The sequence below is a fragment of the Odocoileus virginianus genome, chromosome 2 (genome assembly GCF_023699985.2).
Source record: "Odocoileus virginianus isolate 20LAN1187 ecotype Illinois chromosome 2, Ovbor_1.2, whole genome shotgun sequence".
Lineage (NCBI taxonomy): Eukaryota > Metazoa > Chordata > Mammalia > Artiodactyla > Cervidae > Odocoileus > Odocoileus virginianus.
Genome location: NC_069675.1, coordinates 61,688,256 through 61,760,344, shown reverse-complemented (window position 1 = coordinate 61,760,344; position 72,089 = coordinate 61,688,256). Strand labels below are relative to the sequence as shown.

The 72,089-nt window shown below is 39.1% G+C and overlaps 1 pseudogene; it reads right to left on the bottom strand.

Annotated features, from left to right (window-relative positions):
• Positions 1 to 42,400: 42,400 nt before the first annotated feature.
• LOC139039482 (alpha-synuclein pseudogene) lies at positions 42,401 to 43,326 on the bottom strand (annotated as a pseudogene).
• Between the last annotated feature and the right edge of the window lie 28,763 nt (positions 43,327 to 72,089).

Here is a 72,089-nt window from a genome sequence, read left to right as displayed (position 1 = left end):
ATGCTGGTTCAGGATCTGTGGTTCCTCCAAAATTCTCATCAAAAATGCAAAGTTCTAAAATGTCTTTCTTGTCTCTAAGGGATCTCTACTTGTTCTGCTTCTCCCATTAATTTTCATAGCCCTCTGTTCCTGCCTAGATATGCCAAGGATCAAACTTAAAGACCCAAGTTACAGGGCATGATGTAAGCCTTGGAAAACCCACACGTCTGGTTCCTAACAGCCCCCACCATCACTATTTTTTGGAAAATATCTCCAGGGTATGTGTATGGGTATATATGAACTCTAGGCAGGTGGACACTTTGACTTTATATTAGCAATGAAGAACTAGAAATGCATTTGTTGCAGGAAAGAGGACCACTGTCAGGGCCTTGAAAGTGGGCTCCTATCAAGCACTCAGAAATGAATTGTCCAAGGAGACACACATGCTGACAAAGCAAGAGACTTTATTGGGAAGGGGGCACCTGGGAGGGGGCTGGAAGGTAAGGGAACTCAAGAGAACTGCTCTGCTATGTGGCTCACAGTGTCAGGCTTTATGGTGATGAGGTTAGTTTCCAGGTTGTCTCTGGCCAATCATTCTGACTCGGGGTCCTTCCTGGTAGCGCACTTATTGCTCAGCTAAGATGGATTCCAACAAGGAGGATTCTGGGAGGCTGGCAGTATATATGGACTGGCATCTCCTTTTGACCATTCCCAAATTCTTCTAAGTTGGTGGTGCCTTATTAGTTCCGTGTTCCTTACCAGGACCTTCTGTCATAAAATAACTCCTACAAATGGTTACTATGGTGCCTGGCCAGGGTGGGCAGTTACAGTCAGTGTTTCCCCCAACACATTTGTTGGTTTTATTGTAACCACAGTCATAAGAGTTACCTAAGTATTTATCATCTATTTAAAACAAATGCCGATTTAAATGCTATGTACAGTAGTCAATTAACAAATATTTGCTGGTCTGTTCTACTGTAATTCCAAGGGACAGGAGAATTCTCCTGATCACCTAGCCCAATGCCAAGCACGGAGTCTGTGCTCAGTAACTCCTGGTTGACCAAATAAACGAATTGGCATCAGACCTTTCCATCTTTCCTAGACGGGTGAAAATAAAGTAAGAAGCTTTGAATCCCAATTCCACAGTTATGTCAGTATACAGAAAAACCAAGTCTGCCATAATTAAAATGCTCATCAAGTTGTGAAAAAAAGCTGATAAACTAATTTAGACCTTCCTTAATTCCTGAATTCCTCCCTCTCTCTTCCTCATCAGTGCTTCCAGTTGGCCAGAAACTCTAAGGAGATTCTTTACACTTCAATGCCAAAGACATCCTTCCTGAGGCCATCCTTCCTGGGAGAGGGAGGGGGGGTTAACTGGGGAAGCAAAGAGAAATATCATCAAGAAAATGCTGGAACTTAGCAATTTACTAGAAATTGGGTGCTTTCTAGAAATTTCTAGTAATTTACTAGAAATTGAGAGCTTAGAAAGTACTTTCATAGACTTTTCTTTGCCAATTCACATAACAATCTTATATGACAAACATCATCATCTTCATTTCACAGAGGAGACTCAGGGAAATGAAGGGCCTTGCCTAAGATCACAGTGCTAAGACATAACAGAACCTGAATTGATACCGAAGTCCTGAAACCAAGGAGAGGAGTTGTTTTTTGTAAGTCGTATTTTAAAGTCAAAATATAGTATATATGACAGCTCTTAAACATTACCTAGTAAAAATGTTTTTGTCTTGATTAGATTCCCAAATTTCCTTCCCCAAGGCAACTACTACCTATAACATCTTCAGTATTCTTAAAGAAATTTAAGTATATATATAAACATATGGAGGACTTCCCAGGTGACTCATTGGTAAAGAATCTGCCTGCAGTGCAAGACACACAGGTTCCATCCCTGGATCTGGAAGATCCCCTGGAGGAGGGCATGGCAATCTACTCCAGTATTCTTGCCTGAAGAATCACCATGGACAGAGGAGCCTGGTGGGCTATAGTACATAGTGTTGCAAAGAGTTGGACATGACTGAAGCCACTTAACAGGCACACATAAACATATGCACTGTGCACAAACACACACATGTGCATATACATAAACACACAAGTAGGGACATAATACCAAGTTCTTCTGGTTTTTTAAATTTTTTTTAAAAATATTTTGATTTATTTATTTGGCTGTGCTGAGTCTTAGTCACAGCACACAGGATCTTCAGTCTTCGTCAAGGCATGTAGAATCTTTAGTTGTGGCATGCAAAATCTGAGTTGCAGTATGTGGGATCTAGTTCCCTGACCATGGATAGAACCCAGGCCCCTTGCATTGGGAGCTTGGACTCTTACACACTGGACCACCAAGGAAGTCCCTACCATGCTCTTCTAATCATAACTTTCTTCACATAACCCATAGCTTGGTGGACATATATGTAAGTTTCCCAACACATTTAAATCTACATTCGTGAATGCTAAGTCACTTCAGTCTCAGTTAGAAATGAATATGAGGGCATGGCAACCCACTTCAATATTGTTGCCTAGAGAATCCCAAGGACAGAGGAGCCTGGCAGGCTACAATCCACAGGGTTGCAAAGAGACGGACGTGACTGAGCAACTAACTCTTTCACTTTTGACTTTACAAATAATAATGTGTTTCCCTTTTGGTGGGCTTTTAAATTGCTTCTAGGAATTTGTCATTGCAAAAATGCTGAAATACAAATTCAGGTTCATGACAACAATCATTGATTTTCTTACAAGAAACTGGGTCCTGGTAACTGGGTTGTCCCCTGGCCTTGGAACGATATAAAATACCCTTGAGGAGACTGAGGAAGGAGTTTCAGTTCTGGGACTGCCTTTCACTAGTTGTATGACTTTTAAGCCATCCCTTGAAGTCTGACACTCAGTTTTCCCAGATGTAACATTAGAAAGTGACACAGCAGGAAGTTCTAAAGAAATAGAGCAGTATGGTGGGAGGATATTCAGTGCATTATTAGGAAACCTGGGCTCTGGTCTTAACAAGATCTGTGATACCAAATCCTCTCAAAGTAGGATCTCTGAGTCCTCCTATCTCCTCCAGATTAGTCTACAGGGGAAAGAACAACTTCTTCCAGTCATTATGTTTGCTGGCAGTACTTTCAATGTAATGAAGACAGTGTCACCAACACTGTGGTTGTGTCATCATCCATATCTTCCTTTTTAGATAGCCACATTTCCCCTTTACAACTTATTGGAGAACACTGGCATCAGGTTGGAGCTCAAGACCCAAGCCTAAATTGACCAATATAATCCCTTCCCCAGATCTCAGATCGTGATGGACCAAGTTGAATCACAAAGACAGAAAGCTCTGGAAAAAAAGAGATTTCTCACTCTTTTAGGAGGCTCCCTGGAGAGGGAAATGGGTAGATCTGAGAAGCATCTGTGGTTATTTTTCAGCCACAAAGAGATGCCAGCCTTGGGGTTAACACCAGAAAGGAAGATGGAGAGAAGGAAATTTAAACATGCCTTAGTGATATTCCTAAAGTCACTGAAACACACAAACCCAAAGGCCTGCCTGACTTTGTTTTCCATTTGGATGAGTCAGTAAGTCCCTTTTTGGTTTAAGTCTTTATGGATAAGTTTGAATCAGATTTTTCTCTTATACACATTTGAAGTTAAATTAAACAACAGAATTAGATATCAATACAGATACTTATATAAAGTTTATTGATGCTTATTAAGTACAGACTGTATCTTACATACTTTATAAACATTATCCCCTTTAACATCATTGCAACTCAAAACACAGATACTACATCTGGTAGATGAGAAAACAAGCTCAGAGATGGTAAGAAACTGTTCAGGTTACGCAGCTAATCAGCAGGGGAGGTGGGACTGCTTGTCTCCAAACCTTGCCTTAAATCTATACACCTCTTCTAGCCATGATGTGTATATGTGCTTACTCACTTTATCATCATGCTAAGCTACATTGTGAAGGGTGAAATCAGTCTCTGGTACCCTGCCCTGTCAGAATCTGTCCCCAGAGAGACACTCAGGGTGCCAGGTGTCCCAAAACCAAAGGCAAAGGAACTGCTCTCACAGGCAGGCCATGTGCCTACCTCCTAAGCTTCCTATAGCCTCACATTCACTGGATCTGGGTACCATTCTCCTGTTGCTAAGTACCCACTCAAATAAATTACTTATGGATAAATATGTTTTATATGATATACTCCTCACAAGAGCATAATTGCATTTTACCAGAAACCTTTGTAATCTTCACTCAAAGGGGAGACTAATGGAGAACACTGCAGATACCAGCTACATTAGAAGATGGGAAGATGTGACTTTCAAATAGTTCTCTTTGGGTGATGACGTTTATCACTCACAAGACTGCATCAAGCTCACATTTAATTAACTGAAAATTTGTACGTTGATTCAAATCTGGTAAAAATCAAGAAGAAAATGGTTAACCAAAAATAATAAATAATTACAAAGAAAATTGACAAACTATTGGGAAAAATGAAGGCTTCTTTGAAGTCTTGTGTCTGATTGCTTATAAACTAACAAACATACACACCCACAGATATACAATATCAGCAATCTTTTTTTTTCTGTTTACTAGATTAATTTGTAGAGCTCAAATTAATCATTGCTGTCCATTCCTTTGTTTTTGTTTTTCTACAGCATATATACTTTGATTAATTTCTTCCATATAACATTGTTCTCCTTATTGTATTTTTTTTATATAAATCAGAAGAAGCATGAAAAGAAGGAAAGAAGGAAGGAAGAAAGGAAAAGAAATGATAAAAAAGGGGAAAATCTAGTTAATATTAAAAACAATTGTTTGAACAGACTTTCAGGATTAAAATAAAAACTGATGCTACATTTGTAAATTTTCCTCTGTGCCATAATTTAGACTACAGCACATATTTTATTAGGTTGATTACTACCAAGAAATAAGAGAATCTCACCAATAATTAATTAATTGTGCAATTAAAACCACACACCTGAATCTTCCACAAATGTTTAAATAAATCATTTTTAAGAGAATTACTATGTAGTTGCTTTCCCAGATGTTCCAAAGGCAAACAGATGTGTTAATTAGCATACTTTAGGACTTGAACTCTACTTGTCTCTTCTTATAATTTTTCCTTTTATTCTCAACCTTAAATTCCCTGGGTTAAAAAAAGGGGGAAAAAAAGGGCCAAAGCCAGTATTGGTACCAAAAATTAGAGTCAAAAAAAAGTCAATACATGCTTTGAGAATCAATAATTAAAATTAAGCTACAAATAGGTTAGGGCTTCCCCTGTGGCTCAGCTGGTAAAGAATCCACCTGCAATGCAGGAGACCTGGGTTTGATTCCTGGGTTGGAAAGATCCTCTGGAGAAAGGAAAGGCTACCCACTCCAGGTATCTGGCCTGGAGAATTCCATGGACTATATAGAGCAACTTTCACTTCACTTGTCACAAATAGGTTATGTATTATTTGCATGAGTTGGGGAAATCTAGCAAAGTAAAATTTAGAATACAAACGACACAGAGACCTTTACCAGCTGAGCCACAAGGGAAGCCCAAGAATACTGGAGTGGGTATCCTGTCCCTTCTCCAGCAGATCTTCCCTACCCAGGGGTTGAACTGGGGTCTCTTGCACTGCAGGCAGATTCTTTACCAACTGAGCTATCAGGGAAGCCCAGAGACATAATAGTAATAGTAATAGTAAACATGCCTGAATAGCCCAAAACAACTTTCACGTTGCATTACCTCAAATAATCCTCACGACCTCTCAGTGAGAAAAATGCCTTTTATTATTTCCATTTGCAATTATGGAAACCGAGGAGGGGAGATTCCTCAAGTTTTCACAGCTCATGAGTTACAAAATTAGGTAAAACTGGATCCCCAAACCTCCAGATCCCATGCATGCTCTTTCCACTGTATAGTCCTTTCTTCCAGCAAGTAAATTGGAAAAGAGCTGAAGAAAGAGATGTCAAGGAAGACAGCAGGGAACATTGATATAAAGTAGAAAGAGTCTATGAGAAAGAATTTGATGGACCTATGGAAACCCAGTGAACATGTATTTAGAGTCACACGGGAAGGATGAAAAGCTATGAAGCTTTGAAATAAAGATTTATTTTCTGGTGAAACAAAGTGAAACTGCCCCACTTTAGCAAAGTGTATTTGGTAGCAGGATGGGTTGAAGGCCAGTCTGGCAGAAGGAACTTTGCTGGGAGTGTTGTAAAGAGCCCTAATGCTTTGAGGAGGGGGTGGGGGGGGGGGGTGGGGAGATAGTAGGAGGCCACTCGCTGACTTACAGCCAGGCAGGAAGGGCTATTTCCCTCCAATATCATTTCTCCAAGAGGAAAAATGGTAATGTGGTTGCTATCAGAATTTGCATGACTATTAACGACAAAACAATCTACATGAAAGTCCCATGGCCTTAAATCCATCACTTTACCTTTTTAATTAAGCTCACAGACCCATCCCCAAAACACCTTAAGAAAGAGAAGAAGCATACTCAATCAGAAAAATAAAGCAAGGTGGCTCAGATAATGAAGAATCTGCCTGCAATGCAGGAGACCCAGGTTTGATCCCTGGGTCAGGAAGATCCCTTGGAGAAGGAAATGGCAACTCACTCCAGTATTCTTGCCTGGAGAATTCCATGGACAGAGGAGCCTGGTGGGCTATGGTCCATGGGGTGGCAAAGAGTTGGACACAACTGCGTGACTAACACTTTCACTTTCAGCTAGACATCCTTATACCAGGATTGCAAGACAGTAAGGGAGGGTTAACAGACTAAGAAATCACCCACCCTACTCCTCTAGGCTTCAAGAGGACTTCCTTTCCAAGAAGCCATGGATCCAAAATCTAACTCCACATCTGCTTACACACTGAGAAAATACTCAATGTGACACCTATCCTACACTTCAAAAGAACAAAGAAGTCAGTGAGAAATCCAATAAGATCTAGAGGGGAAAATTCACAATGAAAGGACAAATGCTTTCAAACACGTATAGAGACTCTTTTTGCTACTTCCTCCATCCATGTAACTCACCTCCCCATGAGAGAAAAATAGTCAACTATGACAGACATGGTGCTCATCATGAAAACATTGAAATTCATTTCAATGTATGACAAAAACTACTGTAATGATGTAAAGTAATTAGCCTCCAACTAATAAAAATAAATGGAAAAAATTAAAAAATAAAAAAATAAAATACTCCTAGAAGAAAAAATAAATAAATAATAAAAAAAATAAAAAAAAAAAAAAGAAGAAAGTGAACTCAATGGTTCAGTGATCTGGCCAAAGTTATGTAGGAATTAATGGTCAAAGCAAATATTTGAGAAAGAGACCCAGGTGTTCTGGTTCCTTTATCCAGGACTGCAGCCATTAGCACACTCTGTCTGCAAGAGGAATTAAGCGCTCACTTAGCAAAATGGAAACTCCAGGTACACCACCCCCACCCTGCCACCCCCAGCCAAGAGCAGCGGTTCACACAGTTTCACATTTTGTTTTCACTTTCAGTGCATCTGTCAACTTTTCCTGGGAGGGGTCATTCAGAAGTCCTAAACCTGATTTATGAATTATTTTAATTAAACTACCCATTTGCTAATGTCTGTGAACTTCCTTGCCTGGTGGCATGACCCTTGGCAGGAATCATCTGTAAAACTGCCTCTCATTTTGCAGTGTAGGTAACTCTTTGGTTTAGAGGCAGCAATTTCCAAATGCTCCCATTTGGGGCCAAGCTATCACTAGGCCAATTGTGAATTCCAGTCTAGAACATCACACAATCAATGTTTTTGGGATGCTCAGAAACTGGTAATGTCACTGAGAGAGGGGACCAACGACAAACTTTTATGGAAGAGATCATGAATAAGTATCAGGCTTCGTTTAAAGAAAATCATCCTGTTAGAACATAAACACCAATAGAGTGAGCCTTGAAATTCTTTCAGAACAGAAAGATAAAGAAAACCAGATAGCTGTAGTGCTTTCCCTACCATGAATAGCTATAATATTGCTGCTGCAGAGTAAGGGAAGTATTTACAATATAGACAAGCAGAGGAAGATCTAAGGCATTTGGCAGACATTGATAGCAATGATTTGAAAAAGTGGGGAAAAGCCCTGGAACGTTTAAACAGAATTACAAAGGATTTTGTCAGATTCAGATGGAGAGAAAAGTCCATAGTTGGAGATGAAGTTGAGGTTCTGCTCAGAGGGAGCGGAGCAACGCGGATGTCGAGCCGAGAGGCTGCCTCTCCTCCGACGCCTTGCGTCAGGCCTTTGAGGACTCAACAGCGGTCTAATTAACTTGGCGCCAAAATATATATATTGCTTAGAGATAGTCTCAAATGTGTAGCAAATGTGGAAGGCGGGAGGCAGTTAACTGACCTGGGAGAATTGAATGCAGACCTCTGAGAACAAACCTAACTGACTTGGGCCCAATGAGGGAGAAGAGAAAAATGGGTACTTAACTCTCCTTCAACCTGGGTGGGTTGCACCAAGGTTAGGTTGTTCAGTTACAGAGGCCCCCCCGAGCTCCAAAGGGCCCGGGCTAGGTTCAATACCCTATGCTCGCCATCTTGAAATCTGTAATAATTTTCCAGCATAAGCCTCACATCTTCATTTTGCTCTGAGCCAGGCGAATCACATAGCCCACCCTCCTCTCATAACGGAGCAGCGTGTGGTATCTAGGCCGCAAGACCACACACAAAGCTGAGGACTTCTGACTCCTGACCTATCAGCAGGCACAAAGAAATATGGAGAAAGTCAAAGCTGAGAATTTTATGGACAAAGTGAGAAATTTGATGAGATGGAATAATTTTTCCTTCTTGGTTGTAGCTTGACCAAGGATTTATCTTATTATGTTCTTTACTGGCATTACATCTTTCTTAAAGTCATGCGAACTGTGGTTGGTTACAGACAGGATTGTAATCCACAGGCCAACAAGAGGAAAAATGCCCCCTCAGCTCAGTCCTATTCAATATGCATTAACTACTCTGGATGGGAATCTTTTTTAGGCCCTATGGTGACTGTTTTAGAAGAGAGAGAACTGGTTCATAGAATTGGAGAAAGAACAGCACTGGACTGGTTGACTACCAGGGCAGGGTGAGTAATATTCAAGGAACTCTTTGAATAAAAGTTGGTCTGGAGACACTGAGGAATAGATCACTGCTGGATTAAAGTAGATCCTATTTTCTCCAGATCCTCCCCTCCGCAACCTTTCTGCAGTGTCCTCACAAAAGAGCACACTGCTACTGTAAACCAGAAGGGCCATACAAAAGCATTACATTTCAATAAATAAGTAACATAATTAAGAGTAATCTTTTCCATATCCCATACTCAACACTAAAATTAAACAAACCCGCCTGTATTCCAGAGACAATAACTGAAGGGGAGGGGGCCAACGAAACAGATGAAAACAATATAAAGACATGCAAAACTGCTATTAGCTTGGAATAGATAAAAGAATTTCTAAATTATAGCTTTTGGTAATGTTTAAGTGGAGAGTCTAGCAATCTGGGTGCAAATTGTACTTGGGGACATTTGCTCTTTGTAAAAGAAAATAGATTAACGGGGAAAAAACAGAGCTGCTAAGCCCACCACCAGAAAACAAATCTTCAGAAGAGGCCTCCAGAGCTTTGAAACAATGCATAAACTCCATCACCACAAGGCTTCAAAGTTAGGACACCAAGCATAGGCCTGCCTGCTGATTTTTAGAACTGAAAGGGGACCTAGAAATCATTCAGTTTATAAACTTTTTTTCTTGTAGGAGAGGTCTTTGGTGGAAGAGTCTCTTCTACTAAAGTCCTCAATGCACAGAGGAGGTAATGAAGAAAGGACCCCTCTGTGGTCAGCGCCATCTTGAACCCAGAGTGGACATCATCTGACCATTTCTCCTGCAGATGCCCCAGAGGAAATGTGACTTGCCCCAGGTCATACAGCCTAACAGAAGTGGGTCTGGGTCCTCAGCCTGGGCACCCTGAGTGCCCAGTCTGGGCCCTCTCTACGCTTTGGGTTCAAAGTGAAGATTTTCCAGGAATTCAGGTCTAGAAGCTGATGAAGGCAATTCTGAGAAATTATCTCTGCCCTGTTCACTGAGGCATTGCCATTAAGAGTTCAGAAGTCTCTGAACAAGGCCTTTCGTGTTGTCACTCCTACCCCCAAATGCCACACACACACACACACACACACACACACACACATGTGCGCACATTCACTGTGTTTTAATGTAACCAGAGCCTTTCTTTACTGAGGAAATACTCCACAAAAATGTGATATTCATCTAATTTTGAAAAACCCCCAAAATAGACTCATCCAGATTTGTGAGGAGCTGAAGTGCTATAACCAGTAGTTCTCAAACTGGAGTGTGCTTCAGAACCCCTGGAAGTTTTTTCAACAGATTGCTGGGCCCTGTCCCCAGAGATTCTGTGGTGGAGTTTGAGAATGTACATGTCTGACAAGTTCCCAAGTGATGCTTGATTTGCGAGTCCAGGGACCACACTTGGATAGACCATGGCTGAAAACTCTGTTGGAGGGAATTTTGGCCCCAGCAGGCATGCTACAAGACTGAACACCCCTTCCGAAGAGATGACATCTGTTACCTCAGTGCTGTTTTAGAGTATGCTGGAGTTGTATTCAACAGGAAACATCAAGGGCAAGGCTGGCTAATACCCTCAGCTTCTTATGATACTTTCTTGCCCTGCAAGATGATCTGACCAAGGGATGGGTGTCAGATCTCTAAAAGGACTCCTCTGGTCTTCATTGAGTGCAAATTTAACCAGTGGGGCAGGACAGGTTGGCTGTGTCAACAGTGGCAAAACCAAGAATGTTGACAGGATCATTCAAGGAGAAAAGAGGAGGGCATGGAGCCATGCTCAAGGGAAAGGGGATGAAATTGGCTTGAGATTTCCAGATCAGCTATTTCCATGGTCTTAAATCTCAGGTTCAATCCCATGTTTCTTGCCAGGTAGGAGGCGGTAAAATGTTCACTGAAGGAGGAAAACGAAAAGCAAAACCTTCTAGAATTGGTAAAGCTGGTGTTCATTAACATTTAAAGAGGTAGTACTTTTTTATATTTCAATAAGTCTTTTATTCTTTTGGATAAATTTAACAGACAAATTTCTCCTTCCAACTGTAGTTTCTGTGAAAACAATACAATTGATTTCAGAGAAACGTTATTTCCAAATTAGGTTATTTTCTCATTTGTGTTTTAATTTCTTGCTTAGTTCTCATCAGAAATCCTGTGAGCTATGCATTTTAATTTATAATTAAATAACCAAGTAATAATAGAACATTACTAATATGCTGGTCATAAAAGGGAGTACTTTAAAAGAAATACATAAGGACAAAGCATGGTGAAGAAAATAGAGAAATACAGGTTAATTTTAAGTTGAAATTTGGTTATTAATTTGCCATTATTACAATCTCAACTCAGTTTCATAATAATTGCCCAGCTATGTGCTAGTAATTTAATAGACATGAGAGAAACTTACAAATTTTTAAATGTGGGGAAAAGTGCATTATAATTATTTAACATAAGATAATGTCACTACCCTTAAAATAGTTGGAAGTACTCCTAGCAGCTAGCCATCTGATTGAATTTTTTCATAACATGAGCATCTTTTCTATAGCAGCACTGACCACAGCCAGCAGACACTATGTCAACCATTTCAAATTTTCAGGCATTTCAGATAATCCACACTGATGGCACACATTTAATAAGCCCAGTCCTATAAGAACCATCTAAAACTTGAATGTGGCTTTCATAGCCGTGATGCTAACCTTCCAGCTACACATTCAACATTACCAGTTGTATTAGCAGGGTTCTCCAGAGAGAGAGAACCAGAAGGAGAATACACACACACACACACACACTCACACATACGTGTACACACACACACAAAAGTGAGCAAGAGAGAGATTGAGAGAAGGAATGAAATGAAGTCAAGTCACTCAGTCGTGTCCGACTCTTTGGGACCCCATGGACTGTAGCCTACCAGGCTTCTCCATCCATGTGATTTCCCAGGCAAGAATACTGGAGTGGGTTGCCATTTCCTTCTCCAAGGAATAGGTTCATACAGTTGCAGGGACTGGAAAGACTGCAGTCTGTGAGGCAGGCTGCAAGTTCAGGTAAGAGTTGATGTTGCAGTTTTGAGGTGAATTTCTTCTTCAGGTAACCTCAGTCTTTGCTGTTAAGGCCTTCAACTGATTAGATGAGGCCCACCCATATTCTGGAGCATAATTGACTTTACTCAGAATTGACATGTACACACTGCTATATTAAAATGGATAATCAACAAGGACCTACTGTATAGCATAGGGAACTCTGTTCAAAATTATGTAACAACCTAATTGAGAAAATAATTTGAAAAAGAATAGATACATCTATACGTAAAACTAAATCACTTTGTTGTACAACTGAAACTAGCCCAACACTGTTAATCAACTATATATACTCCAGTATAAAATAAAAAGTTAAAAAAATTAAAAATAAATAAATTTTAATCACATCTGAAAAACACCTTCACAGCAGCATCTAGACAGGTATTTGACCAAATAACTGGGCACCACCATCCCGTTAAAGTGATGCATAAAATTAACCATTGCATCCTCTCTCCCTTTGGTGTCACTGATATGTCAGTTAACATTCCAGCCATTGCTAGGGACAACGACTTCATTCCCTGGCTTTATGCTTGAGATTTAGAGTCACACTGGCTCCTGGCCTGATTGTTGAATCCAGGAGACAGTCAGTGAGTGTTCCTGGCTGAGTCCACACAGGGCTGGTAGCAGACCCACTTGCCTGCAGAGTCTGACCTTCTCCCTGCCTATGTTGAGCTTACCCAGCAAGGCTCAGCCCCTTCCAGGCAGGAGCCTGTGGTTCCAGCAGCTATATTTGATGCTTGGGTTGGGGGAACAGGATTTGCGTGTCTGTTTAACCATGGCCTGCATGAGGCTGCCCCTTGTTGGGCTTCCCTGTTTGCTTAGATGGTAAAGAATCTGCCTGCATTGCAGGACATGTGGGTTCAATCCCTGGGTTAGGAAGATCCTTTGAAGAAGGGAATGGCTACCCACTCCAGTATTCTTGCCTGGAGAGTCCCATGGACAGAGAAGCCTGGCAGGCTACAGTCCATGGGGTTGCAAAGAGTCGGACACAGTTTAGCAACTAAACACGCATGCATGCCCCTCCTTTACTGCTTTACCTTTAGGGTCACCCCATCAGAGCTGTCTCTTCCAAGCCGTGTGACATCAGTCTCCATTTTGGCTTCAGTCTCCCGGTTCACAAAATGGGGCTAATATTACCTACATCATAGAGATGCTGTGGGGTTTAATAAATGTGGTTATGAATTTAAAGCATCTGATGAAAATATCCAATTGATAGTAGGTGCTCAATGCAGTTTCAAAATTTTTGAAAATTTTTAGGCAGTTTCTATCACAGTCTTGGCTCATTTGGGGTCACTTCTAGACAAGTTTTCCTCCCACAGTTCGTGTTAGTTTAATGAACTGTTAGCCCAAAAGCAGAATTTTACACCTCATCAGCCTAAAGATAAATCATTTGGGCATATTACCTGTTGAAGAAATCATTCTCAGGTTCATTGGCCTCTGCATCTTACTTCCCACCCTTTCTAAGTTTTACAAATCATCACCTTAGGTCTGCCCTCTCCAAATTCTTTGGGAGCAGTTTTCCATCAGCTATGCATACCTAATTCTAATCCCCAGGTTTATGGTGTCTCTAATTATTCACAAGGAAGATCTTGTCAAATCCGGGCTTCAAATGTTTAGTGACCTTGTTGCCATGAGCAGACTCTAGGCTGGTGCAGGACTTGCCAAAATGCAAGACTTGCCTGTCTTCAGAAGCTTCCACCAGTGGGCAACAGGAACGCCACAAAGCAAGTATAATGCAGCATGAACAGTGCAGCACAGGGAAGCAAGGAGGATCAGATGGCACAGAGCAGAGATATCCCATCCTCTCCTGAGGTTCAAGAAGGTTCCCCAGAGGACAGAATGCCTGAGTTTAATGTATAGGAGGAGAAGGATTTAGCCAAGCAGGGAATGCGAAGAAGCTTGTTAACTTCAGAGGAAAGAATCCATTCAAAGGCAGGGGAGGGGGAAGAGATAAGATGGCAAAGGAGGTATCCAGCTTGTTAGGGCCAGACCCCAGGGTACCCCTGGAGCAGTGGACTGCACAGGCCCACATGAAGGATATGAATGCCATGCACATACTGCTGTCTCACATGGCACACCAAGAAGAGCAATTGAAAGAGTTTACACAGGGAAGTATCTGGATCCAAATGGCATTTCGGAAGATGACTAGAGCCTTGCATGGAAGGAGAGAAATATTTCTTTTCAAGAAGATTTTCAGTGCCACAGCTTAAGGCAAAGAAATCCGGTAGAAAATCCATGGCAGAAGATTCTTTACTCAAGGGCTAGATTTTAAAGATTCTACAATTGGAGGAGAGGTTACAACATTCTCACAGTGAAACAAGAGAAAGGAGTCATAGATTTAAGAGTTGAGTGGGACCTTACAAGGCCACCTGGACCACGTTCCTGCTTGGGTATAGCCATGGTTGTTGGGCTGGCATAATGGTGCCAAGACAGCTGAGGCTTGGGAATTGACGTGACTGGCCCACGGGATAGAATCACGGGTTGAAGGCCAGAATGTTGGTTTGTGCTGTGCCTGGAGACCTCTGTCTACCACAGACCTTTGCCAGGACAACATGGCAAGTGGAAGAGAAACAGAACTGACAACTGGCTTCTTCCTTCAGATCTGCCAGAAGGGAACAGAGCTGTATTCAGTTTCTTGATGCACAGTCATGTCAATATGATCCTTACACCAGGAATTTTTTGTTTTGTTCTCCTTTTTAGAGAGTGATAGCCACGTGGGATACTCCACCATAGGCACTCTGGGACAGAAATGTTTCAAGAGGTTTATGTTAGGAAGAGAAGCATTTGCAAAGGTGCTCTTATTTTCTTATAGATTTCTAAAATTCATCAGGTCTTCTCTAGTGCTCTTGCTAATTCTAGAGTGTCAGGAAATTAAAACAAACAAACAAACACTAATTTCCAGGGGAATTAGCCTTGAGTCATTTTCCAGAGCTAACCTATCCCTATTAAGGGGTCAAAGTGAGTCAGATCTGGCCAAGAGAAGAGCAAGGGAGGCATATTTGGAGGGGAAGAGGAAAGGAACCATCTAAGCTAAGAATAATATGAAAGACTGAAGCTGCAGAGATGGACGAGGGTGTTCTCTTGTCAAAACAAAAGAAGATAAGACAATTCCTAACAATAGGCAGGTGCTTTGTTTCACTGTTCAGTAATCACAGTTAATATTTATTTAGTTCTTATTCTGTATGCAGCACATGCATTAACTTATGGGAGTCTCACAGAAATTCAAAGAGACAGATACTATTATTGTCTCCATTTTACAGGTGAGAAAACTGAGTTGTAAAGAGATGGAGCAATCTGTCTACCATCACAAAACAAGAAATTAAACCCAGGGAATTGAGCTTTTAACCTGATACTGAGAAGAGTTGCATTTAGCTGTAGTTCATTCTTGTTTTATTAATTTATAATTTATATGTATATTAATATATAATTTATATGTAAATCATATAATTTACAACAAATAATAAATTAATTATTTTTATTCATTAAAATATTAATTTTATCAGTAGCAGTTGCAAACAGGATTTTAAGATCATTTGTTCTGAGTTGAAAACCCATGCCTTGGCCTTAATTCACATCTGGGGGAATTTTAATTCTTTGGTTGTGCTTCTTTGGGGTACATATTATTTTCAAAAGTATAATTGGAAAATATAAAAATAATTATGAATACTGGCTTCTAGATTAAACATCTGTTTAACTTGGGCAAACAGATCAAATTAAGGCTGAATCTCTTTCTTATGAAAATTTTACTTCTTTTATATGTAAGAGTTTGTTTTTGTTCTTGTTGAACTCCAGGATTTAGAAGTAGACATATTTATTTAGTTTGGCCCAGATCTAGTATGTGTTTCTTGGTCTATTCTTTTTAGTTTATTGTATCTCTTAATCTTCTACACATGCAATCAGAGACTTCAGTGATGAGGGCACTGGAAAAATCTAAACAAACAATAAATTCTGGCTACATGATTCCCTATAAATGGAGTGCTTAAAAAATAATGATTGGAAACGTGATGTTGGAGTGATCAGATCTTTATGAAGTCACCAAATTATAAATTTCCAGTGCTTGCCATAACTGGTAATATTTTTTCTTATTGCCTGAAGTATTTGTGATCAGCATTTGTACATGATAAAAACAAAACTGTTCCTTGTTTTAAGAAGTAAATGTGATTCTGTCTTAGATGGTTCAAATAAACCTAGAGGCCGTGATGATTTACTGTGCATTCTGAAGATTCAGTTACAAGCCCGTTCTTCTTGGTTGCCCCATTGGAGTTCAGAAAACTACACCAGTCTCTTTCCTTGGCACTGACTGGACACCCTCACAGGAAGTGTCTCTGAATTTCCACCTGGCACAGACCTTGGGCACTCGGGGGACACCTGGCTTCTGTCCTCAGTGGCACGTGGTACTGGGAACAGCACCCCAATTGTCAGTAGTCTCAGCTGGGATAGAACTTTGTTTTAACTGATTTTCCTGATCCTGGCTCTCCTCTTTGTCTTGTGTAGTCTGAACAGTTTAGTCATTCCTCGGGTGATTATTAAGCACCTACTCTGCTTTAAGGGTTGAGGAAAGGATGGGAAGTTAGAAAGACAGCCGCTGTCCTCAGAGAGCTGATGGTCTGGAAGGGAAGACACAATAGCAATAAAGCATGAAGATAGAAATGCAGCATATGCTGGAAATGCATAGAGAATATAAACAAGGGAATAAGTACACTAAAACAGGGGTCCCCACCTGGAACCGGGCTGCACGGCAGACGGTGAGTGACGGGCAAGCAATCACAGCTTCATCTGTATTTACAGTTGCTGTCCATCATTCACATTTCCACCTGAACTCTGCCTCCTTGCAGATCAGCGGCAGCATTAATTCTCATAGGAGGGAACTCTACCGTGCCTGAATCTTCTGGAAACCAACCGCACCCCACCCTCGCTCCATGGAAAAATTGTCTTTCACGAAACCCATCCCCAGTGCCAGAAAGACCAAGATGATTTAGAAGGAAGGCAACCAAACCGAAGCAGCATCCAAAACCTTTATGGATGCTCTGCTGTTGACATCTGCTTGGTAAGGTGGCTTTTTCCAATTTGAAGATAGAATTTTGCGGTCCTCAATTCTCTGTAATGCTAAAAGTAAATCAATAATAATTTCCCCAGATGTTAAATATATTTTCCTAATAATAAAAGCAGTAACACAAGTTTGTTAGAAAGAACTTACATAGCACAGAAAAAGTTTATTGAAGAAAACAAAACCATCCATAATCCAACAGAGAGATGGCAACTTTGACTCTTTAAGTCCCTGTAGAGTTGGTTTTATACTGACTGTAGGCTGCAAAAGAGATGCAAATGAGACAGAAGGAGAAGGGATGCCACAAACAGAGAAGTGAAAGTGAAAGTTGCCCAGTAGTGTCCGACTCTTTGGGAGAGAATTCTGCAGGCAAGAATACTGGAATGGGTAGCCTTTCCTTTATTCAGGGAATCTTCTGGACCCAGGAATTGAACCAGGGTCGCCTGCATTGCAGGCAGACTCTTTACCAATTGGGTTATCAAGGAATCCCAAACAGAAGCAAGTTTTTTGTTACCTGTTCCATCAGTTTGACTTCCCTGGTGGTTCAGTGATAAAGAATTCACCTGCCAGTGCAGGAGAGGCAGTTTCAATCCCTGGGTTGAGAAGATCCCCTTGAGAAGGATTCCCTGTATTCTTACCTGGGAAATCCCATAGACGGAAGGAGCCTGGCCGGCTACAGTCCATGGGGTCGTAAAGAGTCAGACACGACTTAGCGACTAAACAACAACAATCACTTTTACGGTATTCTGTTGGCCATTACAGGAGGACCACACGAGAATAATACAAAAAGAAGGAAGTGATTTAGATTTTACATTGAAACCATAAAATCTTGCAGACTATCTACGACAGAGTAATTTTTATGAAGATCCAAAATACATTTGTAAAAATCATCTGTCAGAAAATCCTTCATGAGCTGCTACTTAGAAGAAAGTTTACCACATCTAGTAAATTTGAATGGGCTTCCCTGGTAGCTCAGCTGATAAAGAATCTGCCTGCAACACAGGAAACCCTGGTTCAATTCCTGGGTTGGGAAGATCCCCTGGAGGAGGGCATGGCAACTGACTACAGCATTCTTGCCTGGAGAATCCTCATGGACAGAAAAGTCTGGCGGGCTACAGCCCAAGCTGTCACAAAGAGTTTGACAGCAACTAAGCAAAGCACAGCACAGTAAATTTGAATATCCACATGTCCTACAATTTCATCCCTGAGTTTAATTCCCTAAAGAAAGTCTTTCAGTCATTCACATGTGCGCCAAAGCACATGGAATGAGAAAGCCCCATGCAGCAGTGTTAGTAATAGAAAGCAATCAGTAACAGTCCAGATGCCCATCAATATAAAAAAATAATAAAATTGTGAGGTGCTAGTATAATAAAATGCTATATAGAAGTGAACCTGATGGAATGAGAGCTACACATCAGTCCAGTTGCATCCATTGAATGAAAAAAGCAGGGCACAGGTTTGATATGTTTCATAGTAAATTTAAGAAGCACATCATATACTAAAACATTATGATACTTTCAACAAGAAAAGAGGAATTAACAGATATGAAACTGTCACTATGTAACAGGCACTATAATAAGCATGTCGAGTTGTTTTCATTTAATTCTTACAACAGGTAAAGTGTTAAAGTTAGGCTTTTTCCCCCCTCATGTGCCAGATGAGAAGGCTTGAACTTAGGACATACAGCTACCTATGGCTGATGTTGTTGTATGGCAGAAGCCATCACAATACTGTAAATTATCTTTCAATTTAAAATAAAATTAAAAAAAAATCATTCTCCCAAGGTCACATGACCAGCATGTCACAGAGCTAGGATTTTAACCCAGGCAGCACAATTCTGGAGCCAACTGCTCTAACTGCTAAATTAAAATTTGTTTTCCCCTAGATTTAGCTCTATGTGTCATGTGATAAAATGAAATGCTAAATTGCTGGAGTGTTGGAACGATGTCTTAATGGATAACTACTCCTGCCACAGGTGAATGAGCCAACTCATCATCTCTCCAAGCTCTCCCTTCTTTCTGCACTATGCTCTGCTGATGAAATCACCCTCACTTTTCTACCAGAATTTCAGGCACCTCTCCTGTAAACACCAACTGGATAACATATTTAGCATTTTTATTGAGCGATTATTGTAGGTCAGGCATTTATTTAAGTATGTGGAAGCACTAACTCATTGAATATTCATAGTACCTTCTGTGGTAGATGTTACTATGATGCCCACTTTCCAGATAAGAGGACAGGCCCTGGGAAAACTGTTGCCAGCAATTAGACCTGGTGGCAGCACCAGGATTTAAACCCAGGCCTTCCAGCTCCCAAGCCTATGGTTGTGTCCTTATCCATATACTGCCTCCCATAAAATATTATGCCTAGAGTAAGGGCAGGTAAGCAAAAACTGGCTAGCGAGCTATATCAAACATAGAGACCTCACTGATATTCTAAAGAATTTCCATTTTCTTAAGGTGCCAGAAAAATGTACTGTTTAACATGTGTACTAGGAAAAACCAGGATGGCTTCATCTTGGAGACTAAGAACAATACAGTTGCACTAGAGTTTTTTATTGAAGTATAGTTGATTTATAATGTGTTAGTTTCAGATTTATAATAAAGTGGTTCAGTTATATGGATATACATATATATGTAGCTTTTTCAGGTTCTTTTTCCCTTATAGGTTATTATAAGATATTGAATATAGTCCCCTGTGCTACAAAGTAGGTCCTTATTGTTTATCTGTTTTATATATCACAGTTTGTATCTGTTAATCCCAAGCTCCTAAATTCTCTTGAGTTTTTAGTTTAATTTTGTCACAAGTTCACTGTCTCATATGATGCTAATAAGACTTAATTCAATTAACTGCATTGCAGGCATTTGATTCACATTTACTTTAAGTCATTTTTAGGGTGAGGAATGCCATTTTATAAATTAATCAAAATTTGGGGAGGAGTCCCACTATATGTGAGACTCTAGAACAAAAGATACAGAGTTGAAAAATATACTGTCTCTGCCCACAGGCATCCACAGCCAAGTGGTTACAGCGTTATGATGACAGAGCCTGTCATTCAACTATTCAATATGTTAGATTCGGAAACAGAAGAAATACACTCTACACGAGACTAATTCAATGTGTACTACCCTAAAAAATAGGTGACTTTTGAACCGAGATATACAAGATCAGTGCCCATTACTAGACAGACATGGAAAGGAAGGGCACTGCTGGTAGGAGGGTATGGCATGGTCAGAAGTCTGGAGGCTCAAGAGCATATCATATGTATAATTTTTTGTCACCAGAGTGCAGATTGCTTAGGGGGATGTGATGGAAAATGATCCTAGAAAGGCTGGTTGGCAGGAGATTACGAAGACTTTGCCCGACTCCATAGTTAACTTGAGGGCAACAGGGAGGCAAAGACTTTTACACAGGAGGGTATCATAGGTATTAATTTATAATGCTAACTTTGGTGAAGCGAGGAGGCTGGATGACAAGAAGGAGAGAAACCAGCCTGAAGGCTGTTGTAAGAGTTAGGTGAAACAATACCAGGGGTCTGAACTAGGCTACTTTATGAAATAAGTAGTATTTTGGGACCCATTTTACAGATGAGAAGATCAAGGCACAGGGGAGTAAAGTACGTTGTACAATGCTGTGTGCATGCATGTAAGTCACTTAAGTCATGTCTGACTCTGTGCGACCCCATGGACTGTAGCCCACCAGTCTCCTCTATCCATGGAATTTCCCAGCAAGAATACTGGAGTGGGTTGCCATTTCCCTCTCCAGTGCAATGCTGCACTTCTGGTAAACAGAGGAGCCAGATGCAGACCCAGGGAGTGAGACAGTAATGCCCCCTGCACATGCCACGGCTCTGCCAAGCCAGCTGATGATCATGGCAGGTGAGAAGGGAAAGAACTGAGGCGGCAAGAGAGAGCCTTGAGCCTGAACTACAGACTGGAGCAGACGGAAGTGCTCCCAGGAAATATCACATGGATCACGAAGAAGCAGGTTGGGTGAGAAATCAATGAATTCAGTCTCAGATATGGACTGCAGGAGTTCTGTGATAGCCAGGCCATGACACCAGAGGGCTGTTGAAGAGGTCAGGCCTAGGCTTCAGGAGAGGTGTGGGCAGAGAAAATCAACCCAGAATACCCTGCTAAATCAACACGGTTCCACCCAAGACCCACATCCTGAAGTGGAGAACCTGAGGCCATAAGAGGCAGTTCAGACCTGAGGACTCTGGGGTCACACTCACGTTTGAATTCTAAGCTTAAATCTTTGTTCTGGGAGAATATGCCTTCACTTTTCCAACCAGAGGTTTTCATTCATAAATGGAGATTACAATACTTCATTTGCCATATTATTATAAGGGTTATCCTCCAATTAAAAATAAAAAGTAAAAAAAAAACTACCATCAAGAATGAAAAAAAAAAAAAAAAGATTAATATGTATCTAAAGTACCTGACAGGTTGCTTTCCAAAAGTAAGTGCTCAATTAGTGGTAATCATTATTATGATTGTTTCCATGTAAGGATTTGTCTAAAGCAAGGCTAGAATGTAGTGAACAGTCTGGGCAGCCAGCCCAATTACTCTCTTGGCAGTTTTTCCCATAAAATTCTCCTACCTACATGGAATTGTCACTAACATTTCAACCCAAGAAGGTCTTTGGAGGAATATGAATTAGGCTTTAAAAAAAAAAAAGCAGTTCTTTATTTGCCAAAAAAATAACCTAGAGAAATGAGATAAAAATTCTATATATGAAAAAAAATTTTAATTCTATATATGTACATGATAAAATTTAAAATATTGATTGAAAACAAAGCAAGTGCCACATTTCCCAGATTCTTCTTTTTTTCATTTATTTTTTAACTTTTAGGAAAACAGCTTTACAATGTTGGTTTGAATCAGTCATAATTATACATATATCTCCTCACTCTTGGTCCCTCCCTCCTCTCCCCGATCCTACCCCTATAGGTCATCATACATTTTCTGGATTCTTAAGTGACTGAGGCAAGAGTGTGGTGTGGCTCATCACCTCTGAAGCAGAATCAGGTCAGATGAATAGTAGAAGGTATGTTTTCAGCCATGGTCATCTTGTTCAAGACTTTCCATTATGATAGTATATTTGTCCACAGGGGACACATGTCCCAAGAAGGATAGTCTTTCCAGAATATAGAAAACTTTGAGATTTGAAAATTCAACAGAAGAGACTTGAACTTGGTAATAAAGTAGAAACATTAAAGATTGAAGGCCATGTAAGCCTTTATTTATCACTTTGTCATTCCCAACTCCTTCAGACATATTTTATTTGAGGATTCAATGTGGTGACTAACAGCATGGTTATTTAGGAAGAGACCTTTAGGTCTGAAAAATTATAGTAGAATAGAATTTCTGGGAAAAGGACTCATTCACCGCACACACACGCGCGCACACACACACACACAGCATACATACACAGAGTTCAAAACACAAACCAATACACTTAAGAAGGAAGAAGGACATCGGAAATAAATAAATGAAATTCATTGTTTAATTTGATTGCCTCGAAGATAATATGTTCCGCAAGGATATGAGTATAACCAATATGGAAAAAGTTAAAAAAAAAATTAAGAGGAGGAAGTAGTGCCAACCTCATCCTTTAGAAATAAGGAAAGATGTTTCAAGACAAAAATCTTTTCCTCTCCTCACTAAAGATTCTTGGCCTGTTCAGTTCTCATCTCAAGAGCATGGCTGCAGAACATCAGATTCACTAGTTCTTGTTCCTTCCAAGCGCCCGCCCCCCACCCATGCTTATCTGAATATATAAGCCTGCCCTTTGCTCAGATTTATGGGTCGGGCCAGAGCTGTGTGTATTTACAGTGTTCTGACCTGAAGACCCTGGGCTGAAGGAGAAGAGGAGGAAACCAGGCCCATTCCATAAACAGAGACAGATATGAGGGGGAGGTGGAAGGCCTTGCTAGCACTTAACATTTTTAACTATTTGGCCAAGCTTAAGAATTAGTGATTAGATTAGAGCAAAAGTAGAATGAGTGGGGGGAGTAAACTGTATTTTTGCTGGTTACTGGGAGGGCCTAGTTTGGGGGATGGGAGTGGGGTTAAATGTAATGTGGACGGTCTGAGAGAAAATTGATAACTCAGATGCAGAGGGAGCTATAAAATGCTTTGGGAAGGCAGAGGGTGTACAAAGAGGAGGATATAAACTGCCTTCAATAAGTTGGAAATTTTCTCCAACCACAACTTGCATTTCTTGTGTGAAGCAGGACTGCTTGCATTCTTTAAACTGTAAAGGGTCATCGAAGAAAAATCTCCTGCTCCATGCTTAAATGAGAACACATTGCCATAGATTACCAAAACCTAATCAATTGTGAGTTGAAATATTTTTCTCAGGGTCTGGTGGCCACTTGAAAGCAATTCCATTTTCAAACAGGAGTGCTTGGTAAAAGGGACCACCCCCATGCAGAGCTCTGGTCCACGTACCAGTTCAAATGGGAAAGAGCATGCAATGGACTCTAAGCAGTGCTCGGCACCCAAAAACTGAACCGCACACCCCCAGGGCGACATCTTTACCCATGAACCAAATGTGAAAGTACAACTTCTGTCTGGGCCATTCTCAAATAATCTACTTGCTGGAAAAACTTGAGTGCATGCAGAAAAACTGATTTACTGACTGACTAAATTAGAAATAATCTGGCATCCATAAGTAAAGTCTACAATATTCACTGGAGACCTCCAAAGCAAACTGGGACAACACAGTAAGTGACTCATCCACAAATCAATTTACATTGCAACAGAGCAGAGAGCTGTGGTGTATGTGATTTAACCCATGATTGGAGAATGTGTGAAATACCATGGAATGGTTTTCTTTTGCTTATTTTAATATCAAGCAATCAGGTTCATATGATGTTCCCTGTTAGAGCATCTGCTAGAATGATATTGCTTGACTGGACTATTTTCTTTTCTAAGGTATGCTCTGGATCCTGAAGAGTATTCTTACTATTCTAAATGGGTTTGTGTGACTTGGATTAAACTAGCACTAACAGTTGCATGAGAACACATGTGTGCTTAGCACTGGTTGTGGCACTTCATAGATGTTCATTTGTTTCTGAGGATTACATTATTATTAAAGTCATGAGTTGGAAATAAAAAAGAAAATTGACTCTACAACCGAACTTTGAAAAATTGTATGATCCAAAAATATGCTGAAATGTATATTTTCTACTTATGTTTGGCATTTTCTGTTCAAAATTAAAATTCAAAGCAGTAGAGCTAAAGAAGGCATTTGAATTATTCTGTCGGTGCAGACTGAGTATACAGAAGTGAAAACTTGGGCCAAAGGTGATGAATGGGAAGCAGCTATCCTAACCAGGTTGCATTTCTAAAGTCAAATGAAATACGTGATATTCTAGAAAACCAACTTTTTATTACTATCATTTTTTAACTTTCCCCTAAAATAACACAACTTCTGCTTTGTCAATAATGCATGCTCAAAACAGATGCAAGCGCATGATGAGGATTTGGGAGGAATTCGGGGACTACTCCATCACAGCTAAAATGCTTTTCTGTGTCATTTCTGTTGAGATCCATTTGCCTGGCGAAATCATTTTTTTCTCTAATATGGTGTGGATCGCAGCAACAGTTCAGATGCAACCATTTAGGAGCAGAGGCCTAACTCAGTATGCCAGAAAAAAAAAAAACCATGCACCACAAAGAGCATTGAGATGAATGGCTCTATTTTATGAGCCATAAAAGTTTTATTCATCTTGACACTGAAACAGGTTTAGGCAGTGAGTTGACACGCCTTAAATAAATAAGTGGAATTAATTCCCCAGCCCTTGAAACAATAGCAGCATGCATGGAGCACGGAGAAATGCCCCATTGTTTCCTGTGGCTGCCTGATATTGATATTATTTGTGTTTTCTGTGCTGCTGCCTCAGGGGCCTGGTTGATCCACTTCAGATTCATCCCCTGTTTTATTAGAGGTTGAAAAAGGTTCAAGACCTGTTTGTACCACAGCTCCCACCGACAGCTAAGGAACCAGTTTGGCGTCTGGTTTGTCTGTTGTTTTACTGCTGACCTTCAAATCAACTTTAACCCCTGACCTCCAGAGGCATCTATCATGACAAGAGGCTGTTTAACACAAATGGTGCCCATTTATAGGGGAAGAGACTCAGAAGATTTCCTTTTTATGAAGAATTTAGTTTTTCACCCCTCTTTTCTCAGTCACCACAGGTGAAATCTCTCTCAGCAGCTGGCTTATGAAATAATGGGAAGGGAGGCCTTAATGAGCAGAAAGCACCCTCAGCTGGAGATAAATATATGCAAATGAGATGCACAAACAAAGGAGCCTGGACAGAGAAATATCTGCAATTCCAGCAAAATGCTGCCTGCAGCTCGAAGATGAACAGCTTTGATAAAATGGTAACAAAAAGCACCTTTTTATTCTCCAGCGTGTTTTACATTGCAATAGGCCATTGTCATTGCAAGCCAGTGGAGCATGCAGGGGTTTTCTGCACTGTTTCAGAAAACTGTTTAAACATTTGTTTTAAGGCATTCATGAAATATAATCAATGGACTGCTTCTGTGTTGTTGTCATTTTTTTTTTTTTCCTGAGTGTGTTTTAGATGTGACTGTCCTTCTTTTACCTGTTGGTCTTTTCATAGTTTCATAGGCCTGTCTCTTTTGGTGACTGTTTCTTCCACAGACCAGAATGATTTTTTTTTTTAAATTTCAGTGAAAAGAGATTTCAAGTTAATAACTAGTAGGAATCCGCTTTGAGCCACCACAGAGCAACACCCAAACAACTAGTGTTAATGATGGCAATCAAGTGTGTAGAGCTAATTCAGAGATAGGCATGTAACATGCTGATTTTAATAAGCTTTAAAAAGGCAATCTCTAACTTTTAAAAGTCTCCTTTTAATTCAACCGTCCTTGGTTCATATGATACCAAAACAAACAAAACCATTAAAATATGTTTTCAATATATAGCCACAGTGTTATTTGATGGTATTTGCAATTAGCATTGTGTTGGGAAAATATTGATTTGATGAGCTTTAAAAAATGGAAAAGCTAAATTCATTAACCTATTTGTGGGGGGAGTGGGATAGAAACTTTTTTTTTTTTCTCTTCAAAGGAATTAAGCCCCAGTCCCAGTGTCTTGCCGGAAGACAGGCTGGACCCAGGACAGAGAAACTGCTGCACGTGAACATGGGTATGATGCTTAGGTTAATAATCAAAGCAGTTAAGGTGAGAGATGTAACACTAGACACTTCACATGTATCCAAATACCATCACTCTAAAAGCTCTGCAATATTTGGTTCTCTCATTTATAATCCAATCTTCACATTCTGAGTAAAGATGAACAGTCCTTTACTTAAATTATTTCATCTTGGTTGCCTGGATTGGAGCAGAGACATTTCTTCTGAGTACTGTGGAGCTTTCACATTTTATGTGCATTTCATCAGGCAAATGTCAAATTTGCTAATAACAAGAAAATCTCCTCATTTTTAATCATGCCACTCCTGTTGCATGGGTTGGGGGTGGGGGGAGGAGGGAGTGGAGGAGGAAATAGAAAGCACTGAGCAGTCTGACCAAAGAGCAGAAGGAGAAAATGTTTCTTTGGGTTTGGAAACGACACATGCTTGGTTATCTCCATGCCTGCATCAGCACATCATTAAATTCAGAAATTCAGGAGTTAACAGAAACTTGGTTCTATTAGAGATGCTTTTGCCAGCCCAGGTTTGAGGCAGCATAATTACGCTCAACTGCTGTTGTCTGGAAAGGGCAAACAGCATCTTAGGCACAGAACAATGAAATCACAGCTGAGATTTAGGTTAGCAAAAGCCGGCTTCTCTAGGCTTTTATGATTCATTATTTCCCATTAAATACAGTATTAGAAGTGTACACTAGATAGCTCATGGTTGCTGCTCTCGGAGCACATTATCTATATTACACAGGTCTGGGGAGCAGAATTAGAAAACTTTGGGGGAATGAGCAATATGTGTTTGCTGATAGAAGTACCATATGGCTCATCTTCTTCAATTGCTTTCATTGCGACTCTGATGCTGGAGAAATTAAAGTTTTATTTGATGTGGCACAGCTTAATGAACTGTCTTCTGTTAGGAAAATTGAATATGTTTCCTGTTATTTGAGCACAGAGCCTCCATGGTTTGGCTGATGAGGGATGCATTATGTATTGTTTATTTAGCATTTGGAAAACAAAAGCAAGATATTGAAGGTAAAATTGATTACTGCTGGATTGCATTATATAATCAAGTTTTATCCTTTTAAATTTCCCTTTACAATCCTTTGTTAATGTTTTAATATGAGATTGTTCCAGGTTTTTGTCCTTCTGAAGTACAAAGAGCTTGTTTTTTTTTTCCCTCAAGATACCTTTATTTGTAAACAAGTCACATGAAACTTGAAACCTAGTATTGCTATATTTATAGAGTTTGAAGAACGATATTTGGGAAAGATGAATATAATTCAATTTGTGTGACTCTAATGGCAAAACTTCCAAGTGAGTCCCCAGTCAGCTTTGAGAGAATCTAACATTTGCTAGCTGAAAGTGGAATGTCATTTTCTTTTGTTTGAAATAGACCACTTAAGAACCACTTCCTCCTTATGAGAAGGAAGAAATTTTTGATATTAGGAAATACAAACCTCAAAATATCAAATTTTAGATTTTCAAGTTAGTTGTCAGTGAATGAAAAGTTGGACTCAACCTGTGAATTTTTTAAAAATGAAGTGTACATTCCATGAATTTGATATTTTACTAAATATGATTAGAGAAAACATAACCAAAAATACACTTACATGATGAGAAAACTGAATGTCATCCATGTGAATGTTCTCTACTCCCTGAAGAATCTACAAAGATACACATCGAGCATTTTGTTTAATTTCCCCTTTTTTGTTCTGGATCTGATTGTGCTTTAGACATAAAATCTGAATGATCTCTAAAAAGACTGAAAGTAAGATCATCTAATCATTGTGTTTCTTTCATTTTTTCAGTGAGAAATATTCCTCCCATGGGCTGGTGACTCAGACACAGATCCGCAACAAGCAACTAGGATAAAAAATAGTTAAAATGAATCAACATTTATCTGGAATATACAGTCCTGACCTTAAAAAAAAGTCATTTATCTTCTGTGTCCTGTGATGTTTTGAGGATTCTGGCAAATATGGCAGTTAAACAAACTTCTCTCATAATCTAAATACTGTCTGTTCAAGAGAGGCTTCCAATGTTTATAGCCCATAAGTAAAGGGAAAAAAAAAAAAAAACCTGGTATTTAACCAAGAATAGTGCTCTTGAAAATGTCTTCGAACAAAGTGTTTAAGCAAAACTTTGGCCACGGATATTTTCAATTCCTCATTCTTCTTCTGATTCCTTTTTTCAATGAGCTGTTTTCATATGCCATCATTTCACTCCTTGAAATTAACGAATTCATTTCAAAAAATGAACGCCTGGCTAGTGACCTGGTCATACAAACTTCCTTGAGAAACAGTTGAGAAGAAAACATCACATTTTTATGAACCCCATCTCCTGCCAGGGGCCTCGGAGGAGGAACACCATTATGCATTGTTATCAGCGTGGTGTAATTTGACTGTTGACAAAGTATCCGTGGCAGTGAGAATGAGCGCAGTTAGAAGTGTGGCGGATTGTAATCAAGAAGATGCTTAGCTGTGCAACACTGCATCTTGAGCAGATTTGAATCAACATTGCCTTAAGGGGACACACACACACCAAAAGGAAAAAAATCCATTAATTTTTAGAGGGAAAATTAGAGTGGCACTTGATGAAGTGAAATTTGACATGCGTTAATTGCTCTGCAGCTCCCCTAATTAGAGATTTTCAAATTCTTTTACTGCTGTCACCATGATGGCACATTGTCTTGCTGGACAAATAGTGAAACTGCAAATTCGTTTGATCAGGAAGTTTTACGGAGGAAGATGGGACTGTATCCTTGAGCCCACTTCCAAAAGGTGGACAGCTGGAGAGCAAGGAGGAGTTCTCAGCTCTACCTTCAGCACAGATAAAAATATGCTTATTACAATAGTTTCAGTCTGAGACTTAATGTAAAGGAAGCAGGTGCTGATGCGATTTCCTTAAACAGATGGAAATGTTCCTCTGGTACTCGTGCCTCTGTTTCCAGTGAAATATTTCAGGTGGAACAAAAAGTCAGCAAGATGCTACATTACATACACATTCTCACATTTCTACTTATATTCTTCAGAAATTGGAGAGAGGCAGATTTTGAAAGGCTGTGTCATGTTTTTCCCAGGTCTGAAGTCAGAGGCAAACAGCACTTTTGATCCCCTTCTTAATCTTAGAGTAATTATACTGCTGTTTGGCCCCCAGCATGGCATCAAATATGACACCATAATAATTTTGGTTTCCCTTTTCAACCCCTCTTGTCTAGCCCTTGAACCTCTCTTAATTCATTAACATATTGAATTTTTTCAATTTTCCATTTTCTTGCAATAACAATATTAATGCTGGGGTGAAAGCTTGATTGGAGCTAAATTACTTGTTACCTGCTGGCATTTATTTATATGGCATTGAATTATAAAGCTTTGCTATTGTCATGCCTTGGGCGAATTGTTTATGACGCCAGTAATAGGAGTAATTGTTATTGTTGAAATTACCTGTCAGCTACCCATAGCACTGGCCCTTGTCCCACTGACAAATAGTGACAGGGGAGAGGTATCCTCCATGCGTCCCCCTGATGGTTTCTCCTCTGATAATAAGAAGTGCAGGGCCTCTGATAATTTGCCTGTCACTGTTGAGTGCAGCTCAGAGAGAGTTGGCCAAATTGTTGTCATTCACTTTGACAAAGACAGCAAAATGCTCCTGTGCAGGAGGAGGATTATCAAAATAAATGAAATCGCTTACACCCCCTTTGTTTGTTTGGCTCAAGAATTGCCTGGCTTTGTATGAGGTTGTGAAATTAGGGTCCAGTTCTTCTGGGTATACTGCTGTTCATTCTAAGACGAGGATCCCAGACAAGAGAGGCATTTTATAAGACCCACTGTTTTGCAATTTACATAGGTCATAAAAAAATTATATTCTGATATAGAGTCAGTAACATTGTAACAAGAAGTCTAAACATATGGTTGGATACCTTAGTTTAAAGCATATGTAATATTCACATCTTTTTCTCTTCTGCCTTCCTTTAATCCCTCTTTTTTTTTTCTTTTTTGACCCACTCAGGCATTCAAATTCAATAGACTTTCAAGAAATGCACACATTTCCTGGTTGCAATCAGGTTTCCTTTAAAAGTGTGGAAATCTGCATCTCTGACTCTTAAAGCCTTAAAAGATTACCCAGTCAAATTTAGGATTATTATTTCAAATGGCTGCTTCCTTTCCATAAGTTATCTTTTATTTATATAATATCTTCATGTGTAAAGAGAGAAATGAAACGTAGTTCCAGGTATGAAGCATCAATTATCACAGGCTAACAGAGGAAGCAAACTGACTCTGTTATTGCCAGAGCTCAAATATAAATATTTGCATTTTAAAACCCCTTGGTTGCAGCCTGTGAACCTGTCATAGAGGAGAGAAGGGGAGTGGAGAAGGGGGGATGATGTCCAGGGGTCTCCACATCTGAAAGAAATGGGCTTTAAAGTAATCAAACCTCTGCTCTTGTAAAAACCAAAATCATTCTCACCATTTCACAAAAGGCATCATTTCACGCTAGGAAAATTCTAATTTTTAAGGGGCCTGTGAGGTTACTGCTCATAGGTCTTCTTGACAAGTGCTTGTCTTTATGAAAAGTTGCAGAGAAGAAAAAAAATAACTAGGATAAATGTAAAATATTGGCTCCTTATAGGATAGTAATCAGCTGTTTATTGGTCTCTACCAGACAAGTAATGACCAAGCCCAGTGTTAAGTGCCAGCAACATCGCCCTGAGCCCTTCCCTCCTAACACCAGCCATTATCTGATTAAAGAACCTCCAAAGAAGTCACTATTGCATAATTTTATGGGCCTTAACAGCAAGCAGGTTGGCTGGCAGGAAAACTACCTAGGAGGGTTGATAAACCAACAGTGAAACATGATTTTATTTATTCCACTCACACCTTGCTCTCTGAAAGGGTTTCTGAGTATCTCAGACATTGGTGACCACAGAAGACAACTAAAATTGTTCAAATAGGAATTGCATGAAAGGTGAAGGAGCCAGACAGGGAGAGGCAAGAAAAGTAAAATTATCTAGCCCTTAAAATTTTTCATGAGCTGCACAGTTTGCAGTAATTAACAGCATCATTACAGGCAACTAGACCTTGTCTTTGGTGTTTGGTATTTCAAGCAGGTAAGTTTCTAGCAGTGCTAAAATCATACATGCAATGATATGATGATAGGAATAAAGTGTTTCTAGTTCTTAAAAATGCTGTAGCCTTCTAAAGGCAACCATTCGCTGGTTAACTGTGCTGAATGTCTCTGATTAACAAGTGGAAGGCAGCGACATAATTAAGAGGTTATCTGTAGTCATAAAAATGCTCAAACCTGTCTTGGAATGTGATCCCTTTAACAGATAATTTTTAAGAATGTAGCATGTCCTCGCTTTCTCTGTCGAGACCCACGTTAGTGATCCCAGGAGGGAAAATAAACATACGTTTTTAAATGAAGATATTTAAAATGTACCCCATATTTCAGTGTATGGCTGTAACCTGGTCTTTTTTATGTTCTTCCTATAAAACCTAAATTAAGCCTCTTAGGAGTGGTTTTGCTGTAGGTTTCATCTAAAAACACAATACGTTTTAAATGATTCCAGTACTTGAGTACACGTTAACATGTAATCTCTAATGTGTGTTCGCGCCCGTCCTCTTCCAGACAGCAGCTCTTCTAAAGGAATGAAGCTTCTTTAAAATTTAGCTTCATTTGAAATGGAAACTTTTAACAAATAGTAATTGCTCCTGTAGCTCTATTGATGAAGTGACTGGCAGCAAATCTTTCCTCCTCTCTCTCCCTCTCTCTCTCTCTCCCCTCTGTAACATTTTGAAACACCCATCAGTGTCAAAGGAAACTGCACACATCTCCTTTGCTGCTCTAAATAAGGCTCAGCAATGTTAAGAAAAATGTCAGAAAAAGCTCAGTGGATTAAAGTAACATTTCTGCACCATGTCACCGAGAATGGCAGGGCAGACTGGTCTGCATAATTCTGAAAGATATTTTGTGTAAAATGCTTACTCTATAAACGGAATGAAATTTTATTTGGAATGATTTAAGGTTGTATTTGATCACCTACAACATTCAGTTGTTTTTCCAAATCTCCTTAATACACCTTTGGTATATATTTCTAAAATTAGAACAATAATACACTCTTCTCTTTGTAGAATGTTTCTCCACCCGTGTACAGCGTTAAAATACATTGTGGACTCTTCAATGCATTTTTCTTTTCTTTTCTTTCTAAAATTCCTGGGATGTTCTTTCAGTGAAAGCAGTAAAAACACTAGACTCTTACACATGTAAATTAATTGAACTAATCAGCCAGATTTCCCCCTAAATGAAATCTGTGTATAACTTTGGAGATTTTCAGCATGGTTCATTTAGTAATATATTTTTAAGAAGAGCTTTTGCATTTCATTCATGTATTGAAAATACATGACTGGTTGGAGGATTTTAGTTCGGTTTGTTCTCTTTTTCTAAAGAACAGTCGAGAATACAGTGGTGGTAAAACACCCAACAGTACAATAAGTACATAATTAAAACTCAGCAGTTAAAAAAGGAAAATACCTTACAAATCCAATACCAGATACCATTAGACACGACAAGATTGGTTTCACAAAAACAAGGTAAATCTCTGCTGATTTTAAATATACACTTTTTTCAAAACAGGTTAAAAATGAATTTAGACAAATTTGTCTCTTAACCTTTAAAGATTTCCTGCCCATTTCTGTATGTCCTTTATTACATTAATTTTTTATTTAAATTACGCCATTAACTGGATATGAATTTATCAAGAATACATGTATTGATTTATAAAACAGTACCATTAATTATTATAATAGCTAGATGTAGCTGATATTACAAAGCCATTTAAAGGTTTTTAATATAACTTGGACATACATAGATAGATAGGCATTATGGACAAGACTACAATTCAAACTGGCTACCAGCAGTTAATGAAATCCTTGATTTATATTCTAGTTTAGAGATTGATTATATTGTTGCTTTGTAAAACTATTTATATTATGCCATTTTTCAAAGGATGTCTCAATAAAAAAGCTAAATAAAATATTCAGTCAATTCCCAAAGCAGATTTTGTTTTCTATATTTTAAATGCTAGTGAAAATAATTGATTGTGTGTGTTCCAAGCTTTGTCATTTCCATTCCAGAGGTGGCTTTCCTGATGGGAGACTCGTTTGCAATGCACACTTTCACACACTCTTGGATCCTTGCAGAAACAAACCCCTTCTCTTTATTTCATTAGCCGCCCTCCCACCCCCAACAAACCCATGTATTTTTCACGAAACCCACACATCAGGACACATAAGTCTTTTTGGCATCTTTTATGTTAGGCATTTTTTTTTTTCTTAAGGTTGTGGAAAACTGGGACTTACCCCAAAGCCGCAAAACAGGCAATCACGAAGAGAATTTGGGTAAGAATGCAATCTGAAGAGGAAAAAAAAAAAAAAAAAAATGAGGAAGAATATAAGCAAATAACAGTAACACTTTCAAATTACTTTTCAAATGGTAATTAGCCAACGAATAGATTGAAAGTTAAATTCTTTTCACATTGTACTTGATTTGGGTCTCCTAGTCTCTTTATTTATATCACTTTTCCTTGCCTGGCAACATATGTTACCGATTTATTATAGTATTTTTACTGTTAGCAGACAAATCTAAAGGCTAGCTGAGAAGGCTAGCTTCATCTGATGACTTTAACAACAACTGCAGGGCATCCTTGAGGGTGAGCCAATAGGCTCTTTTGAAGCTATAATACTATTAACCATTTTGATGCCAAAATATTTCTTATAGCTAAAGTTGGTTCTGTCTTTGTAGGCATTCCAGGTTTTACATACACAAAAGTTAAATGTAAATGATTTATTTTGTAAACATCTCAATGGCCTTCTAAGCACTTTCTTCCATGTGTCTTAGTTTCCTAAAAGCCATATGAATGTTGTGGTTTCTTTATTTCCCGCTTTCTTTTACAGGACACTGAACTCTGGGCACACAATGATAAGTAAACAGCTATCAAGCATCAAGTTAAATTGTCACTGCACCCTCCCCCATGCCATTAATTTTCTGCTATGCTATTAAAAGAAACAAATATCCTTTAGAGTTTAAATGATCACATCTCCCTGACATATGTACAGTACTGAAAAGTTAAGTTCAAATGAGATTCTTTTTTGGCGAAGAATCTGAAATTCCTTTCCAAACTAGAGATGCCATATATTATGGCCATTTTAATGGATATGTAATAGCAGCCAAAAGTTTATGCCTTTTAATATGTACACATGAAACTGTCTGTTTCAGAGCTGTATTTGTTGACAGAAAGTATTCAGTTTAAAGTTGCAAAATAGCAAACTTCCATTTTTGATCATCTGTAATTTACTTCACTCCAGATTGTTTAGTCATTTTAACTTAAAATTTTTATAAATGACCTCTTTTTCCTTTCAAATGTCTCACGCTGAGTTTACTTATAATTTCAGATACATTTTATAGAAATTCTCTCACATATGCATAACTTGAAAGTTCTGAAATTAAATCTTAAATATTAGAAGCCAGTATTTCTTATCTGCAAGGTATGGCTCAGTAACTAAAATTTCACATCATCTTGATACTAGAATTCAACCAATAAAACCAAGATACTCATGACAGCATTAGGGGTCTGGCTGTGAAAAAGTGAATTTTGAGGTTCTGTACCCCTGGGATCCAAAAAACGCTAAGACATATTGTCTGTATAAACACATCTAGAGTAAGAGAGTCTGCCTGCAAATCATAGCAATGCCTCTTCTCTCCAACATATGTAAGAATACACGATAATACCCAGTTTTAAGACAAAATCGCAAACTTTGCCATCAGAACAGGTGATGAAACAACCACCAGCTAAGTAACCATTCATCTGATTCCAAAATTTTTATTCAGTAAAAATATTTGTATTTATTTCATCACTTCTACTTTGATATATTTCCCAAATTTTTAGTATTAGCTATAACAACCCCATCAAAATAAAAAGAAAAAATTATATTTTTACATATAAAAGTTACACAGTTTCATCCTAGTCTAATTTAGGGTAATGTCTCACTGGACTTGTTATTTATATCTATTATCAGATATTTACTGCATTTATTTCTTTGTCCCCAAGAGGCATCTTATGGGGATGGTGGGTAATTTTAGGTCAGAAGCAGTTATGATCAAAAGGTTTTCAGCTTCAGAGAGCAACTTCCCAAAGGTATAAATGCACAGCAATTCCAAAAATGACCATATATGTCATTGGGGGCGACTCACTGCCAGCCCTGTCGTTCCAGGAATGAACCATCCCATAAAAGTGCCTATTAGTTCATTTTTAAATATTAATTGTCTTAGAAAAATGAAGGGAGACAATGCTATTGGTGGCCCTGGAGTTTTCTTCTTCTAAAAAACTTCCATTCTTGAATCAAAATTGAATCTCCAGCACAGTTTTATCCCTATGTTTGGAAGCATGCCCGTTGTGTACACGAGACTCCAAGCTTCATGTTGTTTGACGCTGAACTTGACACCTTCCTCCCCTGTGACACAGGGCCCCTGACAGATGGGATGGACTGGACTGTCCCTTAATCTAGCCCCATCCACCCATACCTACCACATTCTTTCTCTCCTCCACCTCAAAGCAGGTGCCTTTGAAAGGCTTGAATCCAAAGATACGGGTTCCTCTGGCTTCCCGGCTCAGGCTCTGTTATTATCTTTCTGCAATACATCTCAGCGGCCCCTTCCAGCGGGCAGTGTGCGCCTAAGCTGGGATCCCCCTTTCCTGTCCTTCCCTCACCTCTACCCCGACCTCCAAAGGCCACCCCCCTGCTCTCTGTTTTGTCCATCACCTCAGTTTCTTTTCCCCTGTTTCTGACCTGCACTTTTTCTGGATCAGACGCAGGCAGGTTGAGAGGTAATGAGAACCAGATGGACAGAGCGCAGAAATTGCCCAAATGGGTATGAGAATGTGGGAGCTGTCAGGCATGGAGAGAAGCTGGAATTTTTCAGCAATAAAATGGGATTTATCGCCACTCTACCACAGTCATTGCCGACAACCGTTTACCTTGACAGAAACCCCATTCCAATAGGCCATGCCGATGCAGATTCTTTTTTCCCAAAGAGTGATGATTGGTATTTGTTCTAAAGCTCAAATGGCCTGCACTAAAGGTGAAGCATTAGGCCAAAGTCCTGTATTCCCCACTGAGGCAAATGAACCTGCTAAAATAAGTTCCTTCCACAATGGCTGTGTAATTGAAACCAGAAAGTGAGAGAATTTGATAAATTGCTTGACCCTGAAGGAATGTTAAGGTCATAAATTTTCATTGCATTTTTTCCTCTCTCTTTTTTTTAATTTTTATATATTGATTATATTTAGTATTTACTTCGAAACTCAACAAGCTTACAGATCATCAGTTGTGGCCTCAGGGGAGAGCGTGGTAAATCATCAATTAAGAGGGTAGGGGGCATTCTCCCCTCATCTTCCAAAGAGGAATGTCAGCTCCTCAGTATTCCAAGGACAGTCATGGAGGTGTCTTCCATCTCAGAATTATTCCAACTTAGCACGCAATTTGTCCTGGCATGGACAAAGTAAAATCCACAGGAAAGATTTTTCTCAGAAGGGTGCTGCTACACTTCTATCATTTAAGAATGATGAACTGTTAAGAGGCTGGCAATCCGTTTGCAGCCATCACACCCGCATACCTTGCCCGCCACCGCGCCCCCCACCCCCCGCCCCAACCTAAAATTAAGAGCAATTGTATTTTAGCTAAAAAACCATGATCCTCTTGTTTAGGTAAATTGAAAGTGTGCCTGTGTATGTGTGGTTGAAAGCACCCATATTTCTGAGTGCTGGTTTTGGCAAGTCCATTTTGAAATTTTTCAAACTTACTTTTTTAAAAATCTGGGTTATCTTCATGTGGAAATAAAACATAGGTCATAAAAACAGTCCAAGCCACATGTTACATAATATAAAATGGACTAAAATACTCAAGTATCACGTAGTAGCAAATTTCTACACATCTTGCTTTAAGGTTTTACTTGTTTTTCTAAAAAGTGAATGAACGAAGTTTGCCGGCATTTTTATTTTATCTGTATTTTCTACCAATTGTTTATAGTGATACAATATGAAGATATATACTCTCTCAGCCTGAAGGTTAAGTAATTTATTGATAGCCAAAACTTCTTGTCCTTGAAGATTTTAAAGCACAATCTATCTCCTGGGTGTTTGTATGCTTGGCTTGTTCTCACTGTTAAATAAGTAAAATCAGAAGTATTTGACCACTGATGTATAAACTTTATGTTCAGAATTTTCAGGATTCAGGAGACCCCCACATGAGATCCAGTGCAGAATTTCTGATTAACTATTGGGACAATTTCCCTAATTTACGAAAAATGGAGTCATGCTCATTTATTTTCAATTATTAATTACCAGCTTATAGGTGGAAACCATTGCTACCTCTAGGATGTATTAGAATTAAATTAGCACATTCATTTTTTTCAGAACAATCTAAACTATATAAGGTAATTTATGTTTCCTTCTATAAAGTATTATCAATAAGGGATAAAGCGAAATAATCTCTAGTCCCATATCGTACTTTCTTTTGTTCAAAAGTGGTATCACCAACATTTATTAAGAGTACATATTTCTACATCAAAAAAAATTGTTTTTAGTCAAGTAAGGAAATGGGAAAGAGGATCCACAAAAGAAATGAATTTCAAATCTTTATTCCAAATATCAGAGAATTTATGATTGGTGGAAAACAGTAAGTAGTGCCACGGTTGTCAAAAAATCTTGGAAACTGCCAGCAAAGTACAGCGGAAGATGAGAATTTTCATATGTTATTGCTTAGATGCATATAAATATTTTAATAAGAATTTAGCAACAATATGTTTTCATCTTATAGAGAGGGGATCATGATGTACACATGATCTACTTTTAACCTTGTGGCTTTGTCAGTGTTAAAAATGAAACTTCCTTCCCCATACTTAAAAATTTTGTCACAAGTCTGTTTCAAAAAATAAATAAACATATGCATATGTATACATATATAAGCATAAATAAAATATGAACAGAAAATGGCTTCAATCACTAATATTTTTGCAAACTAATGTTCAGCTGATGCAACTCAATTTTATTTTGCATCACATTAGTGTCATAATGGTAATGACTAGCCTTTATTCACTAACAGTTTGAGTCAGCACTTTGAGACATTTTCAAATTAGGTCATACAGCACATTTGTGGCTGATACAAAGGTTGATTAAGAGAGCTGCACAATTTTAAAGTGATGCGGTGTGAGTTGAATTAAGTTCTCTCTGATACTTACGGGAAATGTGAGCCACCATAACTAAGCAGAAATAATGTATGGGCTATAGGGGGAGAATATATTTCCACTGAGTGCTTGAAGTCGTACTCATTTACAATTTCACAAAGTCCTCTGTCTGTTAAGGAAGAATTCTATCATGGGGCCTAGAAACAAGCAATGAATTACAATAAGGACACTGGAGGCCTGGTCCCCAGTCCTGTTTCAGTGAAAGTCAGTTTTTGCCTTTATGTCCCTTTTGATCGTCTCCATAAAGACCTTTTTTTTTATTCTAGACACTGTCTACTGCTTTTCTGAAGTCAGAATGATCCCATGTCACAACCAAACCATCTACCCATAATGTAACGAGGCCAGGCTCAATTGCTCTATGCAAGCTAGACGTGGGGTGGCCGGGGGTGGAGGTGGGGGAGGTCTATTTAAAGTGATATTGTCACAGAAAATCCATAATCTCATCAAAAATTTGAAGGCACAGGATTTTCTTCAGTTACCCAGCACTACAAAGAAATTGTAAAAAAAAAAAAAAAAAAATAGCCCCTACAGATAGCTTTTAATTGGGTTTAAGGAATACAAAAATAAGAGCTGAAACTCTTAAATTGTTGGTTTGACCAAAAGGGCAAAAATGTCATTATTATTAACACTGTACTCACTCCATATCACCTTCTCCACATCATAAAGTAGCCACAGAATATTATATATGTGTGTATATATATATACATATATATATGTATATATATATTATTGTGCAAGTGGTCTTAAAAGCCAAGAAACCTGGAAAGAAACCCTAACAGTGGATGTCACTGAACTGAAAGAAAGTCTCCTTGGTTTGGCAAGCTTTGGTCCCAGGATGCTAAAAAAGTTAACTATAGTTTCTCTTTGCACATACACCTTGCTTGCTTTGCATTAGCATCCTGAAACATAATGCAATCAAATCACATTTCACTTCCTGTGTTTGATGAGTGTTTTCCCATCCAGACCCTTCTGTATTCCTGGATTCAGTCCTTGCCCACAGGCTGGGACAGTATGCACCGCCCTGCCCCTCTGGACCTGTTCCCTCCAGTGTTTCTTAGTTTCTTTCCGAGTTTTCATAGAAATTTGGACTAAACTTGTTTTCTTGGGCAAGACCACCTAAGCAAAGCAAGAGGAAGGGTTCCACCAAAGAAAAGGTGTATGTGTTGATTGTTTTTAAAATAAATGCACCTAATTAGGAACATGAAGTCGGAATGGCCACGGTCATTCTCAATGTTTATAAATGTATTTATAGTCCCGTCTCCTGAAGATTTTCACAATGAGAGAAAAACAGCTATCAAATCTTAAAAGGAATATAAACAAGAATTCTTAGAGAGAAAGACGGAAGGGGGAGGGAAGGGAAAAGGGACAGAGGGAGGGAAGAAAGAGGAAGAAAAATTGACTTCAGCCCCTTTCGCTCTATTCCAACAAAGAGCTGCTCGCTGACCACCACCCCCTTCACAGATTTCTGTCCTTGAGTTGTGAAAGATCACAGTCCAGGAAAGGGATATACAAACACTGTCTTCAACTTTGCTGATTACTTGTGACACCACATAGCCAATATTTTTAATGTTATAATTTGAATTTAAATTCAAGCTGGGCATGACTGATAGTGCCTTACCTATTGATTTGCCGTTAGGGTATTTTGATCTGTTCTATTTTTGTCATTTAATATAGTTGTATTCTAGAGCTTTCATTTTTCATTTCAATCTCAATTCTAGAGCACTCAGTTCCAAATAGTTAGATTGTCTCTTCAGAACACTAATTCTTATTTTAAAGTACAGTGTTGAATTGTCTGTCTTCCTTAGTTACTGTATGACCATCTATGCCATCTTCTGCCTGGTTATTACCAATATGCACCATACATCCTCTTATTTGTACTAATAAATCCATTCTACTTTTTTTAGTACCTTCTTTCGCCAGGATAACTTTGTCAAGTTATAGGTTCCATGTGTTTATTTTTCAGGGCTTACCCAGAGAATAGTAACTATATATGTAAATATTATAAACAGACATAACTATTAGAAGAAATAAACTAAACAATATGAATTCTCCCCTACTTATTAAAACATCAACTTCTAAAAAAAATTTGAGAAACCCCTTGTTCTTGCTAAACTCCAGAGGTTGCTCTGCCCAACTCTGATTATTTATCACAAAAACAAGAGTCATGAGTATCTTCAAGTGGAATTTCCTGTGACTGATGAAAACATGAAAACTGGATTCAGTCTGCCAATTAATACTTGAAGCGATGGTGGCAGTATGTCTCCAACACGTACATTTTCATTTTCAACACACCCCTGGTGTGTGCAATCACTTAATTTACATTTTCAAAAGGTCACTTGTGGTGCTAGCTGGGATGAATTGTATATTTTACTTATTTGGAAGTAGGCTAATTTGCCCAGCCAGGGAGACACACTTTTTCTAGCCACTAGGATGACATACGTCTGAATCAGCCATCATATCACAATGAATAGGTAAAAGTAGTTTTGCCATTTTGTTAAGCAATTATGGGAATACTTGAGTTTCTCCAACAGTTTAATTTAGTACATGAGAATAGCATCTAGTGAGGCATATTTATTAATAGTGAGGTTTTTTTATTATTATTTTGCAGGATGGATATAGCAACATTACCGGAGTTCAATATGACTTTTGATGATCTGGCATGCAGAGATTAAATAAGGTTAATCCTCATTTTATATGCTAATAGGATATTTATAATCTCTACAGCATATCCAATTTAACGATTTTATTCTCTGTTGTTCAGACAGTATTTCTTATTAGTGAAAGAGAATACTCTTACATTCACCACAGACACTAGTTTAATTGGGCTTGAGTGCATTGTGTATAATTAGTCCACTTCTCTAATATTTCATCTATAATTACACAATGAACAATGTGCTTAAACTTCATAAAATTGGTGGGTTCAAAGAAAGACTTCCCCAAAATGAGCAGTCTGTTTTCAAGCTTTCCAAAGCCTTACTAGGAGCCTGATGAAAATATGTTTCAAACCAGTGTGAATTTCTTGAACTTTGAATGGATGCCGAAAGCCCCTGAGGCTAAAAGCAAGAAGAATGTCCCCTCCAGCTCCACTCATGCCACCCAATGACAATGTTAGTGGCAGAGCAGCCTGGACTGGGCCCAGCTGCCACTGGAAACAGAATCAAAGTCCCCACATGCTATGTTCCCCAAGGTCTCTGCAAATGTCAGCCTTCAAGATGGTATTTTGAATGGCAAAGCTATTTGGTTTGGGGTTTGGATATTGAGAACTCTTTTGGGCAAACTCACGTCAAGCCAACAGCCCATGAAGTTTTATCGTGGAAACCAACTTTTAGTTTTGTTGGGGAATGGGATCACATAGGGAAAGAAGGCAGGAAAAAGAGAGAGAGAAAGAAACTGATTCATGATTCTGAGAGTTCCTCTACCAGGACCCTGGTGGGCTTCAGTCCATTGTATCGCAAAGAGTCAGACACGACTGAAGTGGCTTAGTACGCTACTGATCAAAGTTAGTTTGGGCCTCTGAGTGTGCATGTCTGAATTGCTTATCTTAGTTCAAACAAGGCTATTTTTACACTATCTTGATACTTGCAAAATTTTAAAAAAATAAAAAGATTTCAAGGACAAAAGAAAAATGGATTATAGGGTTTTAGTAGTGTTTTTTCAAGGGACATAAGAAGCCTCCATTTTCAGTGCTATCCAGCTAAAGGGAGTCAGCCAAAGTCAACAGTGTGTCCACATGGCCCATCAATGTGCCTTCTCTTTTTTTTTTTTTTTTATAGTTAATATTTATAGGTGCATAGTTTCATGCTCACATATTTAAGTATTGTATATATTAACAAATTTCACAATACATCATTATTCTTTAGAATCATTAAAAGACACCATAAAATCTTATAATCTATGATAGTAAATCACTCACAATTTTTCAACAGCAACAAAAAAATAGTGAAGATTTAGAAATAAGTGGTAGTCACTTAGGTGTTTTTAATTTGTTTTGACATTTTATATTTGAAGCCACAATATCCACAGCACACAAAGACCCTGCTACCATTTATTCAGTGAGAGGGAAGCACCGAAATGCTGAGTTGGTGGGGCAGGTACAGATAATCCAATCACTGCTGATGGAAGACTTCAAAACACACTGTGAAAACTTTTGAGAAAAATGTCATGACTGGGCATGTTGGAACTGAGCTCTTGTACAGGGTGGAACATCTGTCAGCAGGTCTCAGGAAATTGGGAGCAAAGATATCTCTTAGGCTTCGGGTTCGTAGTCCTGATACCCTTCCTCAGAAGGCATTTCATAAGCCTCATTGTCAGGATCCACAGGCATATCTTCCAGAATTCCTTCCTGGGAAGCTCCTTCTTCACCCTTGCCCAAATGATCCTTTTTGCCAAAGCCAGTGGCAGCTGCAATGCTCCCTGCTCCTTCTACTGTCTTCTGGGCTACTGCAGTCACCCCTGTCACCACGGCCTCTCCAACGTTCGTCACTTGCTCTTTGGTCTTCTCAGCCACTGTTGTCACACCATGAACTACCCCTTCCTTGGTTTTGGATCCTACATAGAGAACACCCTCTTTTGTCTTTCCCGCTGCTTCTGCCACACCCTGCTTGGTTTTTTCAGCAGCCGCCACGACTCCCTCCTTGGCCTTTGAAAGTCCTTTCATGAAAATATCCATGGCTAACGAATTCCTTCACACCACACTTCCTGACTTCGAATTCGCGTTGTCCTCGGTGCTGACACGCCACCCCATCCCACACACAGACACACGCAAGGGGTTCGAGACAATTTTTGCACTGTTTAACACAGTTTCACCTTTAAGAGCTGGAGGGGAAACAGCTGTTCCTGGATCACCATGGAATGGAGAACCTGTGCCTTCTCTTATATCCTTAAAATATACATCCTATAAGCCCCTTCCACGGTTCTTACTTCCTCACTTTGCCTTCAAACATGTTTGTTTCATGTCTACCAAAGAGTGTGCCAGTTGCCAAAATGACTACTGTGAGCCAGCTGCCTACCGATGGCCAAAAAGAGCCTGAAGACTTCAAACAGAATCTCTTACCTTTTGAACCAATAACCTACAAATGAAAAAGCCATTGGCTGCTCTATCAGTTAAGGCAGGAAAACAGAATCACCATCAAGTACTTCGACAAAAGGATTTAAACTGGAACCTACTTCCAAAAGTGCTGGAAGAACTGAAAGGCCAAACGGAGACCACAGGAGTTGGCAATAGCAGGAAGCCACTGCCAGCCTTAGACCAAAGGGACAAAGGGAAGAGTGCAGGTTCTGGAACCTCAGAGGAGATGCTGTCATTGCTAGTGAAAGTGTTCGTCACTCTGTCGTGTCCAAGCCTTTGCAAACCCATGGACTATAGCCTGTCAGGCTCCTCTGCCATGGAATTCTCCACCCAAGAATACCGGAGTAGGTAGCCATTCCCTTCTCCAGGGGATCTTCCCGATCCAGGGATTGAACCCAGGTCTCCTGCATTGCAGGCAGATTCTTTACTGTCAGAGCCACCTCCAAACCAGGTTGGAGGTTGAGGGACTGGGGTATCCCAGTCTCCCCTCCTCCTTGCTCAGAGTCTCCATTTGTGGAAGCCAGATGGCAATGTATCAATATACTTTCAGTTGGTAAAGAATCCACCTGCAATGCAGAAAACCCCAGTTTGATTCCTGGGTCAGGAAGATCCCCTGGAGAAGGGATAGGCTAACCATTCCAGTATTCTTGGGCTTCCTTTGTAGTTCAGCTGGTAAAGAATCCACCTGCAATACGGAAGACCTGAGTTTGATCCCTGGGTTGGGAAGATCTCCTGGAGAAGGGACAGGCTACCCACTCCTGTTTTCTAGCCTGGAGAATTCCACGGACTATAAAGTCCATGGGGTCGTAAAGAGTTGGACATGCAAAGAGCGACTTTCACTTTCACTTCACTTTCAAGCTCCCTAAAATACAAAAGAGCAAGGAGATAGCAGGAATTGGTCTAAGAGCAAACAGATAAATGACCAAGCACAGCTCCTTCTCAATAGCCTTAAGACTTTTGTATGAAGATGAAATTTGCTGCAGATATCTGTGTAAATACAGTAGAAGGAAACAGATATTTATTTTGGATTCAAATTCCTAAGGTGCTATTCTGAGGATCACAACTAGAAAAATGGCTGTCATGTTGAAGCCAAACTTTCGAACAGACTCAGCATAGTTTTGCTGTGTGGATTAAAGAGGGGTCAGGGTAATGTCTCATTTTCTATCTCAGTGTGGCCCACGGACCACAGAGTGAGGCACGAGTAGAGATCGATTGACTTCAACATGGAAGCAACCTAAATGCCCATTGACAGATGAATGGACAAAGAAGATGTGGTACATATATATAATGGAATATTACTCAGCCATAAAAAGAATGAAATGACGCCACTTGCAGCAACAAGCATGGACCTAGAGATTATCGTATTAAGTGAAGTAAGTCAGAGAATGACAAATATCATATGATATCACTTATATGTGGAATCCAAAAAAAGATACAAATGAACTGACTTTGAAAACAGACTCACAGATGTAGAAAACAAATTTATGGTAACCAAAGAGGAAGGGGGGAGGAGAGGGATAAATTAGGATGTTGGGATTAACATATACATGGTTCAGTCCCTGAGTCGGGAAGATCTCCTGGAGGAGGGCATGGCAACCCACTCCAGTATTTTTGCCTGGAGAATCCCATGGACAGAAGAGACTGACAGGCTACAGTCCATACGGTTGCAAAAAGTCAGACACAAGTGAAGCAACTAAGCACACACACACATATAAAATAAATAACCAACAAGCACCTACTGTATAGCACAGGGAACTATATTTAGTATTTTGTAACAACCTATAGGGGAAAAGAATCTGAAAAAGAATACATGTTTGTGTGTACACGTGCTGCTCAGTCACTCAGTCATGTCTGACTCTTTATGACTTCCTGAATTGTAGCCCACCAGGCTGCTCTGTCCATGGTATTACCCAGGCAAGAATGCTGGAGTGGGTTGCCATTCCTTTCTCCAGGGAATCTTCAAGACCCAGGATCCAACTCACGTCTCCTGCAACTCCTGCATTGGCAGGCAGATTCTACATGCATGTATGTGTATGTATATATACACATATATATACACACATATGTAAATATATATACACATATATGTGTGTGTGTGTGATATAAAACTAAATCACTGCTGTATACCCGAAACTAACTAGATATTGTAAATCAACCATACTTCAATTGTAAAAAAATCTTGACTTCAAATTCTCTGGTTTCCATGGATTTTGAACACCCCAAAGTTTGCTTGAACAAGAATAGGTTTTGTCCAGAGACACCTTGCTGTAAGCTGAATGGACATCAATGTGTGGTCTGTGTTCTCCACCCTGCTTTCCACTGTACTGCCACTCCTTAGCCAGTTCAACTATTTTTAGACTTTGTTTCTATTGTCCTTATATTCCTCAAGCTCTTCTCCCTAGACACAAGCTAACACTAAAGGGCTTGTTGTTCAGGCTCGTGAACAAAGCCTCCTTGAAACCTACACACAGGTATACTTTTCAAGGTTTAGCATCTTATCTTCTTGCTCCTCTATTTCCTGCCATATCACTTGCCCATTAAAATGCATGCTGCAGTTAAAAGAGATTTGCATTTGGTCCTACAAAATGAAGAATTCATAAGTTGGCTTTTTTTCCCCCCTCCTAACGAGAATCCATATTACTTGGAAAGGGAAAGGCCAAAGGGAAATTATTGCTATTTTAGACAGCAGCATAAATTTTCTTCCTATTTTTAACCTAGCTTTTAATTTAATAAGTTTTATGACCCTTATATTAAGTACATATGTTTTACAAGACATTGTGTCCCTCGAGTCACCCTGAATTTGCTCTACTGTACTAGAGTTAAATGAATGAATACTGTGTTTCTGATTGAAGTTTCACCCTGTATTTGATCCTTATAATATGCCAGGTAAACCTTCATAAAACAAAGAGGTACAACACAATTTAAAGGCTATTTAAGGCTAACATACACTGGTTTAGAAGAAATGAATGAATGGGTGTCCCTTTGAAGTATTTTAAATTTCAGATTTCTCTCCCACTGGTACCTGCAAAAAACAACTAAAGACATAGAAAATACTGGAAATGATCTCTGGTCTTCAGAATTGGCAACTAAACATACAAGGCCTTTATGTATTTATCCTGTTGGCCAATGCAAAGGTATATGTTCTTCAGATTAAACCCTCAAACTCAAATATGGTTCTTTTTTGGTAATCTGAAGTGACACTAATTTCCTTATACAAGACGCTTCTGCTCATTTGAAAATGAGTTTGATGCTATTTAAACATAAAGCCGGTCCCATCAATCCTAAAACAAAGATTATTTGACTAATAACTCTGGTTATTTAAAAGAAAATTGTGAGTTTATAGCAGAATGGAGAAAATCACCTACAATGTTAGTGTGGAGGGACATTGGTAGTGAGTAGTTAGTTCATAAGGAGATAAATTTTCCTGAGTTCATATGAGTGTGGGGAGGAGCTGGAGGAGCAAATCTCAAATTTGGGCTCAAAGTCGGTTGTGTAAATATTGCAAAAATGTAACAGCCTTGCACTGGTGACAAAACTTGTTTTTCTAATTATTAAGATGTAACAGATTTTCATATTCTACCAGAGTACTATACAGGAGTTATTGATTAGCTGGATATTCATTCAGAAAAATCTTTATAATGTAATAAGATTTGCTTTGAAAGATGCTTTATAAATTTTCTGCTTCAATTCAGATTTTTAAAATGATTTTCCTATGCAAGCCAAAGTTCAGTAAATCAATAACCTACTGAAAGTGCATTTTAGGTCAATGGATTAAGGGTGATACAAACTTAAGATGGCAAGAATTAGCCTTTATACCACAATTTCAGATTATGTGCCAGACTGTGTAACTGTGTACACTTAAATTTAGTAATGTATCCAATCCAATTCAAGAAGTCATTTATTTCTTTCCCATTCATTTTGTTTGCTTTCGTCCTACTTCAGTGACTTTGAAGGACATTACTTCAGTGTGACTGGTGAGTCAGTAGAACCTCCCTCAAAACTCTACTTAAGAATTGATGTTTATTTCACAATCATATACAGGCTCAAGAATGGATATTGTTGTCCTGTGATCCTATTGTGGAAAGAAACTATCCATTATTTTCCAAAGGAAAGAATCTCAGCTTTTCTATATTTCTTTTCAAAACTAAGTGGTCAATATATTAGACCTGTTGGAAATCTGTTTAAGTATCTGGCACCTTGGAGGTTGTTTGCCTTTAAAAGGTTGTTGTTGTTGTTGCTAGCTTTTAGAAAAAAAGAAAAAGGAGGGTCTCTAATATCAAGAAACTCTGGGTCAGTCCAAGCATCCACATTATGGCCACATGGCTGAGAAACACAGGTTAGAATGGAATGTTGGCATTACGCTCCAGAAAAACAAGGCCTGACCATTTTAGCCCATCACAGGGAACTCCTGGTCACCTCCCAAGGGGCAAATTGATGTCAAGTTCTGCTGTCTGTCAGGATTAAGTGCCTGTTTGCTTTTTCACTAACATGTGGTTTGGGAACAAAGCAGCTCAAATCTCCTCAGCCCCTAACAAAGCATCTCAAATTGCTGAGTAAAATTCCTTAATCCCCCATCTTAATCTGAAAACACCAGCAGCGCCTGGTAGAACACTGTGGTCTCCTTTTGTACTGCTCTGCACTCCACCCACCCCCATCCTCCCCATCCCTGACCAGCTCCTCCTCAGCATGACCGTTCATAGGTGCATTCAACTGCCCCGAACGCGGTTCCTCAATGGAATATCATTACATCTGAAATCAAGGTCACTTGATCCAAGATCGTGCCGAATTTAGTCATTTTTATTCCTTATGCACTTCATCATATGATTCATTATGCTGTATGGTAGGAACGAACACAACATTGTAAAGTAACTATACACCAATAAAAATTAATTTTAAAAAGAAGTATATGGGAAACCTCTCTACTGTCTGCGCAATTTTTGCTGAGAACATAATATTGCTCTAAAAAAATAAACTCTACTTTGTTTTTAAATGTTTTTTTAAAAAGGGAAAAAATAAAGATCATTACAGAGAGATGACTTAACCACTTTCACATAACCTTAAAGGTATATGTATGCAAAGAGTATTGTCATAAGTTTCAATGGACAGGACTTAATGGCTTGTTTGCAGTATGTCTCAACTCTCAGTCAGAAGTCAAAAGGATATGGGGCTTTTACGTACCAATTTAGAATATTTTTGCTAAGGTAAGAGAAGGAAATAAAACTAACTTCAGTGACTGGTTGGAAACTATGAAACAATCTCTGTTAACATGTGGCAAATGAATAAGCAATTGGAAAATATTTTCCACTATGTGCATCTTTTCACTGCATATTAAGGATCAAGGTTTTATCTCTTGACTAGAGTTGAAAGACTCCAACCTTTTGTACCTGAATTTGCAGTGTTGAAGTCTGCAAGTTGAAGTACATAAAACCTTATTTTCTCTTAAAAAAAAAAAAATGCCTTATGAGTTCAGTGCCTTATTTGGGTTGTATTTTCTTACCAACTTCAGTTGAAAATAGAATTGGTAGATTTTTCTCGGGAAATTTTTTTGGGCAGCTACTAAATTAAGTTCTGGTCTTGGGGAAGCTGAGATTCATGGCAGTTATCTTTGTTTCTATAAGAAAGTTGAACAAGAGTCACCATAAAAGATAAATAAAATCAGAAAACTCTACTCCTTCACTCCAAAAATTTTATTCAATTGAGCACCAAGTTAAGATAGATCCTGATCTGGTAGGCTTTCTTTTCCCCTTCTCTTTCACTAAATCCTCCTCCCTAGCACAAGTAAAGTGAATAACACTCCTTTCCTAGTAATCTTGTACTCTGCTGCAGTATGTATATCTCTGAAAAAATGGTAAAAAGCTTCATAGAGAATATAAAAATAGGAGAGCTAAAACTTCCCAGCACCACAAATATCTATAAAAATAGCACCTGTGCTATATTAAATAGTATCACTTTCTCCATTTCTCTTCCTGGCATTTTTACTTTGTACAAAGTCAGGCAAAGGGATAGAGCAAAAGAAGAGGGGAAGCATATACAAGCACCCTCAGTTCAGTTCAGTCGCTCAGTCGTGTCCAACTCTTTGCGACCCCATGGACTGCAGCACGCCAGTCTTCCCTGTCCATCACCAACTCCCAGAGCTTGCTCAAACTCATGTCCATCGAGTTGGTGATGCCGTCCAACCATCTCATCCTCTAGGCAAACATTCTCATTCTAGTTCAAGCTTTCAACTGTCCGATTGAGAAGTAAAGTTCCATTAGAAAAAAATAAAATATTGGAATTCAGCACATTTTTCTCAATAAATTCAGTCGTTCCTATAACACCACTATTTAAATAGAAAAAGCACCCTCCTCCCAATTCAAGAATGATTATCCTTTACAAATGTCAGATTTTTAAGCTCATCACTTTAAATATGAGGAAAATAGACAATCTGGACTGTTGCTGCAGCTCCTAATTCATAAATCATCAAACATGAACCTTTCTACCTTAAGCCCAGTGTTGGAGACAATGACCTTGGATGGTCTAAACAGAACAATAATCTGAGAAAATCTTCACAGTACATTACATAATAGATGGGTAAGAGCATGGACTCTAGTAAACCTATCTATGTTTGAATCCCAGTTTTCCTGCTTCCTGTGTAGAAGCTGTGTTGCTTGAAAAAGTTACCTAACTTCCCTGTGCCTCATTTTCCCCTACAAAATGAGATTACTAGTCATACCAAACTCATATAAATATTAAATGAGTTACTACTTGTAAACTCTGCTAGGGGAGAGACTGAATTTTTTTTTAAATGTACACCTTTCCAAGTTTGTTTGAAAATAAGATCTTACTTCTACTTTATTCAAAGAAAAAAAACACTTTATATCCTAAGGTGACAGCATGGGAAGAAATGAAATAAACTGGTAGAATAAGGTTTTTTTTTTCTATTTAGCCTTACCATGACAAAATAGAGAAGAATATGCAAAGGCAAAAATAAATGTGTGAAATACATGAAAAAAATATAGTTTTAGAAGTTCAAAGAGTTTAGGAAAGGATATGATGTGTTTCATGTTTTAATAGCCTACCTTAGTTGTAACAAATAGTTCTTTGAGAACTCTTGATTATTCTAAGCAAACTATTTTGTTAAATAAGCTGTTGGATATTTAGGCTACATCTACCTTGGCAAATATTTATTACCCAGAGTTGGAGTTGAGCAAATAAGTGCCATATTTTGGAATATTTTAACAACCTGAATTGAGATCTCCAAACAAATATTTCTGGTAGACTTTTTTGTTTGTTTGTTTTACTAATAGACATGCTTACCTTAAGCAATGAATAAAATGGGCACCTGGGTTAAATTTTCTATAAAGTTTTTGACAGGCTTTCTCATATACTCTTCTAGCTGTCATTTAAACCAGCATTCCTGGAGAGGGTGTGGAGGAAAGGGAACCCTCTTACACTGTTGGTGGGAATGCAAATTAGTACAGCCACTATGGAAAACAGTGTGGAAATTTCTTAAAAAGCTGGAAATAGAACTGCCATATGACCCAGCAATCCCACTTCTGGGCATACACACTGAGGAAACCAGATCTGAAAGAGACACGTGCACCCCAGTGTTCATCGCAGCACTGTTTATAATAGCCAGGACATGGAAGCAACCTAGATGCCCATCAGCAGACGAATGGATGAGGAAGCTGTGGTACATATACACCATGGAATATTACTCAACCATTAAAAAGAATTCATTTGAATCAGTTCTAATGAGATGGATGAAACTGGAGCCCATTATACAGAGCGAAGTAAGCCAGAAAGATAAAGACCATTACAGTATACTAACACACACATATGGAATTTAGAAAGATGGTAACAATAACCCTATATGCAAAACAGAAAAAGAGACTCAGATGTATAGAACAGACTTGTGGACTCTGGGAGAAGGCGAGGGTGGGATGTTTCAAGAGAACAGCATCGAAACATGTATATTATCTAGAGTGAAACAGATCACCAGCCCAGGTTGGGTGCATGAGACAAGTGCTCGGGCCTGGTGAACTGGGAAGACCCAGAGGGATCGGGTGGAGAGGGAGGTGGGAGGGGGCACTGGGATGGGGAATACATGCAAATCCATGGCTAATTCATTTCAATGTATGACAAAAACCACTGCAATGATGTAAAGTAATTAGCCTCCAACTAATAAAAATAAATGGAAAAAAATTTTAAAAATAAAAATAAATAAACCAGCATTCCTGGTTGCCTCAGTGAAATAGTCATGAAAATATTTTCCTTCATTCAATCTTTTAGCATATATTCACTGAATCTCTCTCTGTGCTAGAATTTAGTTAGGTATTTTTAGACAGCAGTGAACTAAACAGACACAATCCATGCCCCAAAGCATAGAATTGGCAAAGATGCCTTGACAGCAAATGTACACCCATATTGGAAAACGTTCTCACCCCTACTCTTCCAACCTGGATGTGTTTGCTCAGCCTCTTCAGGAAAAGGTGTTATTTGACTGGGCGATCCAATCTGTGAATTCTTAAGACTCTAGTTAAGAGATCTGGGTAACATTTCAAGGCATCATCTTGCATGAGCACAGCCAAGCTCCACAAAGCTAAGACTGAGTGAAAAACAATGAAAAAGTCCTTTAATATAGCTCGACTTTAATGAGAGTTAAGGAATGTCCTCCATAGTCTAAAGGTAACTTAATATTTTATTGATTTAAAATTTCTTATAAAGGATAAAGTTCAGAACAAGAGATACTACAAACTGCATATGAACTGCAATGACATCAGTTAAAATGTTTGAATATGGAAGGAAGAACCGCCACTGGAGAGGGACAAGGCAAGCAGTCAAAGAAGAGATTCTCTCTCTCTCTCTCTTTAGTCACTAACTCATGTCAGATTCTTGCAAGCCAATGGACTGTAGCCTGCCAGGCTCCTGTGTCCATGGCCAGGCAAGAATAGTGGAGTGGGCTGCCATTTCCTTCTCTAGAGGATCTTCCCGACCCAGGAATCAAACCCGGGTCTCCTGCATTGCAGGTAAAATGTTTAGGAGAAACTTAAAAAATTCCTCAGGTTATGAGTCTTCTGTATAGGAATTCTTCAAGGCTTGATCCAATTATGCACTCATAAAGCCAAAGCCTAGGGTACCATTCTCAGGCTCTCTAGTTAATTTTACTATATCTCATAGGTATAAATTACTCCTAAACCTGAATAATCTTTCTAAAAATATATCTGCAGTCACAGCCAACCAAGGAAAAGATACCAGTGAATCAACCTCAGTATAAACTGATCAAGCTTTCAAAACATATTTCTTAAGAATACCAAGACTGTATAGTATGATTTCTTTTGGAAGAATTTTTCTCTGTTGTGTATAAGAAACAAAAGTCTGAGAAAAAAACACAAAGAAAATAATGGTTATCTGTTTGAAGCATTTTCGTCCCCCCATTTTCTTTGTCCCCACCTGTATTTTCTGCTATTTGTATTAGCTGAACACTTATGACATTAACCCAGGTGGCCACAACCAAAATGTCAGCTCTGCATATTTGTGCCTGAACAGAGGGCACTTTCGTCTCCATCTATGAGACTGATTACACAGAAACAGCTGTCAGGCAATGTCTCACATATATAAATACATAAAAGAATGCATTGTTACATGCAGACATCCATACAAACTTTTAAAAAACCATTATGAATTGCTAGGATTATTATTAGTAACAATCACACATGTCTGATCAAAACTATTGTATTAGTACTTCTCAAATTTTAAGAAGCCTGAAAATCCTCTGGAAGAAAAAAAAAAAGAAAATCCTCTGGAAGGCTTAAACCCCAGTGACTGGGCCTACCCTCAGGTTCTAATGAAGCAGGTCTGGGGTGGGGCCTGAGAACCTGCATCTCTAGCAGGTTCCCAGAAGATGCTGGTGCTTCTACTCAGAGACTCACTTTGAGAATGACCTACGTTATCAAGAGTTTCTCAGGTGCCACCTGCCAGTTCAGGAGACACAGGAGATGTGGGTTCGATCCCTGAGTTGGGAAGATACCCTGGAGGAGAAAATGGAAACCCACTCTAGTATACTTGCCTGGAAAATCCCATGGACAGAGGAGTCTGATGGGTTAAAACCCATGGAGTTGCAGAGTCAGACATGATTAAGCATGCCCCGCATACTTTGCCTGAATGATAAAAGTCCAAGGGTAAGTGGATGGCTCTGTGTTCAGGTGTGTTCAGTTCTACTCTGAGGAAGACAGTGAACAGCTGTTCTTCCCCCTCACTGGAGAGAAGAGAGGAAATGGAATTAACCTGCATGAAAATGATTTAGGTTTACTCTAGAGGGGAAACGTCCCTCCATAATGGTTATTAAGCACTGAGACGGGCTCAGAGGGTTACTGAGAGGAAGTGTTTGTTATCTGTCTCCCTCGAGGTTTTTAAGAATTATAGACCTTACTTGAATGGAGAGGATGACAAAAGACATGATATAAGAGGCACCAGCTATTTTCTGGGAGACCCAAACCCATTCCACTACCTTTTGGCAACCAGGGATAACTAAATATTTTCTTTTCCTCTGCTCCCCAAATAAAGCAATATAAAATTGTTCTTTTTTTTAATTCTCACTTCAAGGAGAGGGTTTGAGACTCACATAACATTGAAAGAGTTAAATTTATACACTTGCCTTGAGACATAAGAACAAATCAACAAGGGCAAGATGCCTTTCCGATTTTCTATTTCCCACACTGAAGTGAACGTGTTAGTCACTCAGTCGTGTCCAACTCTGCAACCCCGTGGAATGTAGTCCACCAGTCTCCTCTGTCCATGGAATTCTCCAGGCAAGAATGCTAGAGTGGGTTTCCATTCTCTTCTCCAAGGGATCTTTCCTAACCCAGGGATCTAGCCCAGGTCTCCTCCATGCAGGCAGATTCTTTACCATCTAAGCCACCAAGGAAGGCCTTCCCATGCTAGATGGTGGTTTACTCGCTAAGTCGTGTCCAACTCTTGAGATCCCGTGGGCTGTAGCCAGCCAGGCTCCTCTGTCCATGGGATTTTCCAGAAGAATACTGGAGTGGGTTGCCATTTCCTTCTCCAGGGGATCTTCCCGGCCCAGAAACTGAACTCAGGTCTCCTGCATTGCACGTAGACAGTTTACCCAACTGAGCTATGAGGGAAGCCCTAGGGAAGCACCAGATCAAGAGGTTTACATCTATCTCCTTGGAAGAAAAAGTCCAGACATCAGCTCAGTAAAACTAGCAAAAGGTTGCTTTCAACATAGGCTTGGAGCCTCCTGAGAAAACCTTTGGAGAATGAAAACAGATTTAGTGTTATATAGTGCACTCAACTAATTTTCTTCAGCTTAAACACTTCATCCCCAGCTCTTTGCCATCTCAGAGTACTAAACCAGTCTCAATCAGCAGCTGACACTTGCCTTCTTTCACTGGACCTCTGGACTTTTCCATGGTTCTCATCATGGAACTTGGAAAACTGACACACCACACTCCCACCAGCTATGAGAGCTTGGCCACTGGCAGGTGAGATGCGGGGATTCAGAGTCCCACCCACCATTCCCTGCCTGTGTGACCTTGAGCAAGTCATTTAATCCTTCTGTTCCTCTTCTGTAAATGGAATCAACTCTACCTGTCTCCCTGGGCTGCCTTGGAGAATAAATGTGATATAATGTGGAAAGGACCTTAGCCCAATGCCTGCCTCACGAACAGGCCTCAATAAATGTTAGCTGTGTCTCCCTTCAAAACCTAGTCCCTGAGGCAAAGATGGTCTGAATAGAAGCCTTTTGATGGCTCTTAAGTCAAATTCTAGTAAAGTAAGGCTCAAAATTCTCCAAGCCACGCTTCAGCAATACGTGAACCGTGAACTTCCAGATGTTCCAACTGGTTTTAGAAAAGGTAGAGGAACCAGAGATCAAATTGCTAAATCCACTGGATCATCAAAAAAGCAAGAGAGTTCCAGAAAAACATCTACTTCTGCTTTATTGACTATGCCAAAGCCTTCGACTGTGTGGATCACAATAAACTGTGGAAAATTCTGAAAGAGATGGGAATACCAGACCACCTGACCTGCCTCTTGAGAAACCTGTATGCAGGTCAGAAAGCAACAGTTAGAACTAGACATGGAACAACAGACTGATTCCAAACAGGAAAAGGAGTCTGTCAAGGCTGTATATTGTCACCCTGCTTATTTAACTTCTATGCAGAGTACATCATGAGAAACGCTGGGCTGGAAGAGGCACAAGCTGGAATCAAGATTGCTGGGAGAAATACCAATAACCTCAGATATGCAGATGACACCACCCTTATGGCAGAAAGTGAAGAAGAACTAAAGAGCCTCTTGATGAAAGTGAAAGAGGAGAGTGAAGAAGTTGGCTTAAAGCTCAACATTCAGAAAACTAAGATCATGGTATCTGGTCCCGTCACTTCATGGCAAATAGACAGGAAACAGTGGAAATAGTGGCTGATTTTATTTTGGGGGGCTCCAAAATCACTGCAGATGGTGACTGCAGCCATGAAATTAAAAGATGCTTACTCCTTTGAAAGAAAGTATGACCAACCTAGACAGCATATTAAAAAGCAGAGACATTACTTTGTCAACAAAGGTCCGTCTAGTCAGGGCTATGGTTTTTCCAGTGGTCATGTATGGATGTGAGAGTTGGACTATAAAAAAAGCTGAGTGCCAAATAATTAATGCTTTTGCACTATGGTGTTGGAGAAGACTCTTGAGAGTCCCTTGGACTGCAAGGAGATCCAACCAGTCCATCCTAAAGGAGATCAGTCCTGGGTGTTCATTGGAAAGACTGATGTTGAAGCTGAAACTCCAATACTTTAACTACCTGATGCAAAGAGCTGACTCATTTGAAAAGACCCTGATGCTGGGAAAGATTGAGGGCGAGAGGAGAAGGGGACGACAGAGGATAAGATGGTTGGATGGCATCACCGACTCAATGGACATAATTTTGGGTAAACTCCGGGAGTTGGTGATGGACAGGGAGGCCTGGCATGCTGCAGTTCACGGGGTCACAAACAGTCGGACACAACTGAGTAACTGAACTGAACTGAACTGAAGTCAAATTCAACATTTGTTACCAAGAAAATTTTGTAAATAGATTTTTGGCCAACCATATTTTTTCCCAGGTCAACACAACTTTGCTTCAGTGAGCGTCTCTGAATTTCAACTGACCTGACTGTGTAGTGGAAGAAGCCTCTCTTGTAGTGGTATATTAATAAAGTAAATTGTTTTGGATGCAATTCCATAATTAACTCCCAATCAAATGTTCCTTTGAAACTTATTATTTCCTTTAGTGTGTAATGAGAAATGGAGAAATAACTTTGGAGTTAACTTTGGTATTCAGATTTCCCGGCTTTATTTTTTTTAAAAAGGAAATGCTAAACTCCAATTATTTCAAAAGGGGACTTATACAGATTACAATTAAAATAATAAAACAAATAGCTATAAAATGGGAATGTGATCATATATCTGAAAGCATCATTACAAGGATAAAATGGGATAATTGGTGCAAAATGCCAAGCAGAGTTCATAGCACATAGCTAGCGGTAATTATTGTTATTATGACGGTTTTGAGTATGTGATGAAGTCCTCTTCAAATCTCAGATTTGATGCTTAAAAGTCATTTAATCTTCGGGAGAACCTATCTCATTCCTTCACCCTGTAAATATCACCTTCCTAGACAAAAACACTTTGGACGTGTGTGATTACATCTACAGCAAATTTTACTTGTTCCCTGACTTCTTTATTTTTTATTAAGCTGTAGAAGTGGGCATTCATGGAAAACCTCTAAATGCATTTCTTTTCCATTGATTTATGTATTCCATACTTAAGTTCCTAGCTGATGCTGTGGAAAATTATCATGGGATCATAGTGATTTAGAACTGAAATTATCTTAGGGATCATCTAATCCACTCCCGTCATTTTGAAGATGAGGAAACTGAGATTCAGAAATGAAAGGTAACATTCCATGATGGTGCTTCGTCAACAAACACCATCAAATCAAGAACCCCAATTCTTCCTTCCCATCCCAACAGACAGTAGCTAAGGGAAGCACTAGTAGGTTTGGGGTATTTATTGAATGGAGAGTGTTTGTCTTTATTTCCATTTCTTCAGAAATTCTGTTATTTGTGAGTGACAGAGAAAAACCAAACTTTAAAAAACTCGGCAGAATAGGATTCCATTGGGTCATCTAACATAGCCCCAAGCTGCAGAGAAATTCTGGACATGAGAGACTTGAAGATCTGGGCTTGTTCTTGATCTCTTGACTCTTTCTTCTGTGGACTGACTTCATTTGCTTAGACTGACTTTCTCTGTTGCTTTTCAGTTGCTCAGTTGTGTCTGACTCCTTGCGACTCCATAGACTACAGCACGCCAGGCTTCCCTGACCTTCCCTGTAAGCAGCCTTAACATAGGGAAAGGACCATACCCATTAGGACCATGTCCTTCTGAATGTAACAGCGACTCACACACAGTAAGGTAGGTAAATAGAGGTTTTCTTTTTCTGACATAACAAGAATTATGAAGGTGAGCAGACTCAGGCTGGCGCAGATCCTTGAGATGTTCTCAAAGAATCAAGGTCCTCACTACTCCACTATTCTGAGCAGGCTGAGGACATCACTCGGTGCAACTTTCCAGTAGAAGGGACAGGAGTGAGGGCAAAAGCCACTTGTCAGTGAAGTGCGACCCCTTCCATCAGGACAATAATTTCCAGAAGCCCCATACAGCAGATTCCCATTTATATCACACTGGCCACATACAGTAGACAAGAACATTTGTGGTTCCAGGACAGTATGAGGAGAGGAAGATTTTCAACTGGGAACATTCCCATGTTAAAAAAAAAAAAAGTAAGAGTTTGTTCATAAGGTAAAAGGGGGGAAATAAACATCGGTAGACAACTTGTTTGCCAGCTGGACAAATGATGTAAAGGGATGTGAATTAGTTCTCTTGAGCCCCACGCCTATCCCGGTGGCCAGAAGAGTGAGAGATCACAGCCCCAGCTAGAACCACAGGCAGGTTAGGAGAAGATTCCAGCATACGGAAGAGCTACAGCTATCAGATGAAAGGAAGGGGTACACAGCAAAGAAAACAATAGGTATGGGAGACTCCACATTGCAGAAGGTATTGGTGGCTCAGATGGTAAAGAATCTGCCTGAAATGCGGGAGACTTTGTTTTGACCCCTGGGTCAGGAAGACCCCCTGGAGAAGGGAAGGCCTACCCACTCCAGTATTTTTGACTGGATAATTCCACAGACAGAGGAGTCTGGTGGGCTACAGTCTGTGGGGTCATGAAGAGTCAGACACGACTGAATGATTAACAAACACTTTAACATAACTATAATACATGTAACATATATATTATTTTGAATATTATTATTAATAATATTTAATAATAGAATACATATACAAAAATTTGCTCAATATTGAAAATGCTGATCATAGTCATGAATTTTGAAAAATACCAATAATTTTCTCTAATGAAGTGCACCAACATACCCCAAAGCCATAGGGAAACCTATAGCAAAAAATATATATAAAAATGTTTAACCAAAATATTAAATATATGAGATTGCATACCCATTTGTCAGGTGCATTATTTTATGGCCTACGGGTGAGTAATAGGTCAGTGCTAGGTATCTGCTGCCCTCATCCAGTGATATTATCTTCAATCATGTTAATTAAATTAATATGACCTGCACTAATGAAAACCGCAAAAACCTATTTTGGTTTCTCCCAACACATACATTTTGATAATTTAGTCCTGTCAGGCTTGTGTGCCTCTCAGCACCAGACTCAATGCTCATAATATCAGGGTAATTTTAAGCATTTTCTACACAAAACCAACAAAGAAAATGACTCGTGAACTAAATTTCATTTCGGTTGAGCAGCAAACCAGATCGAGAATTAGAGATTCATGATGACTTTAGTGATGCTTCTGGTCTTATCCATCCATCTCTCTTTCTTAACATATATTCTTATTTGACATGTTTTCTAAATGATTAGCCACCTGAGAAAATATTTAAATGACCAAATCATAATATAAGAAATTTATGGCTTAAATTACATTAAATAAATTCAATATGTTATGCATATGGAAATCAGAAGCGTTCAGATTATATTTTTGCCATTAAAATGTGCCTTAAAAATATTTAGTTTCTGTTTTCCAACAGTCTGATTTTCTTTTTGCCTGCTCATCTGATGGCAGATTCTCAGAGTAACCAAGCGAAAACAAATGACTTAGTCCTTGGTTCAGAGAAATAATGGGTTACTAGCATAATTAATTTTATGTTTAATTACTGTAGAATGAAACAATTCAACAATATCCAATCAATCCTTAGAATGACAGAACAGAAGGTCAGCAGTTGCTAAGTCAATTGTTTTGAAAGAGAAATTTATGTCAGGTTCTCTTTTATGTGCTATGGAAAGAAATTGGATAAAAGTGGTCAAGCAAACATTAATTAATTGTATAAATGTAATCTGGTTGTCATGCTAAATCATACAGGCAGGGGATACAGTTCTCAGAATGGTGGGCATGCATCAATTGCAAATTTCAGTGACAAGTCCAACCCCACCCCATTGCCCAGTCACACACAGTCAAAAGCCTTGGAGTCAAATATTAACATCTCTAGCATTATTTTCCTAGTCTGTACTGACAGTTCGTAGAAAGGAGTTGATGGTTCTAGTCCATTTCCTTCCACACCAACCCCCAACACTGGGAGCTGAGATTAAACTGAACTCTCCACCCCTTCTGCCCCCCACCACCACCCGGTGCAACTGCCCTCACTGTCCTATTTACAGCAAGAAACTATTTCACAAAAGAGTTTTTTTTCTTTTTTTCTGATCCTAACACTGATCACATTTGGGAGCTCGTATAGACAATAAGGGGGATTTCTGGGTGGTGCTAGTGGTAAAGAACCAGCCTGCCAATGCAGCAGACATAAGAGATGCCAGTTTTATCCCTGTGTCAGGAAGATCCCTTGGAGGAGGGGATGGCAACCCACTCTAGTATTCTTGCCTAGATAATCTTATGGAACAGAGGAGGCTGGCGGGCTACAGTTCATAGGGTTGCAAAGAGTTGGACACAACTGAGGCAGTAGCATGCACACATTGTAGACAATAAGACTAGAGGAGATAGAAGGTGGTCCACACATCAAATTTTAAATTTTTAAAAATTCATTTTCCAAGATTTCCTCCTAACTATTGCTTTCCCCAGCATTTAAAGGTATTTAGATACTCTGCCTATGTGACTCAGAAAACCCCAACTTTCCCTCTGCCATATCTAAGGTATCTGTATCAGCATGACTGTATCCTTATCTCAGGACCACCCCTTCTGCCTCTATTATAATGCTTTTGGGAGATGACCCCAACATCCTATTTTATTTTTTTCTCAGTGGTTTCCTTCTGAAACTAGAGTATGAAGTAGCCTTTTCTCTGCAAGCTATGGTTTTTCCAGTAGTCATGTATGGATGTGAGAGCTGGACTATAAAGAAAGTTGAGCACCGAAGAACTGATGCTTTTGAACTGTGGTGTTGGAGAAGACTTGAGAGTCCCTTGGACTGCAAGGAGATCCAACCAATCCATCCTAAAGGAAATCAGTCCTCAATATTCATTGGAAGGACTGATGCTGAAGCTGAAACTCCAATACTTTGTCCACCTGATGCGAAGAACCAGTTCATTGGAAAAGACCCTGATGGTGGAAAAGATTGAAGGCAGGAGGAGAAGGGGACAACAGAGGATGAGATGGTTGGATAACATCACCAATGCAATGGACATGAGTTTGAGCAGACTCCAGAAGTTGGTGACGGACAGGGAAGCCTGGTGTGCTGAAGTCCGTGGGGTCACAAAGAGTCGGACATGACTGAGTGACTGACCTTAACTGAAAGATGAAGAATAATTTGTGGCCGTTTAATTAATGGGGCAGGGCAAAATGAAGGAACAGGCTCCTTCATGGAGATTAAAATCAGAAAGTTACAAAAATTTCCCTTGTGTCCATCCTAATGAGGTGGATGAACGTAGGGTCTATTATATGGAGTAAGGTAAGTCAGAAAGAGAAAGACAAATATTGTATATCATTGCATGTGTATGGAATCTAGAGGGATGGTACTGATGAACCTACTTGAGGGGCAGCAATGGAGGCAACAGACATAGAGAACAGACTTGTGAATACAGTGGAGGAAGGAGAGGGTGGGACGAATTGAGAGAATAGTATGGAAACATACATTATCGTATGTAAAATAGATAGGAAGGTAGAATTTGCTCTGTAACACGAGGAGTTCAACCCAGTGCTCTGTGACAACCTAGAGGGGTGAGCTGGAGAGGGGAGCAAGAGGGGGGTTTAGGAGGGAGGGACATGTGTATACCTGTGGCTGATTCATGTTGATATATGGCAGAAACTAACACAATATTGTAAAACAATTATCTTCCAATAAAATAAAATTAAAAAATCCCCCTTGGGGAAGTTGAATTGAAGGGGCATGAGGGAGGCAACAGGACAAGGTGAAGCAGTAAATGTTCTGATGTTTGAGCCTGATACTGCCTGCAGGTACATTCACTTTTTGTGAAAGTGAAATTTTGTTTGTGAAAATTCACTAGCTGGCCTTATAATTTATGTTTTTTTTTTTTTTCTGTTTGTAGGTAGATTTTAAGAAAAAGTACTCAAAAATAAAAAGTAAAGCCTCTGCCATACAGGCCTTGGTGTCCGGGAGTCTGGGACAAAACGTTTCTCTAAGAGGATCTTGGATTCATTATAGAAAATTATCTGGGTGCCTCCAGTTTTTCATGAATCAGTTAAGGTTCTCTGCACACACTGAGGTGACATTTCATAACTGCAGCCCCACTCAACCAGGCTGGCTTGGGCCATGAGTGAAATTTGCCCATTGGTTCATGATAGTAGCAATGTAGTCTTTCGAAGCTGTATCTTCAACACAGGACTTTTACTTGAGAGGCCAGAATAACCCTAAGTTACATGAAAGCTGTACACTGTTACCAGGACCTGTGCATGTACCTGGAAGGCTCTATGGACCAGAACAGGTGGGGAGCCATCATGACAACACACATCTTCCATCTTCTATAACAGCACTGTTATCCAGGGTCCAAAATCTCCCATGATGCTAAAACAGTTGTTTTCCCTGGGTTGCACGTGTTTTCCAATAGAAGAATTCAGCTAGTTTTCATCTTCTTAAATACAAAGAAACACTGTGATTACAAGTTTAGTATCTTCAGAATAATCTGTGAATTTGTCCTTCCAGTATTGATTGTTTTCAATAGCAAAAGGTTTGTCTATAGAAACCTGCCTCTCAGAGTGAGTGGATACAGGCTGACATCCACATTGCCTGGGCTTTGAAAGCAGTATTTATGGTAGTGGAAGTGGTAGATGCTCTAAATGAAAAGTTGATACCCTCTAAATAAATTCAACCAAAACCAGAAATAGAAATGCAGGAGCTGACTAGGTTAAAACCAGTCAATTATATTCCTCAGAAAGGCACTTGATAAGCCAGCCACTAATATTTCTGAGTAAATCTAATTTAATGTTTGTTGATTTATCCAAAGATAAACCATCCTTTCCCTGGAGGAGGTCATGGCAACCCATTCCAGTATTCTTGCCTGGAGAATCCCATGGACGGAAGAGTCTGATGGGCTAAGGTCCATAGGGTCACAAAGAGTCAGACACGGCTGAAGCGACTTAGCATAGCACAGCACACACAAACCATCCTTTGCATGAAAAGGTCTTTGGGACCACGTGTCTAATTTCTCAACCATAACACCACTTGTAAAAATACGTCCCTTTGCTATGAATTCTTAGAGATGGTAAATATAGTATGGCATATTATATATATATATATATATATATATATATATATTCAACATTATATTTCATGGAAAGTAAAAAACCATCAACTATAAGAAGCACAATTACTTTATATAGTATCACTAAGGAAGGAAAAATACTAATTTAAAATTTTCATGCTGTGTTTCAAGATACAGCTTTATTTCAAATATTAAAAGATGAAAATATGTCTTAGATGTGATAAAATATGTCTTTTTCTACTACTTTTTCTCCACTTTTTTCTACTATGGAGGAAAAACATTCTAGTTAATTTTAAAATTCAATAACAATTACCAGTGGACAAAGATTTGGTGGGGGGTTGTTTTTTTAAATATATTAAATTGAACATAAGACTTTTTATTATTTAATATGAAAAAGGATAATATTGTTTTGCTACTTTGAAAATAAAGTTACTGTCTTCTACCAAGTGAACATAAAAGGTCACAATTCCCCTCTTCTATTTTCTGCAATAATTTTTGCACTGCAGATGAAAATATGACATAAAATAGAGTACGTAGGATCCATACAAACTGTAACTTACAAAATGCAACTTCTGTGTTTAAGTACAACTCTAAAGCAATTCTATAGCCACTTTACAAAGCCTTAGATACATGTTATTATACAGGAGAAGTGCATTTGTGACACTGAATTCAATCTCATTCCCTTAAACTTGATCTTTGAATGTCCATGGCAGAAATAAAATCATTTGCCCTAGTGAATGTTCCTTGAAATTAATTTTCCTTTCCACTTTTAATTTAACATATTTTGCTTTCAAGAAAATAAATAAAAGTCTAAGTTAGAAGAAAACTCAATTATCTGAAACTTGTAATTCATTCTAAATATGAAAAGCTCTGCTTTAAGCAGAAAAGTTCATGATTCTTTTCCCTTTTTGTGTAGGGCTAGAATGAATCCTCTAGATTGGGATTTTAATCCTACAATGATTTTGAAACCTTAGAATAAAACATATATCTCTATGAGATTGAATTTTTTTTAATCAGTAATACCATTTCCCCATGTCCACCAATTTAAATATAGTAAAGGGAAATAGACTGAAATACATTAGGGAAAAACAAAAATGACCACTAAGACAGATTACATACTTTGTAAGTAGAATCTATTAGAAATACTTTGGTATAAAGCGTTCCTAACAGTTTATCGATAGCCCTTTCAGATCATTGTGGATCAAAGCTGCTTTCACTTTTACTGGTAAAATTCTGCATAATTTTATACATAAAATTAAAATTCTGTATATTTTAGAATTTTATGGGTAAAATTCTGAATAAATACTTAACAACCAAATGCAAAGTGTAAATTTTGATTCAATTCTGCATTTTAAAAAGATAGCTTTATAATACATTTTGGAGACAGTTGAGGGAACTGGAATATAAACCATATATTAGATTATATTATTGCATTGTCCATTTTCTTAGTTGTGTGTTAATGATGTTTTAGTTATATGGGAGGATGCTCTGATCATCACAGGATACAAGCTGAAGCATTTTAGGAGTGAAGAGTCATAATATCTGAATTTACTTTAAAATAATACAAATGCATATATATACATAGAGTGCACAAAGGTGACAAAATATTAACAATTAGCTGAATCTGGGTAAAAGGTGTACAGATATTCATGGGGCTGTGTTTTCTACTTTTCTGTAGGCTTGAAAGTTTTTTTCAAAATAAAAAGTTGGAGGGGATATTGCATAAATTCATGGAAAGGCTCTTCATCAGAACAACATTGAATACATGCATTATTTTTGCTCTTTCCCTCCATTTCAATAGTTGATGTTAGTATGTGCTTCTCTGATGCCCCAATAAAATACTTCTGGAAGAATAGCAGGTCAGCAGGCCTTGTTTTAAGTTTATTAACTGACAGCCTACTTAAAAGAAAATGTTACCTCGGCCTGTTGTAGAGCCATGATTGTCAGCTCACATGGTCAATATGTCATGTAGGGTACACTTCATTAAGGAGTGAATTACTTCGCTTGTAATGTGAACTAAACGAACGTCAATGTCAGGTTGTATAAATCATAGATTAAAATGTATCACTAAGTGCAATCAGATAAGCAGCAGCACCATTTGCCCTCCAAAAACAACCCCAAATCGGGGCTTACTTTATACAAGTGGCAGATAGAAAGTCTCTTTTGTACCACAAAGAAACAATTCTGCAGCCATTGACAGGACTGCTGGGTTAGGTGTAATATTTACGTGTTTTGTTGTCACTTTTTCATAGCTGGCAAGATTGAAAATTAAAATTCGTCCAAGGGTACATTAGCTAAGAGAGTAAACTGTCCAGGTTAACATCCTGTCTAATGATAAGAGAAACAACCATAACCCCCTGTAAAGGGTCAATACTAGGAAGCATGTTATTTTGGCAAGATCCCTCCCATGTCCTGTGTATTATCAAAAGGCAAATTCACTGTCAAAGATGCTTTCCGAAGATAAGGCCCAAGAAACATGAAACACATCTAATTGTAACACACTTATCCTCGATCAAGTCAATGCATCTCTGTCTCGGTTGTTCTAAACAAGGCAAATGGATTCGATACCGCATTAATACCGCATCGATATCGATTAGTACCATCAATACCCGGTACTAATCAGGTACCCAGTGACCATGTTAATGGTTTTGAACATGGAAGAGGTTTGGTAAAGTGGACAGAGGGTTAACTCCAGCATCAGATAGGAGGTGACTTTCCACCCCGTGCTGCCAATTTCTGCCTGTATAAGTTTGAGCAGGTCAGTCGCTATTCCTCAAGTTCAGTCCCTTCATCTCTGAAATAGGTATAACAATTTCCACCTCTCTGGATTTTACCATGATTAGAAATAAGATATGAAAAACACCTTGGAGGGGCCTGACATTTGTTGAGTACACAAAAAGGGGGAATTGCCAATTGTATAACAGCAGTCCATTTTATTTTTAAAGATCTGAATGGTTTTTGATTGAGCAGATTAAACTGATTTAGAGTGAACCATTCAATACATATAGTAGTGAGTTTGAAATATTTATTAAGGCATATTACGTACAACGCCAAGTGAGGTAGAAATTTGGCTAATTACTGTGGCATTTCATCACAGCTCAAGGAAGATCTGAATTTTCTGATTAGAAGGAATGTCAGGCAACAGTCAAATACCTACATCATTTCCTGTCCTGTACCTCTCTCTAAGTGAGAACTCCAAATTTTGGTTGAAGAGATCAGCTGCTTTGCACTTCTCAGGAATCCAGCATGGGAAAGGAACCCCAACAGTGATTTCCAGAGAAGGGGATCAATTTAGCCCTGAAGTTCCAAGAAGTGTTCCCAACCAGAACATTTTTAGAGGGACTTACTTAGAAATTTACTAGGCAAGAATTTTTGTTCATCTCCTACTTGTGGAATCCCGTCCTACATCCATAGCAGTTCACTATGAAATGACTTTTTCCCAAAGAAAATATAAGCAAAAGTAAAACAAGTTGAATCTTCTAGAATACCAGGACTAAAACTGCCTTTTTCATGCTGAGATGCACCCCAATATCTGGTCTATCTGTAGATATGCAGAAATATTTTTTTAAATTTTTATGCAATTTTCAAAGGTTAAATTCCATTTATAGGTGTTAGGAAATACTGGGCTATGTTCCACACATTATACAATACATCCTTATAGCTTATCTTACACCCAATAGTTTGTAACTCCCACCCACACCCTTATTCTGCCCCCCACACACGTGGGTAACCACACGTTTGTTCTCTGGATCTGAGTCTGCTTCTTTTCTGTTATATTCACGAGTTTCTTGTACTTTATAAGATTCTTCATGTAAGTGATATCATGCAGTATTTGTCTTTGTCTGTCTGACTTATTTCACTGAGCACAATCCCCTCCAAGTCCATCCATGTTGCTGCAAATGGCAAGTTTCCATTCTCTTTTATGGCTGAGCTGTATTCCATTTTACATACACCTATATATCACATCTTCTTTACCTATCTATCTGTTGATAGATACATAAGTTGCTTCCATATCTTGGCAATTGTAAATAATGTTTCTAGAAACATTGAGGTGCATGTATCTTTTTGAATTAATGTTTTTGGGTGTTTTTTTTTTTCTTTTCTTTTTTTTTTTTTTTTTTTTGGATGTATACCTAGGAATGGAGCTGCTGGGTTCAACAGTAATTCTATTTTTAGGTTTTTTTGGAAACCTTCATACTGTTTTCCATAATGACTGCACAAATTTACATTCCCACCAACAGTGTACAAGGTGGAAATAATATTTTTGAAATGTGATTTTGCTCTCTTGGCAGAGGGATAAGATTGGGTAGAAAGACAATGTCCGGGGCTGGACATATGGCAAGTGCTCAGTCTGTAAACAGAGAAGAAAACTGTGCCATAGTACTTTCCTTCCACAAGACAACAGAGAAAAAAAAATAGTAATTATCATCCAACAAATGAAAAGCAATCTAAAGAGCGTCATTTAGAAAAGCACCCTGGCCATGCAAGTTTACATTTTCAATGTTAATGTAAACTATCCTTAAGCTGGCTGAAAGGTCAGGACAGCAGCTAATAAAATCAGCAGCTGAATTTAAAATAAAGAAATGTCCTTCCCCTGCAGAGGGAATTTTTAGCTTGTCCTCTCCTTTGGTCACAGCCTGCATGCGAATTTCTTTAGATTTTTCAAAAGTGAAAGTTGGAGTAAATAAGATGTGAATATTGGAGGCTGAGATCTGCTAGATGTGTTTTTTAAACAGCTCTTTAGATGGGCGAATACGGCAGCTTGATTAAGAGATGCATACCTTGATCATCTGTCATCTGCATGTCTTTAAGCCCTGAGGGGTAGTTTGTGCCAGAACTGGAAAGAAGTATGCCCCAAGAGACTGAGGACAGCACTACCTGGTAATCAAAAAAGAGAAATGAACACGGCATTGAAGAGACTTAAAGAGGCGGGCACAAAACTCATTTGTTTATCCCCTAATATAAATTTCCTCCCAGATCTCGTTCATTTCTGCTATCCTTCTCCTTAGCTGGAAAAGAAATTGCATCATTTCTCTTCCTCTGCCTTTCCATCTCCATTTTCATAGGGTGCCCCTTCGCATCCTCACTCGTGCCGGATGTCAGCATTACCCACAGCTCTGGACCAGCCCAGAGAGGGGGAGGGGATCCCTAGTTCAGAATGGCTGTTGTAGATTTTCCGGGAGCGAACCTTAGGAATCCAGAAACCCAGGAAAGGAGAATGCAGATGAGACTGGACAGAGTTTGAGAGGTTTGTTGCTCTCAGCTACAGAAGGCCCATATCCAAATCCAGCTCCTGCCACCCCATCCCAGACTGGGACAAGTCTGAAATAGCTCAGCAAACCACACTCATTCATTCTCTAGTATGGCTGTTCACAATGGGCTTATGCACATTGTACTTTGCTGCATTTCCTCTTTGGAAATTGGCTAAAATAGTTTTGTTTTGCATTGTGTATTTTACATTTTGTTGAGTAAATTTTTTTCCACCCCAACACATCATGTTACTTATCTCAGTGTAATAACACAGTAGTCTTAATAACACTTAATCAATGAGTAAATTATAGAATTCTTTGGGGGAAAAAAGAGTTACAGCAGCATTTATTTAAAATTCTGTGTTCCACATCATTAATTAGGTTGACATAATACCACATATTTGTTTGAGAAGGTAAACCTGCCTTCTAAGAACAATTCATTGACACATAAATTTTGAAATCTAAGCGCACCCCTCCCCCCAAACTTCATTTCTTAACCAAAATCTATAATTTGGCAACTGGTGAAAATGACTGAATATCAGAAATCTAATAATATAGAGAATAAAAACCAATTATTATCTTACTGCAATGAACAATTTTTATTTCTTTATTATAAAATGTTTTAATATATAAAAACATATGAATAACAATATAGAATACCTTTGGGGTCACCATCCAGCAATTAAATACCTGGACTTCCCTTGTGCTCCAGTTGTTAAGATTCTGCCTTCCAATGCAGGGTGCAGATTCCATCCCTGGTGTGGAAATTAAGATCCCATATACCACACAGTGTTGGGGAAATGCCCTGCCCCAAAATTAACTACTATAAGCATAATTGTAGTTCCTTGTGGTCCCCTCCCAGATGTATTCCTCTCCAAACCCCCACCAGAGGGAACCTTGATTCTGAATTTGGAGGTTATCATCCAGAAGCATATTTTTTAACTGCCATAATATGTAAATTTCTCTAGATGACATACAGGATCATTTTGCATATTTAAAATTTTTGCATAAATAGTGCCATATTGTACATATATAATTTGCAGGTTTTTTAACTCTATACTTTTTTTGGATACAAAATGACTACGCTTTACTAAGTGTTGTTCTAGCTTATTCATTTTGTATTTTCACATATTATTCTACCATAGGAACATACCACAGTACCCACTGAAAGCCTGATATTCGAGAGAAGAAAGAATCAGTGTCATGGGGAAGGAAAGAACAGTCAGATAAAACCAGTCCTCTAACTAAACACATCATGGCTCCAAACCATGGCTTGGTTGCCCTGATATTTCCCTTCTGGCTGCTCAGGAATCCTATGTAAATAGCTGAGGCAAATGTTAAGGAAACTAATGAATGGAGTTTAAGACAGGCGGTGACAGCCCAATACCTCTGGCTCTTCCCAGGCCTCTAACCTGGCCTTCTTCACTGCACCAGGGATGCAGAGTAATACCTGCAGGAGGTCATGTATCAGCTAACTGGACCCTGTGCCAAGTCACCCTTCAAAATGCAGTGTTTCTCTAGAAAAGTCATTTAGCCTTTTTTTTTTTAAACCTGTGCACTTGGAGTTATGCATCCTCCAAACACCCATAAGAGTATGCATTTTTCACATTGTAAACACCTCAGATAAGCCAGGCTTGCTCTATTCAGTAATTGATCAAAAGGAAGATGAAATGCTTTTCAAAGACAAGCCCTAAGATGAACAGTTTCTCCACCCTTCTAAACCTCAGCTACCCCATTCTTCCCATCCTGACATTCAAAGCAGCAAGTGGGATAAGAAAAAAGAGCCATGAGCTAAATAAAGGAGGATCCCAGGCAGAATCTCTTCAAACTAGTTAAGTATAAAACCAAACTCCTTAGTGCCAGATACTGCAGCTAAGGACGTGGGATTGCAGCTCCATCCTTGCAGCATTTGCCTGGACAGAGGAAGTCGCTGGCAGATTGCACATCTAAGAAAATGGATTGGCAGGGATGAGAAAGGCCTGGTGAGTCCAGACTCCAGGAGTGGAAGTCTGAAATGGCCAGGTGCCTGGAGGGCAAGACCAAGATACTGACAAGGGTAGGGACTCCTGCTGACACTCAGAAGAGGAAGAAGCCCACCAATACTAGTTAAACATGAGAAGTATGATGGGTGATCCAGCAGTGAGGTCACCAGGCAGATCCTTTAGTTTTACACTTCCCTTTCAGCAGAAAGATTCTGATCCATATTTGGGCGGGGGGAGTTTCTCATTCATGAAAAGTCCCTATTTAAAAACCAAGTAAATCTACACAATGGAATTATTGTTGGTGTTCAGTCACTAAGTTGTGTCTGACTCTTTGTGACCCCATGAACTGTAGCCTGCCAGGCTCCTCTTTCCATGGGGTTTTCCAGACAAGAATACTAGAAAATACTAGGAAATGGGTTTGCCATTTCCTTCTTCATACAATAGAATACTACTCAGCAATTAAAAGGTACAAAATACTGTTACAGAAAGAATAATGGGCAAACTTCAAAATCATGCAAAGAAGAGACAAACCAATATATACAATATGTTTCCATTGGTGGCTTAGCTCATAAAAAGTCTTCCTGAAATGTGGGAGACCTGGGTTCAATCCCTGGGTTGGGAAGATCTCTTGGAGAAGGGAATGGCTACCCACTCCAGTATTCTGGCCTGGAGAATTCCATGGACTTACAGTCCATGGGGTCACAAAGAATCGGACACAACTAAGCGACTTTCACTTTCCCATTTACATGAAGACTAAGAACAGACAAAACTCTCTCTGATTATGCATGTGTGTGCTAAGTTACTTTAGTCATGTATGACTCTTTGCGACACCACAGACCATAGCTTGCCAGGTTCCTCTGTCCATAGGGATTCTCCAGGCAAGAATACTGGAATGGGTTTCCATGCCCTCCTCCAGACCCAGGGATCGAACCAATATATCTTACGTCTCCTGCATTAACAGGAGAGTTCCTTACCACTAGAGCCACCTGGGGAGCCCCTCTTTGATAATACATGTCAAAAATTGATTTATGTGTCAGGGAGGGGGCAAGAAGTTGACTGGAAGGAGGAATAATGTAATGATGTGCTCAGTCACTTGTCATGTCCGACTCTGTGCAAACTTGTGGACTGTAGCCTGCGAGGTTCCTCTGTCCATGGGATTCTCCAAGGCAAGAATACTAGAGTGGGTTGCCATGCCCTCCTCCAGGGTATCTTCCCAACCCAAGGATTGAACAAGTGGCATCTCCTGAGTCTTCTGCCTAGCAGGTTAATTTTTTACTGTGGAGCCACCCGGGGAAGCCTGATGGAATGTTCTATATTTTGTTTTGTGTGATCATTACACAGGTAAGTGTGACTGTTAACATTCATCAAACCAATCTCTA